This window comes from Nicotiana tabacum, chromosome 15 (assembly GCF_000715075.1).
Source record: "Nicotiana tabacum cultivar K326 chromosome 15, ASM71507v2, whole genome shotgun sequence".
NCBI lineage: Eukaryota > Viridiplantae > Streptophyta > Magnoliopsida > Solanales > Solanaceae > Nicotiana > Nicotiana tabacum.
Window position 1 is genome coordinate 107,457,863 of NC_134094.1, and position 72,089 is coordinate 107,529,951.

The window sequence follows — 72,089 nt, forward strand, 5'->3', positions numbered from 1 at the left end:
CCAGACTTTTAACTCTACGCGATCGCGTAACTGCTCATGCGATCGCGGAGTACATTTTTCCATCCTTACGCGATCGTGTAAATGCTCATTCGATCGCGGAGCACAATTTACGTGCCTAGCTCCTGCCTTCCTTCCTTCTACGCGATCGCATCTGGTCCCTTGCGTTCGCAGTGCACTGGGAATTTACCTTCCGCGATTGCGTGCCTATCTTCGCGAACGCGAAGGGTAAAACTCACTACTTACAATTTACTCTTCGCGATCACAGGAATGGCTTCGCGATCGCGAAGCACAATGCACCAGATGACAGCAGAAGCTCAAAAACCAGATTTTTTAAGTTCAAAATTATCTCGTAGCCTATCCGAAACTCACCCGAGCCCTCGGGGCTCCAAACCAAACATGCACACAAGTCCTAAAACATCATACGAACTTGTTCGCGCGATCAAATCGCCAAAATAATACATAGAACTACGAATCGGACACCAAATCAAAGGAAATTTTCAAGAAAACTTTAAAACTTATATTTTTATAACCGGACGTCCGAATCACGTCAAATCAACTCCGATTCTCACCAAATTCGGTAGACAAGTCAAAAATATTATAGTGGACCTATACCGGGCTCCGAAACCAAAATACGGACCCGAGGTCAATAAATTCAATATCAGTAATTTCTTAAAAATCATTAAGCTTTCAAGCTTTTAAGTTTTCTTCAAAATTTCATATCTCGAACTAGGAACCTCGGAATTCGATTCCGTGCATACACCCAAGTCCCAAATCACGATACGGACCTACCGGAATTGTTAAAACACTGTTCCGGGTCCATTTGCTAAAAATATTGACCAAAGCCAACTCAGTTGAGTTTTAAAGCTCTATTTCACATTTTAATCTGTTTTTCACATGAAAACTTTCTGGAAAATTTTACGGGTTGCGCACGCAAGTCGAGAAATGATACATAATATTTTTCGAGGTCTTAGAACACATAATTATTTATTAAATTTAAAGATAACATTTTGGGTCATCACATTCGGTGACGACTAAACTTGCTGCAAATAGCAGAAAAAGTAGAAAATATTCTTGGACATTTTAGTGTCGACTCTACATACCTTTAGGCGACGGAGTCGTCACGAAACACTCTAACCAGGTCGCTAGTGTAACAAGCGACTAGAAAACCATCCACTTTGAAAATCTAATCTTGGCGACTAAAGTCGCCGCTAAAGCTATTTTCGATTAATATTAGGTATATTTAATACTAATTTCTCATATAAATAATACTAATCCATTAAAATTACTATGTGAATACCAAATATATTTCTCAATATAGTTATTAGTTTTTTTACGACATAATATAAATTAAGAAATTCAAAAATATATTTCGAGATATTTATACATGAAAAAAAAAGGAATCATAAAAATATTTTTAACAATTCACATAATAGAACACAAAAAGCGGGAAAAAAGAGAGAACAAAACTTCATTTCTATAACTTGACATTAAGAAAGAAAGGATTTAAGGAAATATGGCGTCATTTAGAAAGATATGACGGAATAAAATTCTACATGCATGGCATGAGAAAATAATTATGTTCGTTCAAGCATTCATCTTTTAATAGAATCTTCCCCGTATGTAGAATAATTAATTTTAAGACGGTTTTTTCGTATATATTTATCACACGTGAGGTGTTAATTTTAACCGTAACTATAAACTTTACCGTTTGTCATTAAATCTTAAAATATAGAGAGTATAAACATATGTTACGGATAAAGTTTTACCTTATATATTTTACCTACCTATAATCTACCGCTACCAAGACGAATTAATTAAATAAAATTTCATTAATCCTCACCTTCAAGGTAAGACATTTCATGAGTTGCTAGGTAACTAGGTTAATTATTATATAATACAACTAACGTCTTGTTGTTTTAAAGTGATCTAACCGGGGGAAAAAAGAGAAGCTCACTTCGCAAGTGAAGTGATGACTCGGGGAAAAATAAACATTCGGTGCGACTAGAGTAGAAAGCGACCTAGTTTTGAAAATCTAACCTTTAGTGGCGACTAATGTCGCCGCTAAAGCTATGTTAGTTTAGAATTAGGTAAATCGTGATACTAATTGTTCATATAAATAATACTAATCCATTAAAAATACTATGTGAATACCAAATATATTTATCAATATAATTATTAGCTTTTTATGATCATAATATAAATTAAGCAATTGAAAAATACATTTCGAGATATTTATACATGAAAAAAAAAAGAATAATAAAGATATTTTTAAACAATTCACATAATAGAATACAAAAGGCGAAAAAAAAAGAAGAAGAATAAAACTTCATTTCTATAACTTGACTTCAAGAAGGAAATGATTTAAGGAAATCTGGCGTCATTTAGAAATATATGACAGAAGAAAATTCTACATGGCACGAGAAAATAATTCTGTTCATTCAAGGTATTCATCTTTTAATAGAATCTTCCCCATATGTAGAACAATTAATTTTAAGAAGGTCTTTTCATTTATATTTATCACACATGATACATTAATTTTAACCACAACTATAAATTTTACTGTTTGTCTAAATCTTAAAATATAGAGAGAGTATAAACATGTTGCGGATAAATTTTACCTTATATATTTTACCTACCTATAATTTACCGCTACCAAGACAAAATAATTAAATAAAAATTCATTAAACCTTCAAGTTAAGACATCTACGTGAGGTTCTAGTTTAATTATCTAATATAACTAACTGAACAATATGGAACAAGAACACATAACCGCTAATTTCATTCTAAAACAAACCTTTTTGGCCTTATAATTAGTTAATTGAAAATAGTCCTGAATGGCTTCTAGCTTACAGAAAGCATGGCCAAAGAACACAGGCAACTTACGATGACGCCATGGAAGATGTAAACAAACTAAGAGCCCGTTTGGACATAAAATTTTTTTTTTTTTTTTCGAAATCAACGTTTGTTCATAAAATTTTCAATTTTTACTTGAAAATACATTTTAGAAATTTTCGAAAATTTGAAAAACTCCAAAAAACTGTTTTTTAAAATTTTTCACTCAAATCACTCATAAAACTTCAAAAACAACCCAAAATTATATTCATGTCCAAACACAATTCTAAATTTCAAATATCATTTTCACTTAAAAAATTATTTTCCCCCTATTTTTGAATTTTATAATTCTTATGTCCAAACGCTCACTAAATGTGTAGTACTTGAATTTAATATAATTGACGAAAGAGGTAAATGTACCTAACTCCCAACCACAACCAAACAACCATCCTCATGCACCTATCCCTCTGCCCACTCATTCTTATAATCCATTATTAATCACCACCCCTACTCGAACACTATAGTATACTCTCTCTTTTTTATTTTATATGACGTACGTTTGATTTACGAAGTTTAAGAAAAAAAATAAGATTTTAAGACTATTTTAAATATGCTATAATATATGTGTGGCTATAAAAATTTATCATTAAGGTTAAATAAGAAGATAAAAGCTAAATTATTTTCATATATAAAATGTATTTCCTTTTGGATCGGCCTAACAAACAAATAGTATCACATAAATCGAAATCGATGAAATATTATACAAGTATTTGTTTTCTTCCAATGGTCGAGATCCATTCACCTTTAATCGAAATCTTATGTTTGAGCCTAAAAACAAAAATCTTATAATAGAGAGCGCTTTACTTCCTTATTAGACTTATTCAGTATAAACCTGAATTTTGGTCTATGAGCTACCAAATGATTAAAAGTATCTCTTTGTTCTCATTTTAATTAATTTCAGTCACCAAGCTACATACTTCGTTATCCTTTTTATATATTTGTTGACAATTAATCTAACTGATCTCTACAACTTTCCTTTCATGCACAAAGCGAAAACCAAAAGTTTACTTTATTTATTTATGATGCTTATCTATATCTATATTTATACTATTTGTATATTTATATGTATGTATCCATGTATATATCTATATCTATCTATTTTATTATAAAAGCACGAATGTTTCACGCTAAATATTGAATGACGAAAATATCTCCAAAATATTAGCCGTCTGTTATGCCCTTCAATAATGAAATTATAGCTTAAACGTTAATACCTAAAAACGTAAAAGCAATTCAAATATTGTAGAGTCCAAGTCAACATGACATTCTAAGTGTCAAATTAGTAAAGAAAACATGTTTGTTCATTCATTATTTGAATGGAAATCAAATTCTATATTTATTATCTATAGTTCCATACAATAAATATTAGACAATCGAAAAAGTTGATTGTGGAACCAACATAAGTCAAATATTAGACAAATTTCAATTCTTCTCTGCAGAACCGATTCTAAAAATCACCACAAATATTAGTGTTTATGCCTCAGGTCATTAAAGTTAATTCTCTTTTCTTTCTTTAGCAAGTTATGCGCTACTTGAATCTTGATTAATCTGTATATATGTAGTCTAACCTGCCTTTAACTTTTTATTTTTCATCCTCTACTCTTTCTGGAATAAAGTATTCCAAATAAACACTTTAAATATTTTCTTCTTTTTTCTGGTATATTATTATTGAATATGTGGCTTCGTCGGTATAGACTAGATTTTGGAGACCTGGACTTTATTTGTGGAATTACAGAGTTCTAAATATATTAGATGTTTTACTAATTACTATTTTTATAGTTAGATACCAGTTTTTGATTTTCCTGTTTCGTGTTGAAAGATTAGATGAAAGTGTTAAGTTTAATCACTCCGAGAGGAGTAGCAGTTATGGTAACTTCGAAAGTGGCAGATGCAATTAGCAGATTCTGAAAAAGTTTTTTAACTCAATTAGGATGCATTGCAGATTTTGATTTATACAAATTGCCTCGTGTGCCTTCTTCGTTCTCATGATAGTTTCAAGATCACAATTTGTAAAAACTATTAAGTAATTACATGGCGTGGCCATAAATTTTGAATATACCTATTCCATAAGTGTTTATTGCATCATTGAAGTGATTTTAAATCTTTTAACATAACTCTCAAAATGTTGATCAGTTCCATTCTATCTTTAGATTGTGTCCAAACTTTATTAATGAGTTGGTTTCGATAATATATATTCTTTTCAAAGGATTTGATTATTGAACTTTAAAATACATATTCAGTAACAAGTGATTTTAAAATACTTATCGCGATAGAAAATTTATTATCTTTGGTACGCGTCTGTAATATTTGACACATGATGTTTTATAGCAACAAATTTGTATAATATGATTTCTTCTTTATAACAAAACAAATGTGTTTTGAATGTGTGGCTAAGAAATCTAATATTTTTAGAAATAAAATAGATAATAATTGGAATGAAATAACGTCCCACGCAAAAAAAAAAAAAAATGTTTATGGAAGGCATGACCTAAAGTTCAATGCTTAACAGATTAGACTTTCATATACATGAAGGCTTAATTAAAGTAAAGTATCGCTTTACAAATAATAGTAATCACATAATGCTGTGATTCTAACATATTTAATTAATTCAACATTGTCCTCCTATATTATGTCAAAAATATTATTAATGACTTGGTTCGAATTATATATTAAATGATTTTATTGTCAACTTCATACTTTGTACATATTCAACAATGTAAGAAATTGAAAGTTCATTATTTTTAATGCATATTTTTCGTGCAAGGCACGAACATATAGACTAGTACTATTATAAAAACATGAATAAAATGTTGAATTACAAAAATAACCTTTTACTATTAAACATAATAACTCACAATAAAAGGACATAATTGAAATTCTAGACATTAGCCTTGTAATCCTATTAGTTTTAGGACATAATACTATACATTAAGAATCCTACATGATTACCTTTAGGAATCCTATTAGTATAATTATTTTTCGGGCATAGATATTAGCCTTGTAATCCTATTACTTTTAGGATATACTTCTTAAAAATTCCTGTTACTAATTTAATTTGAAAACGTATTATGTTGTCCAAATCCATTTAGAAACAGGAGAGCCCATATTATTATAAATGCGCAAATATAATATTGATAGACCAAAATAGCCCTAAAATATTAAACCGAAGAACTCATAGGGAAAGGACATAGCTGTGATAACTTATTTTTTTGGATTACAATAACTTCTATGTTATTTTTTTTTTAATGTTTAAAATTTTTAAAATTAATACAATCTTGTCTATTGAATTCTTATTAAAAATATATAGGAAGGTTTAATAAAATCAATTTCATAAGAATCCTCCATATTTGTAATACATTACCACTTTATAATATTCAATACTAAAAACAATTAAAGTAATGCAAAACAGACTGCATAAAGCGTTGAAATTGAGAAAAAAAATTCCCATAATAATATATTATTATATTATATTTGAATTTCTTTCCTACTCAAATAATTTATTTTATTATTAATTTTTTGTTTAATATAACAAATTATACCCAATTATTAAAGAACAACTAAGAAAATTTATAAGAATATAAATGTGTGAGAAAAGAAAAAAAAATATTGGTAAGGGCCAATACCACTAATAATTTTGCAAATATAAGATCTAAAAGTGGAATGTCATCGATCTTTTTACACTTTGAAAATAAAATTTATGGTGGATAAAATTATAATCATGGTTAAATATTCAAACATGAGATAAACTAATATTAAGAATCTAAATCAACAGAAAATAAATTATATTTTATGTTAAAACTAAATAATTAAAAATTTTAATTAATTATTTAGCAAGAGAATCCAGTTAAATTATTTTTTAAATTCATCATATGAGTAAAATTATTTTTCAAGTTGAAAAAAATATAATATTAAGAAGGCTATACAAGTGTTTGAGGAAGCACAATCAAAACTAAATCCTGAACAAGAATAAGCTTTCAAGACTATATTATAAAAAATCGATCATGGTATAGTGGGATTATCCTTTGTAGATGCCTCCGGCGAAATCGAAATAATATTCCTATGTATATTACTTGCAAATGTCAGATCAAGAGGCATGATATTGTTAATAATAAGAACAAGTAGTGTACCAGCAACGATTTATTATGAGGTCGTACAACTCACTTTAGATTTGATATACCTCTTCAAATAACTGACATAATCATCACAAATATATCAAATCAGATCAATAGTACTAAATTTATAAGAAAAGCAAAAGTGAAAATATGGGATGAAGTGCTTTTGGCTAAGCGTTAGACGATGGAAACAACCGCCAAGAGTTTTAGAGATATATTGGATATCGATGAACCGTTTGGTAGAAAAGTAATAGTTTGGAAGGTGATTTCTGTCAAGTACGATCAGTAGTTCCAAAATTGACCAAAGCAGAAACTGTAAAAGCTAGCTTGCCAAAATTATACTTATGACCTCAAATGAAAAATATTCAAATGACAAGAAATATAAAAGTAAGAACAGATCCAACATTCAGTGACTTCTTGCTTCGTGTCGGAAACGAAGAAGAAAATCCAATAAAAGATGATTTGGTTCTTCTAGAATACTTGGTTATCAACCCCAATGGTAATAGTAGTGCATTTAATAAAGAAAATATTTTTCGGCATTTAGATGATTGTTGTTGTATTATATATAAAATTTCTCTCATTAATTAAATTTTATTGTTTCTTCATATAAATAAATATTTAAACTATCATGCGCCATTATTAACATGCAATGTACGTTCATAGATACTAGTCTATATTATTATAAAAGCAAGAATAATTTATGCTAAATGTTGAACGACTAAAATATTCCCGAAATATTGTTTGACTTTTATGCCCTTAAATATTTATATAATTTAAGGATCTAATTGTAAATTACTTAATGATGGAATTCTTTTTCGATTTAAACTGTACATATGTTGGCCCTACAAATTTGATCCTACTTGGATTAGAAAGGCACGCCCATAATTTCCTCTCTTTTTTATTCACGTAAGATGCTACATATGCAAATAATCAAGTTGCATGGATGGAGTTTTAACCTCTTTTTGTATTTCGTGATTTATTTTATTTTTATCCTTGTAATATTTGATCTGGTTTGGCAAAAGTTCTTAATTTTTATTTGTTGTTGGAGATTATCTAGCTATTGAAAAATTTCTGTCTTTGCTTGAAGAACAATATTTTTAGTTATTTTTTTAATTTCTCTCCCTATCTAAGACACAGTGCAAGATAAGTATAACTATATTTGATTATTTGCATCACAGAACATATTTAATTAGCAATGATGCTAAACCAATAGTAAAAAATATCGTTGTTTTGTTTTCCTGAGGCTAACCAAGAAAATATTTTTCGATTCTTATTGTAGGAACAATGCCAAATATAATTTTACGGTGAGTGACCTTTTCGATCTCTAATTTTTATTTCCTGTCAATAAATATTATCTTTTAATGGCAATTGAACTCAACTTTGGTCTAAATTATTAAACTTATCTGCCAACTTATCTCAACCTTCACTTGCCAAAGTATTCAAATTTCAAGACCAGGATTGCAAATCACAATACCCAATCAAGAGGTGCAAAGATTTTGAGATTGATGGACGGGGACAAGAAAAAGAAAAGGGGAACCTCTCTTACTAAATAGCATGTGCAGCAAAATACAAAATATATTTTTCCTCTTGTGTTTTTACGCTATTTTGATAATATGGCAATTTGGAATTATATGTTGCTCAAGAGAGTCTCTTTCTAAATAGATATATGATTAATCTTTTGTGCATTGTTGTTATGGAGATTATATGAATATCTAACTTTTTTGTGATTTTGTTGCTGTTCGACAAAAATTGAGCCATTATATGCTGAAATAAGAAGGAAAAAAGCTAAACAAATATCACGACCCAAAATCCATAAAGGTCGTGATGGCACCGGACACCACTGTCAGGCAAGCCAACAATAATTACTTAATTGTGTTCTCATTTTATTATTTTTGAAATCATATTTTTCCTTCAATTTAAATAGTAAAGAATGGGGATTAAAGAGTAAATAATAATACTTTTAAAAAATTCAATACAGAACAATCCATAATCATCCAAAAACCAGTGTCAAAAGTGCATGAACATTAACTAGGAATATAAAATGAAATACATCAGCTGTCCGGAATACAAATTGGACAAGAAAAAATATAAATACTCTGAAGGAGACTCTGTTGGTTGCGGGTCGATAAATGGAATGCAGCTCACCTAGGTCCCTACATGTATACATGCCTCTGCTCTCACATGGCCTCTAGACATATATGTACCTGCACAAAAATATGCATCAAGTGTAGTATGAGTACGTAAGCAACGTGTACCCAGTAAATATCTAGCCTAACCCTAGAAAAGTAGTGACGAGGGGTCGACATCGACGTTTACTAGTGGTCCTATAAGGAAAATACAGTAAGAAGTAAAACAGATATGGGGCAGAATAAATACACAAATTAAACAAATATAAATATGTGATACAATCTTCCTCTCAACAATAAACTCAACTCTCGATTAACAATATATATATATATATATATATATATATATATATATATATATATATATATATATATATATATATATATATGGACCTCACCAGATGGGTCGCCATAATTCAAATCAGGAAAACTCCTATATATATATATATATATATATATATATATATATATATATATATATATATATATATATATATATGGACCTCACCAGATGGGTCGCCATAATTCAAATCAGGAAAACTCCTAGATACACTAGCCCTTTGTACAATTAATACGCACGATCCCCTAGAAGAATTTTTACAGAAATACCGAGGCGTACGGCCCGATCCCATCATAATCTGGTATATAACCATAGATACATCAATTATATATATTGCCGAGGCGAATGACCCGCTCCCATGAGAGTGTGGTACATAATCCTGCCGAGGCAAACTGCCCGATCCCATAAAGCGTGTGCACTGCCGAGGGTCGAACGACACGAACCATACATGTATCTATCCTGCCGAGGAGAACGATCCGCTCCCATTAGAATAAGAAAGCTTTGACGGGTCCTTGACCCCACTCACGAAGGGACAGGTGAGTTTTAGGAAAGCTTTGGGGAAAGCCCTTTGATGAGAACACGTAACGCGGAAGAAATTCGTAAGAGGAGTACAATTTCTCCGTGGCAAGTCATAAAGTTCATCTGATCTCGACAATAATGAGTCTACCGCTCTACACAAGTCTAGTCTCAAATTTTAATATGTAATAAGGAATCTAATAGGCAAGAGACAACTCAAATAATACAGTTATAACATCGCATGAACCTGAGTCTACTGGACAATAACATGAATATAGCTACGCACGGACTCTCATCACCTCGTGCGTACGTAGCCCCCGCAACAAGTAGCAAATATCAATTACAACACCTAGCGGGTAGTTTCCCCCTCACAGAGTTGGACAGGAGACTTACCTCGCTCCGAAATTCTATAACCGGCTCCAAAGCCTTTCTAACACCTCAAATCGATGCTCGTCGCTCCAAACTAGTCAATTAAGATGCAACACAATCAAAATGTATTCTAATACACATAATTAATCAACTTATAACAATTTCCAACTCCTCTCGAAAAATCAATAAAGCAACCCTCGCGCTCACCAATTTCTAGGTTTTCTATCAAAATCCCATAATTTTTACCAATTTTCATATTAGAATCTACCCAAAATCTATGTATTAAACTCACATTAAGTATAAATTACTTACCTCACAAAGCTAGGTCGAAATTCCCTACTTGAAAGCTCTCAAATCGCCCAAGAGTGAATGAAAATGTGATAAAAATGGCCTAAGTCCCGTATTAAATGAACCCTCGCTGCCCAGCGACTTTCGCACCTGTGGTGTATTGGGCTGCATCTGCGGTCCCACACCTGCGGCAAATGCTTCGCAGGTGCGCCTTTCCCTCACCTGGCCGGGCTCCGTATCTGGGGACAAGGAGGGCCGCTTCTGCGAGCCTAGCCGCACCTGCGATCATGTCTCTCACACTTGCGCTCACACAGGTGTGCCCAATCTTCTGCATCTGCGGATTCTAGGCTGCCCTCCATTTATCGCTTATGCGGCTTGTGGCTTGCACCTGCGAGCCCGCACCTGCGGCTGGCCAAGTGCAGGTAAGATTATGATAGATCTGGGAGCTTCAGCTGTTACTTCAAGCTTCCGACACAGTCCAAGCCTCGTCCGATTAACACTTTGGGCCTCGAGGGCCCCGCCTGAATATACCAACAAGTTTAGAATCATATAGCGAACTCGCTCGAACTCTCGGAACGCCCGAAATAATATTAAAACTAAGAATCGTACCCCAAAATTAATTGAATCAAACTTATAAACTTCAAGTTCTTCTATTCACTTAAAATGCGCCAAAACATACTTAGACTACTCGGATTGACACCAAATTTTGCGCACAAGCCATAATTGACATTACAGACCTACTCCAACTTCCGGAATCGGAATCCGACCCCGATATCAAAAAGTCCACTTCCGGTCAAACTTCTAAAAAAAAAACTTCAAAGTTCTAACTTTCGCCAAATGACCTCGAAATAACCTACGGACCTCCAAATCCACATCTGGACGCGCTCCCAATACCACAATCATCATATAGAGATATTCATAGACTCATAAATCCCAACTGACATCGATAGCAATGAAATGCACTCCAACCCAAATTTATGAAATCTTTCCAAAATTCCAACCTCCACAATAGGCACCGAAACATTCCTGGATTATCCAAAACCCGATCTGGACATATGTCCAAGTCCAAAATCATCATACGAATCTGTTGGGACCTTCAAATCCCAATTCCGAGGTCATTTACTCAAAAATCACCCTATAGTCAATTCCTCCAACTTAAAGCTTCCGAAATTAGAAATTTATTTTTCTTTCCAAACCAACTCTGAACTTCCCGAAATTAAATTTTGACCACGCGTACAAGTCATAATACCTGAAGTGAAGTTGCTCAGGGTCTCAAACCGCTGAATGACGCGCTAGAGCCCAAAACGGCAGGTCAGGTCGTTACAACAAAAAACGTAAAGTTTTGACTAATCATAATTGGATTATTCATCTTCAAAGCCTAAAAGCTTATATAGAACCAATTAGTTTGAATTCGAAGGTCCTTACATGCAGTAGAATTATGGGGTTTTATATCTTTTAAAAAATATATCATCCCCTCGAGAGTTATAGAATTCGAAGGTCCTTACATGCCTTCTGACATTAATTTCATGAATGAAAGCAAATTAAAATTTATGCAGTTAGATTTCTACTACTTTAATTTTTATGTCATAGTTCAACTAAATATGTTCTGAATATTAATGCAGTTAACAATATTACTATTTCTTGTGTAAAGTTTCCACTAAATGACAATAATTCTATAACGACGTGGCAATGCACGTCTATAGAGACTAGTTATTATAAACGCACGAATAATTTATGCTAAATCTTGAACGACTAAAATATCCCTTAAATATTAATCGACTATTATAACTTTAAAAATTTGTATAATTTAAAGATATAATTATAAATTATGTAAGGTAGAAATTCTTTTCCGATTTAAACTACACCATACACCGATCTTACAACTGAAGTCTCTTCCAAGTAACCATCACAATGGGATTGAAACCTTTCTTCAAACGTTTGATTCCTTGTGGGATTCTACCACAAATTATCTTAGTATTTAAAGGAAGCTGGAAGTCAATGATTTTAGACAAAGGGCTCCATACGAAATTGATGCCACACGAATGATTGCTATTTTAATAAATTGTGTATTTGCTTCTTGATAGGGTAAGTATTCCACAAAAGAGGTGGTTTCATCTTTAGCTTATCAGGGCTAATTTTATTATATTAAATTCCATTCAAAGTACGCTCCTCTAATCTATTTTATTCTTCATGTTTTAGATTCTTACGGCAATACATATCTTCTTTAGTGGTAAAGGCCAATATACATCCCTACTTTTAAAAATAGTGTAAGAATATTACTCGTTATACTATTGAATTATATATACCCTATAGTTATACTTTGGGTTCAAATATACCCCTCATTTAAACGGAGGGATACGTGTAATCGTCCTGTTGGTCAATTTTAAATATCTCCTAATTAAATAAAAAGACACATTACCCATACCCGAAAAATATATTTTTTTTTGTAAAAACTGAAAAAAACTTAAATTCTTTTTTACTAAAAACTGAAAAAAACGAAAATATTGTTTTTCCAGTTTTTACAAAAAAACTTCTTTAAAAAAATTGAAAAATATTTTTTAAAACAATATTTTTGTAAAAACTGAAAACAAAACAGGAAAATAATTTTCTAAAGCAATTAAAAACTGGAAAAAATTGAAATATTTTAAACTAAAAACTGAAAAAAAGAAAATATTTGTTTTTTCAGTTTTTACAAAAATATTGCTTTAGAAAATTTTTTTTTAGTATTTTTTTTTTCAGTTTTTACAAAAATATTATTTTAGAAAATATTTTTCAGATTTTTTTAAAGCAGTTTTTTTTGTAAAAACTGGAAAAAAATATTTTGTTTCATTTTTTTTTTTCAGTTTTTAGTAAAAAAATCAGTTTTTCCAGTTTTTTTTTAAAAATTACTTTAGAAAATTAATTTTTAGCTTTTTTTTTTCCAGTTTTTACAAAAATATTGTTTTAGAAAATATTTTTCAGTTTTTTCTAAAGCAGTTTTTTTGAAAAAACTGAAAAAAATATTTTTGTTTTTTTTCAGTTTTTAGTAAAAATAATTTCAGTTTTTTCTAGTTTTTACAAAAAAAAATTATTATTTTTCGGGTATGGGTAATGAGTCTTTTTAATTAATTATGAGATATTTAGAATTGACCAACAGGACGATGACACGTGTCCCTCCATTTAAATGAGGGATATATTTGAACCCAAATTATGACAGCAGGGATATAGATAACCCAATAGTATAACGAGGGGTAAGACCATTTTCGAAAGTAGAAGGGTATATTTGGTCCTTTGTCGAATTAACTATATGTCTCCATTAACTATTCTTGAAATTTCAAATTATGAGAACACTAACGTTTGCAATATTTTGCCAGTCTTTTAAATTATATATTACGTGCGTTTCATGCTGATAGGTTGCAAGAGACTCGAGTTATGAGATGCTGGAAGATAATATTATTGTAAATTCTTTATTCTTGATTGTTAAATAGTGTTATTCTAATATATTCTACTATTGATTCTTGATATGTATGTATTTGATAATTTTTGCTTTGATTGTATTGTAAATATCATTATGTTAATTTATAGACCAAAACAATATATTCTCAATCACCAGCTTTAGAAATTTATTGGATATAATAAAACAAGTTAAAAATGAATATAGTTATAATAGTCATTATACTACACAATATTTTTTTCGATCTAAACTATAAGTTTAGTTCTAATTATAATATGAGTCAAACATACAACAAATTCCCAACAACTCCTACAAAGTTGCTTCGCTTCTTATTTTGGTATGAATCAAATATAATTGATCAATTAACTTTAGATTTGACTACACCTACGAGATAATCCCAGAACCTTAAAAACTTCTTCCTAATCTATATGAAATTATAATACCATTCAAGCCTTCTCCTTATTGCTAAAGTTCTAAAGCCATACTAGTTATACATGAATAAAAATACTTTTAAACACCTTTAACCATAGACAACGAAATTACATAATTACATGCCACGAGTATATATTTTTACAAGGTGCAAGTCTTGTTGATGTCTCGCCAATGAGTCCTAGACCAACAAATAGTTAACATGGGAAACAAACTTCAAATTGGCTGCCAAGTCCAATGGTGATAGAAAGAGAAATATTTCATCATTAAGTGAAAATGTAAATTGTGAAAATACATGACGGAAAGAGATATCTTAGCAAATAAAAGTAAATTTGTCGATACTAAATAAGTTTTTGATAGTTACATTCTCTGTTGATAGCAAAACACTTTTCAATTTTGACTCCACAGAAAATGATACCAATAACTTTTGCCAGAAATAATACTTACATATTTTGATACTAAATGGCCTTTCGCTATACATGTTTCTTGAGAAGATTACCATACCAAACTTAAAAAAGATCTTCCTTAAACGTAGGTTGATTTTGAAGAATAAGACACCCATCATGATACTGATATAAACTTTAGATCCCCCAATTGCCTTATGTAATGGTACAATGATAGTACGTATGGAGGTTAGTCAATAATATCATACATGCCGAAATTATAATGGGCCAATGTGCTTTAGGTATTATGTTAATATAATAACATTGATTTTTAACATTTCAAAGATGTAGCGTTGTATCCATGTCAATACTTTACAATGATTCTTTCTTCATGTATATTCTAATATAATTAGTTTCTTATTCCGTCACATAAATAATTGACGGAAGATTTACGTGCAACGCACATACATAGAGACTAGTACTATATTAAAAGTACGAAACCCCTTAGTGAAATGATGTTCACATTTTTTACCCTTTAAAATCTGATTTTACCCTGAACAGAATAGTCATTTAATTATTTATAATATCTAAGGGTTTAAAATTATTAATTATTTCTAATATTTAGGAAAATTTTGCTTATCATATCTTTCCTTTGTTTGAACTATATTGAAAGTCCTAATATTTAGAACTTTAAAATTATTAAAATTTTACTTTATATAGTTTCTCCTGTCACGAATGCCTTGTCAAAAATAGAAGCTTGTTCACAGCAAATCTATATATCATATTCAATGAGTAAAAAATTATTTAAACATTATATTTAAATTATAAAATAAGAATAAGTAACTGAAGATAATGAATGATAATTATGTATAACTAACTCTATAAAGAACTCCGAAATTAAAATTGATTTTGAAGCGTCATTGTTTAAGTGTTGGACCTAAGACTACAATATATAGTAGTAGTATTTAACTGACGTCGACTACATCACCCAACTTTTAGTTAAAAATCCGCCTAATTTCCAACACCATTTTATTTTGAAAATACCAAAGGAAACAAGAAACTCCAAAAACAACTGTGTATAAATGTGAAAAATGTGAATATTGAAATATGTCCCTCTTTTCACCTTTGACATAAAGGTCGACATCGGTCTTGGAAAGTAATACTCCAGAATGTGGTCCAATAGCCATCTAATGTAAAGAAATAATGAATTACAATTTGCAAACAATTAGATAAAGAAATTAAATTGTTAAACACCAAAAGTTTATGTCCTGTTTTATAACACCTTCACCTCAAACTCTCAGCAGCTCCGTTAACTACCTCCATTTTCACGTTCATTGAAATTAAATAATTTAAAATTTAATCATACGTACATAACACATTAATTTGAATTCGAATTTTCCACACATTCAACTCTTTTTTCCCATTAGTAATTTTCTCATAAATATAAGTGTATATAGTGTTAATTCACTTTTTAAATAGTGGCTGTTGTGCGAATACTATGCTCCTTCAAACTATAGGGATATATAAATAGAAAGACAAACTTCCTCTCTCTCATTTTATATGACAATGTTTGACTGATTTTAAAGTTTTAGAGAGAAAAAAATTGTTGGTACATACCAAAATATATATTTTTTTATAGCTTATGATCATAATTATGCCATGATATTTCTATAGATATAAAAGATGTGCTTTAGGTAAGAAAATGAAGAAAAAAATTCAAATATAATATGGTGATATTCTTTTTGGAACAACCTAAGTATGAAAAAAATTGTAACGCAAAATGAAACAAATGAGATAGAGAGTATGTGTATAAATTCGATTGAAGATTTTTAAAATATATATATATATATATATTGATATTGTAAAAATTATCAGGTGGTCTCTACATGTGGTCGTATTCATTTGCATCTATACCCGCTTTTTGTACCACATTTTAACTAGATATAATTACTTATGTGACCTGATAGCGTAAAATTCAGTACATTATTAATTAGAATATGCAAGTGAAACTCTTAAATTATGCTTGAAGTGCACATCTATGATCATAAAAGAAGTCATCATGGGTGCAATGCTACATTATCAATGCTTCAAGGTTTCTTTTTTTAAAAAAAGGCATAGTGATAACAGTCATCATTAGAAAATATGTAAATCAATTAATTAATTATAAGTAAGTGGAGAAAACAAATGTCGTATATTAATTGGTTTACTTAGATACGATAATGCCAACAAGTTTTTCATTGAAGGTAAGAGAATGGGGTGGGGTGGCAAAGGCAGGTACCACGTGCCAGGAGTCATTGAAAGATCAGTTCATATTTAAAGAACTCCCCAACTAATCCAAACCAAACAATGAACCAAAATTTAATTGCACCATTTTCTACCCCATTACTTCTTCTGTGAAGTAGAGCAAAAAAAACAATCTTGTATTTCAGATTTGTACCTTCACATTGTTGTCTCCTCTCAATTCTTGAACCATATTGCTTCACACTGCCCAATCAGATTGAAAAAATTCACATTCTTTAATTCTTTCTCTAAAAGATTGAAACTTTCTGCAAATTTTTGACACCCCACTTCATATTACAGTGTGAATTAGCTATTTTTGCTATACGGGTATGTATATTTTCTCTTTTAATCAAACTGGAAAAGTTTAAATTTACTGCTGAGCACCTCTGGTGAATTTAACTTGTAATTTTTCATCTGTAGATTCTTGATTTTTTTTATTCTGTTTGTTTTTCTGATTTCCTTTTTCTTTTTCTGCTGTGTTGTCTTTATTGTTGTTGTTAAGTATATATATTTTGAGTTTGAGTTGATATGTGATTAGTTGAAAGAGTACTTCTCCTCTTGCAATTGAAAATAAAAAAGATCTTTTTTTCTGGTTTTGTTATTGCATTTCAACATTTTCTAGTTATTATGATGCTGTTATTATTTCTTTGGTTTCTGTTTAATGGTACTAATGTATTGTCCCTTCCTTCTCTTCTCTTCTCGTCTTTTCCGTCTTCTTGAGCCGAGGTTCTACCGGAATCCCTAGACCCCACTTGTTGGGATTTTACTGGATTGTTGTTGTTTTTTTTGTGTGTGTGTGTGGGGGGGGGGGAATGCTATTCACTTTGAATCATATGATCATAATATAGTTCATGCTGCATTTCTTGTCATATGTAAAGTTGCTTACTTGGTAGGTTGCTAATCCATTTTTATTTTTTGTGAACTTAAGTAATCTACTATTTTATTACTATTTTTTTAAAATACTGATAAGGCTTAGGTTATCTAGTTTTGTCACTTGAAGATTGGACTATGCAATAGGAGATCAAGAAGTAGCAGTAGGTCGCTTGTCTCTCAATTTTGTTTTAGTTGATTTAGTTGTTGGATGATTTATTATTGCAGCCAAAAGCAGCCCTTTTTGAAATTGTACATTCCCTCTTGGTTGCAACATGTCGGAAGCTCAAAGGATGCCAACAATGATCGGGATCAAGAGTGGAAATGGACACGTCAATGGTGCACTTCCATTGAGGTCTCCAATGGCTAGAGCTGAAGTTGCTGAGTTCTGTAATGCCCTTGGTGGGAAGCGGCCTATTAATAGTATCTTAATTGCAAACAATGGAATGGCAGCTGTCAAGTTTATACGTAGTATTAGGACGTGGGCATACGAGACATTTGGTACAGAGAAGGCAATTTTGTTGGTTGCAATGGCTACGCCCGAGGACATGAGAATAAATGCAGAGCACATTAGAATAGCTGATCAGTTTGTAGAAGTTCCTGGTGGGACGAATAACAACAACTATGCCAATGTGCAGCTCATTGTGGAGGTCTGTAGATATCTTTTTAAGGATGTCATCTAATTAATATAGTACTTCATTATCCTAATACAAGATGAATTATTGCTGATTTTATAATATGGTTAAATGAGAAAGGATCATCAAGCCGATGAGAACAATTTATCTCCACATAACTTGGTCTCGCATGTCCATATGGTTGTTCTTGTAAGGGGGACAAGGGACTCAATGCCAAAAACAAAATGCAAATACTTATACATGGTGTTTCTTTTGCGTAGATGGCAGAGATGACTCATGTTGATGCAGTTTGGCCTGGTTGGGGTCATGCATCGGAAAATCCCGAACTGCCAGATGCATTGAATGCAAAGGGGATCATATTTCTTGGGCCACCAGCTATGTCAATGGCAGCACTAGGAGATAAAATTGGTTCATCTTTGATTGCTCAAGCAGCAGAAGTACCCACACTCCCATGGAGTGGCTCCCATGTAAGTTTTTATGCTTGTGATTCTGCTCTGTTGGTTTCGTAGTGGTTAGTCTGCATTTAATGGACAGCATTTCGATCGCGCAGGTGAAAGTTCCTCCGGAAAGCTGTTTGGTCTCTATCCCAGATGAAATATATGCTAAAGCATGTGTTCATACGACGGAAGAAGCAATTGCTAGTTGTCAAGATGTAGGTTATCCTGCAATGATCAAGGCATCCTGGGGCGGTGGTGGTAAAGGCATAAGAAAGGTTTGTCTTTTGGTAAAAAAGGCACTGCGAGTAGTGCAAATATCAAATTAGTTTAATATATTCTTCTTGCAAAAAGATATAGAAAAAGTAAGCAGGTATTCATTCGACCTACCTACATGGCTTACTCGCTCATTCCAGGTTCATAATGATGACGAAGTTAGGGCACTATTCAAGCAAGTTCAGGGTGAAGTTCCTGGCTCCCCAATATTTATAATGAAAGTTGCTTCTCAGGTTCAGCCAACTTCTTTCTTGTCTGACCCTAAAGCTTCAACATATCTTTGGAGAGAATCTTTTAAACATTAGAATTGTTTTTTGATTTTCAAATAACTAGAGTCGGCATCTAGAAGTCCAATTACTATGTGACCAATGTGGCAATGTTGCAGCATTACACAGCCGTGATTGTAGTGTTCAAAGGCGACACCAAAAGGTTAGCTTGTATTTAACTTTTGATTATTGTTTAGTAATGAATTATAAAGACAATGCGTATCTTCCATTTGCAAGTTGAGGCAAATAGCAGAGCCTTCATGAGGCAGCCACGCGTACATCAGTGGAATGTCATCACTAATGTGTTTAATTTTCTTCAACTTAGATAATTGAGGAGGGCCCAATTACAGTAGCTCCGCTAGACACAGTGAAAAAACTTGAGCAGGCTGCTAGAAGACTGGCCAAAAGTGTCAATTACATTGGAGCTGCCACTGTTGAGTATCTTTACAGTATGGACACTGGAGAGTACTATTTCTTGGAACTCAATCCTCGGTTACAGGTGGTGATACTGCCATCTGCTTGAATGTGCACAATTATTTTTTTACCACGTAGAGGAACGCATTGATCTAAGTTTTTTTTCTTCTTTTTTTGGCATTTAGGTCATAATTATCTCATGCTTGTTTAAAGCCAAAGCTTTAATAATCATGAATTAAGTTGATGTTGATTGTGATCACCTCCATGACGATCTGGAACCTTTTTATTTATATTACATCTTTCGCATTCTATTAGGTTGAACACCCTGTAACTGAATGGATAGCAGAAATAAACCTGCCAGCGGCTCAAGTCGCTGTTGGAATGGGAATTCCTTTGTGGCAAATTCCAGGTTTTGTACCAGATGTTGTCGCTTTTCTCGGCTTAAGATGTTTAGGTTCTTCTTTTTCCTATTTTTGAAGCTTTCTTTTTGATTCTATTAGAAATAAGGCGATTCTATGGAATGGAACATGGTGCCGGATATGATGCTTGGAGGAAAACATCTATTGTTGCGACACCATTTGATTTTGACAAGGCTGAGTCGACAAGGCCAAAAGGTCATTGTGTGGCTGTACGTGTAACAAGTGAGGATCCTGATGACGGTTTTAAGCCTACCAGTGGTAAAGTACAGGTAAAATTTCTTCTGAAAAGTTTCAATTTCCTTTTCTAGTCCTGTGCTTTTAGGATGAACATTTGTTAATTTACATTTCATAATGTAGGAGCTGAGTTTTAAGAGCAAACCAAATGTATGGGCATACTTCTCTGTCAAGGTACTTATAAACTTGATGGAAATAGAATGTTGGGGTGCTTGAATATTTGCCGAGCGTAATAATTCTTTTTCCTTGCAGTCTGGTGGAGGCATTCATGAATTTTCAGATTCTCAGTTTGGTAAGCTGAAGTGCAGTTGTATTGTTCTTTTTGACTTATTTTGAATTTTCAGCTGAAAAAGTTAATGCTTTTCTAGTATTTTAATTTTTAATATCAGCCTAGAATATTCAGCTTCAATTAGGCAGTTGCTTCTTGTTTTGGGTCTACCAGGGTCAATGCTCAAGTTTGTAAAAGATTACGACCTTTTGTTTTCTTTTGAATTCCTTTTTTTTCTTTCGGGAAATACTTTGCATTATTCTATTCATGGATGAAAGCAACATCAGAAGATGTATTATGACTAAAAGAGTTCCTGTATGACTGAATGGTAAAGTTCCGTTACATCTCAAGCTGTTATGCAGTTTTTCCACCTCTATAAGTTAAAACATCATAAACCAGGTTTAATTAGTTTCACTTACACTGAAGAATAATCACCAGTGAAGCATGCATATGTTAATCTACTTTTTAATTTGTATACTAGTTAAAGAATAGCTAATAAGCTCACGCTGTTGCCAAAAAGAATTGTTAACAATAGGAAACTGCTATCTGACACCAAACTAATTTGAAACATTAAACTGAGGTATTTGTGTTTGTGTCGGCCCGTGCAGATTTGCTTCAAGTTTCTGCTAAGCTCAACTTTTCTGTGTATGTGTGAGTGTGCATTTAGTCTATTCCTAGCTTTGCTTCATATTTATGCTGACTCTTACTCTGGTTCTTCCTGTAAATTTGTCACAATGCTATCAAACATCGGTTGGAAAATTGTCAGAATTTCTTCTGGAAAATCTTTTCCACATATGCTATCAGATATCATACCTTGTATTTCGAAATACAATTGCCCAATAAAAAACATTCTAAAATTGTGTCTAACCTATTGAATTTATGGACTTCTATATCTTGACACAGGACATGTTTTTGCATTTGGAGAGTCCAGAGCCATGGCCATTGCAAACATGGTCCTTGGACTGAAGGAAATCCAGATCCGAGGAGAGATTCGTACGAATGTTGATTACACGATTGATCTATTGCATGTAAGAGTCTCAGATTAATAAAAGTACTTAGGCCCAACTCCAATCGAGTGTTATTTCTCTGCGTTACATTACGCATTTTCTGCAGGCTTCAGATTACAGAGAAAATAAGATACATACTGGCTGGTTGGACAGTAGAATTGCCATGAGGGTTAGAGCAGAAAGACCTCCTTGGTACCTTTCTGTGGTTGGAGGAGCTCTTTATGTACGTCTCCCATTTCATGACTGATGTTAGGTTCCTAAAGGTTTTGTCTTGGGAATTTACTTGCAAAATTGATACCATTATACCGTGTTGTTACGTGTCAAACTCAGAAAGCTTCTGCAAGTGGTGCGGCGTTGGTTTCTGAATATATTGGTTATCTTGAAAAGGGACAAATCCCACCCAAGGTAATCAGTTGCAGAATGTTTGTCCTGGTCGGAATCTTACATTTCTCCATCTCTTTTTTGGAATAACCCGTCATCCATCTATGTGCAGCATATTTCCCTTGTGAGCTCTCAAGTCTCACTAAACATTGAAGGGAGCAAGTACACGGTAAGTAGGATGCTGTATTCACTTCATTCTACATGTTTTTGTCTTCGTGGTATCAGTAGAGAAAGGAAAATTAGCTAATACTATTCTGCTAGCTCTACACAGATTGATAAAGTTGTTTCCAGTTCTTCTTTCTTGATTCTGCTTCCTCGACTGTTTGCAATTCAGTAATTGGTCGGTTTTGACTCTTAGATTAATATGGTGAGGGGAGGACCAGGAAGCTACAGGTTGAGGATGAATGAGTCAGAGATCGAAGCAGAAATACATACTCTGCGTGATGGAGGACTACTGATGCAGGCAATAATCAATCACTCTGCAACTTCTCTATATACCCTTTTACCAGAAACTACACTATTGTCTGTAGTAGCCATAAGCTTTTATGTTGCATAGAATTTGTAGAAACAATGTGGGGAGAGACTAATTGATTCCTTTTTGTGAGAAGGCACGGGAGAAAATATGTTATTAATATTAGATGATAAATACAATACAAGATGTCCCTATTTATAGCTATACACTACAAGGAGATATTACTCCTCTTCCAATGTGGGACAAGACTACACTATACATATCTGTAAACTAACACTCCCCCTCAAGCCGGTGCATACACATCCTATGTACCGAGCTTGTTACACATGTAACTAATACGAGAACCAGTAAGAGACTTAATGAAAATATCTGCTAGTTGATCATTCGACTTTACAAACTTTGTAACAATATCTCCTGAAAGTATTTTTTCTCTGACAAAGTGATAGTCGATCTCAATGTGTTTAGTACTCTCATGTAACACCGGATTTGACGCAATATGAAAAGCAGTTTGGTTATCACACACTAGTTCCATCTTGCCGATTTCTCCGAACTTTAACTCCTTGATCAACTGCTTGACCCAAATTAACTCACATATCCAGATGTAGAACGTCTATCAAAAGGTGATCCTGCCCAATCAGCATCTGTGTACCCAACAATCTGCTCGTGGCCTCGATCCTCGAATAGTAATCCTTTGCCTGGAGCTGACTTTATATACCGAAGAATGCGAACAACTGCATCCCAGTGACTATCACAGGGAGAATCCGTAAACTGACTTACAACACCCACCGGAAAAGAAATGTCAGGTCTAGTCACTGTGAGGTAATTCAATTTGCCAACCAGCCTCCTATATCTCGTAGGGTCTCTAAGAGGCTCCCCTGTCCAGGCAGAAGCTTAGCATTCGGCTCCATAGGAGAGTCAATAGGTCTGCAACCCATCATTCCAGTCTTCTCAAGAATGTCTAAGGCATACTTCCGCTGTGAAATAACAATACCTGAGCTAGACTGAGCGACCTCAATACCTAGAAAATACTTCAATCTGCCCAGATCCTTAGTCTGGAAGTGCTGAAAGAGATGTTGCTTCAGATTAGTAATACCATCCTGATCATTACCAGTGACAACAATATCATCAACATAAACCACTAGATAAATACACAGATTAAGAGCAGAATGCCGATAAAACACAGAGTGATCAGCCTCACTACGAGTCATGCCGAACTCCTGAATAATTGTGCTGAACTTACCAAACCAAGCTCGAGGGGACTGTTTCAAACCATATAGTGACCTGCGCAATCTGCACACACAACCATTAAACTCCCCCTGAGCAACAAAACCAGGTGGTTGCTCCATATAAACTTCTTCCTCAAGATCACCGTGGAGAAAAACATTCTTAATGTCTAACTGATAAAGAGGCCAATGACGTACAACAGCCATGGACAAAAAGAGACGAACAAATGCTACTTTAGCCACGGGAGAGAAAGTATCACTATAATCAAGCCCAAAAATCTGAGTATATCCTTTTGCAACAAGACGAGCCTTAAGCCGATCAACCTGGCCATCCGGCCCGACTTTGACTGCATAAACCCAACGACAACCAACAGTAGACTTACCTGCAGGAAGAGGAACAAGCTCCCAAGTGCCACTCGCATGTAAAGCAGACATCTCGTTAATCATAGCATGTCGCCATCCTGGATGAGATAGTGCCTCACCTGTAGACTTAGGGATAGAAACAGTGGACAAAGAAGATATAAAAGCATAATGAGGTGACGACAAACGATGATAACTTAAACCGACATAGTGGGGATTAGGATTAAGTATGGATCGTACACCTTTGCAGAGTGCAATTGGTTGACTAAGAGGAGACAAGTCCACAGTAGGTGCATAATCTGATGCGGGTCGTGAATCACCTGGGCCTGATGCTGGATGTGGACGACGATGATAAGTCAAGAGTGGTGGAGCTGCAGAAGGTTGAACTGGATTATGTGGAGGAACTGGAGCTATAGGTGGTGGAGCTACAACCGGAGTTGTAGGTGGTGGAATTGGAGCTATAGGTGGTGGAGCTGGAGTGACTGAATCTCCAAAAGATGAAACTGGCAGTACCTCAGAAATATCTAAGTGATGACCTGAACCTGTGAAGTATGATTGGGTTTCAAAGAAGGTAACATCAGCGGACATAAGGTACCGCTGGAGGTCAGGAGAGTAGCATCGATAACCTTTTTGTGTTCTCGCGAAACCCAGAAATACGCACTTAAGAGCACGAGGAGCTAAGTTATCTGTTCCTGGAGTAAGATTATGGACAAAACAAGTGCTTCCAAAAATACGGGGTGGAAGAGAGAACAAAGGTAAGTGGGGAAACATGACAGAGAATGGAACTTGGTTCTGGATAGCTGAAGATGGCATACGATTAATAAGATAATAAGATATAAGAACTGCATCCCCCCAAAAACGCAACAGAGCATGAGATTGTATGAGTAGGGTACGAGCAGTTTCAATAAAATGTCTATTCTTTCTTTCAGCTACCCCATTTTGTTGAGATGTGTACGGACAAGATGTTTGATGAATAATCCCATGAGATTTCATAAACTGTTGAAATGGGGAAGACAAATACTCTCGGGCATTATCACTACGAAATGTGCGAATAGAAACCCCAAATTGATTTTGAATTTCAGCGTCGAAGGTCTGGAAAATAGAAAACAATTCAGATCGATTTTTTATCAAAAATATCCAAGTGCACCTGGAATAATCATCAATGAAACTGACAAAGTAGCGAAATCCCAAGGTGGAACTGACCCGACTAGAACCCCAAACATGTGAATGGACTAAAGTAAAATGTGACTCTGCTCGATTATCAAGGCGCCGAGGGAAATAGGAGCGGGTATGCTTACCGAGATGACATGACTCACACTCTAGAGCTGACAAGTGAGATAAACCAGATACCATTTTCTGAAGTTTTGACAAACTGGGATGTCCCAACTGTTTATGTAATAAATCTGGTGAATCAGTAACAGGACAAGTTGTAGAAGGAAGACAAGATGTGAGTACATGTGATTTAGCAAGGATAAGGTAATAAAGTCCGTTTGATTCACGCCCGGTACCAATGATCCGCCCCGTACTGCGTTCCTGTATAAAACATGGTCATCAAAAAATAAAACAGTGCATTTAAGTGATTTGACTAAACGACTAACAGCTATGAGATTAAAAGGACTATTGGAAACATAAAAGACTGAATCTAAAGGTAAGGAAGGAAGTGGGCTTGCTTGACCTATTGCAGTTGCCGTGGTTTGAGACCCATTGGCCATTGTGACTTTTGGAAGAGATTGAGAATACGAAATAGTAGTGAAAAGAGATTTGTTACCAGAAATATGATCTGATGCACCTGAATCAATGACCCAAGACTCAGAGGATGAAGATTGGGAGAAACAAGTTACGCTATTACCTGTTTGAACAACAGAAGCTATCTCAGAAGATGTTTGCTTACATGCTTTATACTGAAGGAACTCAATATACTCTGCTAAAGAAACCATCCGACTATTCAAAGCATCGGTTCCCATGTCGCTACAATTTGTAGTAGTAGGGTTAACTTGAAATAGTGGAAATAAGTAACTCCTGTGAGAAAACTGAAGAAATAGCTTGAAAAACACTGTTTACGGCAGGAAATCAGAACACTGTTCTGTGCCGGAAATACTGTAGCTCGCCGGAAAATTCCAAAGTTGTCGGAATTTGTCGTAACCAGGATGGATAGACTCAGAATTTCTTTGCGAGCAAGCTGTCCTGAAGAAATGTTTTCAAAAAATGCCCGAAAAGGTTACTGTTCACGCCGCAAAAATATAAAAGTGGTCGTAATTTGATTTGAACTAGATGGGTGGGCTCAGAATTTTGAGGAGAGTACACTGTCCTGAAGAAGTTTCGCGAAAAAATGGCCGGAACCCTCGCCGGAAAAGTTGTTGCCGGCGCGTGGAGGAGCGTGGCGGCTTTTCTGCCAGATAAAATTTCAGGGGTTGGTCGTCGGAGGGTGATCTACCTCGTGGTGGTGTTGGTTTTAGCACAACACCGATAGAAAGTGACTTTCACTTAAACAAGCCTTAGGTCACCGGAAAAATTGCACGATGACTAAGTTCTTTCTTTCCGGTTAACGCTGGAATGACGCACAACGATCTTTTCTCACTAATGCTCTGATACCATGTGAGAAGGCACGGGAGAAAATATGCTATTGATATTATATGATAAATACAATACAAGATGTCCCTATTTATAGCTATACACTACAAGGAGATATTACTCCTCTTCCAATGTGGGACAAGACTACACTATACATATCTGTAAACTAACACTTTTCAAATACCAAAATTGTATTATTACATCTAAGTTCCCTTGATCACTGCAGCTGGATGGAAACAGTCATGTTATATATGCAGAGGAGGAAGCAGCTGGAACTCGCCTTCTAATAGATGGAAGAACATGCTTGCTGCAGGTGCCGATAATTATTCAGTTCCCAATATATTTTTATTTATTTAAAAAATGGCACCTTCTTATTATATGGTTTTCGTCGATTCCAGAATGATCATGATCCGTCAAAGTTAATTGCGGAGACACCTTGCAAACTTCTGAGATATTTGATGTCTGATGGTAGTCATGTTGATGCTGACACACCTTATGCAGAGGTTGAAGTGATGAAGATGTGCATGCCCCTCCTTTCACCTGCTTCAGGAGTTATCCATTTTAAGATGTCTGAAGGTCAAGCAATGCAGGTATTGTATTAGCAAATAAAGCATATATTTCTCTCCTCCGCAGCAACTTAAAGATAACTTTGTTTGTAGGCTGGTGAGCTTATAGCATCACTTGAATTAGATGACCCTTCTGCAGTAAGAAAAGCAGAGCCTTTTTGTGGAAGCTTTCCTATTTTGGGATCTCCAACTGCCATATCTGGAAAAGTTCATCAGAGATGTGCCGCAAGTCTTAATGCAGCAAGGATGATTCTTGCCGGATATGACCATAATGTTGATGATGTAGGTAACTTATAATTTGGAGTTGTAGAACGTTATTGCTTGTGTAACATCTTTTTGTCTGAACAATTATCTAGAAAACATTTTAACCAATACATAATGAAACAAATTCTGATGAACACTACTTAATCTTCCGATCCAGGTGGTTCATAACTTGCTAAGTTGCTTAGACAGTCCTGAGCTTCCATTTCTACAGTGGCAAGAATGCCTATCCGTACTGGCAACACGACTTCCAAAGGACCTCAGATATGAGGTAAAGGGTCGGATGATGATTTCTTTCTTCTCTTATGGGAAATTAGTAGATCTCTCTCTAATTATTTCGCTTTATGTATTCTTGTTGCAGTTGGAAGCAAAATATAAGGAATATGAGGGGATTTCCAGCTTGCAAACTGTCGACTTTCCTGCCAGAACTCTGAGAGGTGTTCTTGAGGTGAGTCTTTTACCACATTTTCTTCTTCTTCACACTATTTTTTTTTGGTTATTTCTTTTTAAAGTTCACATACTGTCTCTTCTAACATTGATTTATTTGTCTATCATTCTCTGTTTTGCTTTAGGCTCACCTAAGAACTTGCTCAGAAAAAGAAAAAGGAGCTCAGGAAAGATTAGTTGAACCTTTAATGAGTCTCGTCAAGTCTTATGAGGGTGGAAGAGAGAGCCATGCCCGTGGTATCGTCCATTCCCTTTTTGAAGAGTATCTATCTGTTGAAGAATTGTTTAGTGACAATATCCAGGTGGGTTGTAATGCAAACAATTATTGTGTGATAATCATCCTCTGCATGACTAGATATCTAAGTTCGAGCATCTTTATAGTTTGGAATATATACCTTCAGTATCTGCAATTAAACAAAGGTTATAGAAAATTATAACAATTATATCATATGAGGATATAGAGTTACTCAAAGTGAGATAATAGAAATGTATAGTACCAGAAAACTTAATTCCTCCTTAACCTTGAGGGGCCTTTCCTTTTTCTTTATCAGAATTTTCTTATTATTAGTATGGTAAACAATACCCAACTTCTTTCTTACAAAGCGTCTCGTTCTATTCATATATGGTATACCATGAGTTTTCTAAAATGATTTACGTTGTAGATCATCTTATGCATTCTCATCTTATTTGTATTATGTACCATAAGAAGCTATTATTTTATTGTCAATCATCTCTCTAGAAGGCCTCAAGATCATTTGGATTATCAAAATGCTACTTATTGTTGCATGTTCTCCATCTTATCATGTTGTCAATATGTAACATTGCATATCTTGATTTATTGGTTATGTTATGTTATTCAGTTCTGATGCCTTCCTTTTTCAGGCTGATGTGATTGAACGTCTCCGGCTTCAATATAAGAAAGATCTCCTGAAGGTTGTTGACATAGTGCTTTCTCATCAGGTATATGCTAATTGTTAATGTATTCACTTTCCTTTCTTCTGATGTTGTTAAGCTGGAAAATATCCGGTACCAATAATGTGTTATTATCCAGGGTGTTAGGCGTAAAAATAAGCTTATACTTAGTCTGATGGAGCAACTGGTATATCCCAATCCTGCAGCATACAGGGAAAAACTTATCCGTTTCTCAGCACTCAACCATACAAATTATTCCGAGGTTGGTATTCCATACATCTTTTATAAAAACATTGATATCCGTACTTGCATTGTCCTGTGCTTGCGGGAACTTGAGAAACCTTATCTTTTGCTTTTCATATCTTTGACATACAATCTTGAAATCAAGCTAAAACTTCGTGGAAGTTCTCTAAGATCAACACTAGTTGTGTTTGCTCTTGTTTTTTTTTTTTGCCTCCTGTTTTCGTGGAGACTTTTTTAAAGTTGCTATGAATTTTTTAAAATGCCAGTCTTTTATTTTTGTTTAAGTAGAGCACAACGGATGGTGAGAATTCACAAAGGTGGATCCGGGATGTAAACTTGATAGGGTCAATATTGCGTTGAACACATGTAGTTTAATTTTTGTTCTTTCTCAACAAAAAAAATTGTTGGAAATTTAGTGGTGTTTTCACATATATATTCTGTGCTCCATGTTGAAAATAGTGTGTTCGGTTGAACCCGTCGAGATAGACTGAATTGCCTCTGAGAATTCATAATGTGATCCCGACAAGCTTAGGATTGAGAAGTAGTTGTTGGCCAGTCATTTATCATTATTGATCCACAAATGCTGATATCCATCAGAGAATGACTCTTGCTCTCCCTGGGGACCATCTAGTCCCAATCCTTCATCACATCCTTCTGCTTTCTCTCTCTCTCTCTCTCTCTCTCTCTCTCTCAAAATGTACCGACCATCAGAAGAAGCAAAAAGAAGGAAAAAAAGAAGAAAATGCAAAGGATCCTTATATTCTTTTAATGGTTCATTTAGTGGCTCATCATTAGATACCATTCTAGAAAAGGCAAAATACGTAAGTTACTCCTTGAACTATGGACCAAATCCTTATTGCACACTTTTTGCGGACGAAAATCACCTTACACGCTCAACCTTTCCAAAGTGTGCATAAGACACACCACTTTTATTATGCGGCAGGCACGTGTATAGTCAAAAAGATAAAGAGCGTGAACCCTTTAAGTGCCACATGTCAAAATTTTATATATTTTCTTTGTTTTAAAATTAATTGTTCCCAGAACCCCACCCCCTCCCTTCTCTTCTTCTTTCTCATACGCCTCCCCCCTTTTCATCTCTTTTACACATAACTTCCACCATTTCATCTCCAATTTTTCTGTTCGAATCGCTTTCTTTTTTCAGATCTGTAACGAGGGATAGGAAGGTGGGTGATTTTGTAGAGGGGGGAGGTGGAAGATATGGATATTTTTTTGGTGCTTGTTAGCACTTGCGGTATCCAGAAGCAAAGGCAACTTCAAGTTCTTAGATTAGACTTTCTTATAAGTCAAATTGACAAATAGAGCAAATTTTTATGAATGCTTGTAATTTGATTTGTGAAATGAATTTTAGATTTGGTACCAGCGAAATTGGTTGAATAGAATTGGTCATTGATAATGAAATAAGATTAACTGTTCAGGATGTATAAATCCCTGAAAGCAGATGAATTGATGAAGCAGTTGGAAAACAAAATAAATCAATTGGGCCGTATCACTGTCAACTTTGGTTGAGTTGGGCTGGAAATATGTAATTTCAAGGTCATGGGATTCTTGTCGAAGATGGAAGATAGATGAAGGTGGAGAAGGGTGGCAGATAAGATATGTAATTTCAAGGTCATGGGGTGTCTGGGAAGACGAGATGAAAAGGGGGTAATTTGCAGAGAAGAGAAAGAGATGAAATGAAGATGTTTAAGGGGTATAGTTGTAATTTTAAGTGTTTTATGTTTTAAAATAAAAATACATGACACGTGTCACGACTTTATTGGTGCATGATATTACATATGTTTTGAAAAATTTGTCAAGAAAAAAGTAGTGTCCCGGCACACTCCGGAAAGGTTGAGTGTGCAAGATGATTTTGGTCTGCAAAAAATGTATAACAAGAATTTGGTCTTATAGTTGGGGGGGGGGGGGAAACTTATGTATTTTGCCTTCTAAAAAGTCACCTAGTGTGAATTTGTTTTAACAACATTCTATGATTCTCATCATTTACAGTTTCTGTATTGTTAAGTGGGTTATATTGAAACTCCTTAACAGAGTTTCTAAATCTCGATTTCATTTTACAGTTGGCACTGAAGGCCAGTCAACTCCTCGAACAAACTAAACTGAGTGAACTACGTTCGAGTATTGCCAGAAATCTTTCTGAGCTGGAGATGTTCACTGAAGAAGGTGACAGCATGGATACTCCTAAGCGAAAAAGTGCCATCAACGAAAGAATGGAAGTTCTAGTGAGTGCTCCGTTAGCAGTTGAAGATGCACTTGTAGGCCTTTTTGATCACAGTGATCACACCCTTCAGAGGCGGGTTGTGGAGACTTACATTCGTAGGCTCTATCAGGTACTGTATTTCAAAGTCTTAGTTTACTTGTTTCGGCACATCTATATTTAAGACATGTATAGTTTTTAATTTAACTTTTGATATCTACTCCAGCCTTACCTCGTTCAAGGGAGTGTGAGGATGCAGTGGCACAGATATGGACTAATAGCTACATGGCAGTTTATGGAAGAGCATGTGGAGAGAAAGAGTGGGTCTGGAGACAATGTGATAGTAAAACCGTTAGTTGAGAAACACACAGAGAGAAAATGGGGAGCCATGGTTATTATCAAATCTCTCCAACTCTTGCCAACAGTATTAAATTCTGTATTGAGGGAGACAGCGCATGACTTGCATGCAGAGATATCGAATGGATCGACTCAACCAGTCAGTCATGGTAGCATGCTGCACATTGCATTGGTGGGCATCAACAACCAAATGAGTTTGCTTCAGGATAGGTATCAAAAGTGTTATTATGTTTGATCTCGCAGCTAACTTTCTACTGCTAAAGTAACTTTTTAGTTAGATATATGGATAAATCATGAGGCACATATAAATAGATGTCCGTTAAAAGGAAGTAATAGGATATACCTCTATCTAGCATGGCTGAATTTTTTGCATGTGTATCTGGTCCAATTATTTGCGAGAAACTGACTTATTCATGGTACAAACCATTGTTTGCAGTGGTGATGAAGATCAGGCTCAAGAGAGAATTAACAAGTTAGCCAAAATACTGAGAGACAAAGATGCGAGCGCCAACCTTAAAAGTGCAGGTGTAGGGGTTATCAGCTGCATCATACAAAGAGATGGAGGGAGGGTGCCAATGAGGCACTCCTTTCACTGGTCAACAGAGAAGCTATATTATGAGGAGGAGGCTCTACTGCGTCATCTAGAGCCTCCTCTATCCATTTATCTTGAATTGGTTTGTATTTTGCTTAACTTCATTTTCTCCTTTTAACTATATCCTATATTACTATTGGTGCTTTATTTTTGTAATTCTTGGACCATGAGCTGATCTTAGGTTCATAATTTCCCGGAAATGCAGGAAAAGCTTAAAATCTATGATAATATAAAGTATACTCCATCCCGGGACCGTCAGTGGCACCTCTACACTGTTGTAGACAAGCGGAATCCAATCCGGAGGATGTTTCTCAGAACACTTGTAAGACAACCAACAGATGATGGTGTACTAGCGTATCAAGGATTAAATCAGGGAACGGCTCATTCCCCTTTGAATTTGTCGTTTACTTCAAGGAGCATATTGAGATCCTTAATATCTGCACTGGAAGAGCTTGAACTTAATCTCCATAATACGACTCTCAAAGCTGACCATGCTCATATGTACTTGTATATTTTACGAGAGCAAGAGATTGATGATTTGTTGCCATACCACAAGTCAGTAATTGTTTTGCCTTTATGCTTGCTATTAAGGACAAAAGTTGGCCCACTGCTCACTTCATGACTCTGTTGCAGGAGGGCAGACGTAAATAACGAGCACAAAGAAGTGGAAGTTCAGAAAATCTTAGAAGATCTAGCTCATGAAATCAATGCATTTGTTGGTGTGCGGATGCACAGGTTAGGCGTTTGTGAGTGGGAAGTGAAACTTTGGATATCATCTGCAGGCGACGCAACTGGTGCTTGGAGGATTGTGGTTGCGAATGTGACCGGTCACACCTGCATTGTGCATGTAAGTGGAATTTAGCATGTACTTGAAATTTTTCGATGGCTTATCTGATCCAAAACTGACTTCTGTTGAGTTAGAGAGCAAATATCAATCGATGCTTTGCGCTTTAACCATGAATGGTTACTTTCTTTTGTTAGTTCTTTCTTGTTTCTTTTTTCTTCTATTACCTTTTCTGGTAAAGAGCTTGAAGTTAATCATGCTTATAATGCGAATGGTGTTTAGTTCTCTATTAGCCCATGAACTTTTGGACTCAGATAAGTTGTTCCGTTGTATTGACTTAAACCATTTGCTGGACCTGCATTCCGGCGGACATACTAATGCCTCATGACTTGATTCACTCCAACTTCAAGTATTGGTTTCTGCCATAGAAGTCTGTGATTAACATTGACATCATGCTATTGGAAATTGAACTCTCAGATTTATCGAGAAGTGGAAGATACAGGTGTACAAAGAGTAGTGTATCATTCAGCTATTGGCCATGGTCCTCTGAATGGAGTGCCAGTAACAGCACCTTATCCACCGCTGGCTGTGCTTGACCAGAAACGGCTTTTGGCCCGCAAGAACGACACCACTTACTGCTATGACTTTCCACTGGTAAACATTTGAATGAAAGTAGACATTATGCTGGTTATTACCATCTGGATCAATATCAACATATCATAAAATTCCCTTGTGCAGGCATTTGAAGCAGCACTTGAGAAGTCTTGGGAAAGTCATAATCCTGGAACAGACAAGCCTAAGGACAATGTCCTCTTGAAAGTTACAGAGTTAACTTTTGTTGACAAGAAAGGAAGCTGGGGTACTCCTCTTGTCCCTGTGGAGCGCCAGCCTGGATTCAATGACGTCGGCATGGTGGCATGGATTATGGAAATGTCTACTCCTGAGTTCCCTATGGGAAGGAAAATTCTTGTTGTAGCAAATGATGTCACCTTCATAAATGGATCTTTTGGCCCAAGCGAGGATGCATTTTTCCAAGCAGTGACTGGTGTTGCTTGCACACAGAAACTGCCACTTATTTATTTAGCAGCAAATTCAGGGGCTCGTATTGGTGCAGCCGAGGAGGTAAAATCTTGCTTTAAAGTTGGATGGTCTGATGAATCGAACCCCGAGCGTGGTTTTCAGTATATATACTTGATTCCTGAGGATCATGAACGTATCAAATCTTCTGTCATGGCACATGAATTGAAGCTGTCAAATGGAGAAGTTCGATGGGTGATAGATACTATTATTGGAGAAGAGGATGGCCTGGGTGTTGAGAACTTAAGTGGTAGTGGAGCCATTGCAAGTGCTTATTCTCGGGCATACCATGAAACATTTACCTTGACATATGTAACCGGGAGAACAGTTGGAATAGGTGCTTATCTTGCTCGTCTTGGTATGCGGTGTATACAGAGGCTTGATCAGCCAATTATTCTTACTGGTTATTCTGCACTTAACAAACTTTTGGGCCGGGAAGTTTATAGCTCCCACATGCAACTTGGTGGACCTAAAATTATGGCGACTAATGGTGTTGTTCATCTGACTGTCTCTGATGACCTCGAGGGGATATCAAAGATTTTAAATTGGTTGAGCTTCGTTCCGCCATATTCTGGTGGTCCACTTCCCATTTCAACTCCATTAGATCCTCCTCAGAGACCTGTTGAGTACTTCCCAGAGGCCACATGTGATCCACGCGCTGCCATCTCTGGCCACACAGATGCAAGTGGAAAGTGGTTGGGGGGCATTTTTGATAAAGATAGCTTCATTGAGACACTGGAAGGTTGGGCAAGAACTGTTGTGACAGGCAGGGCAAAACTCGGAGGAATCCCTGTAGGAATAGTTGCTGTTGAGACACAAACTATGATGCAAGTAATCCCTGCCGATCCTGGACAGCTCGATTCTCACGAAAGGGTTGTCCCTCAAGCAGGGCAAGTATGGTTTCCTGACTCTGCAACTAAAACAGCTCAAGCATTGATGGACTTAAATAGGGAGGAGTTACCTCTTTTCATTCTTGCCAACTGGAGGGGCTTTTCCGGCGGACAGAGGGATCTCTTTGAAGGTATCCTTCAGGCAGGATCAACCATTGTCGAGAACCTTAGAACGTACAAACAGCCTGTTTTTGTTTACATCCCTATGATGGGTGAACTCCGTGGTGGGGCATGGGTGGTTGTGGATAGTAAGATCAATTCAGACCACATTGAAATGTATGCAGAACAGACAGCCAGGGGAAATGTCCTTGAGCCAGAAGGTATGATTGAAATTAAATTCAGAACGAAAGAACTACTGGAGTGCATGGGTAGGCTTGACCAGCAGCTTATAAATCTCAAGTTAAAGCTTCAGGAAGCCAGGACCGCTGGAGTGTACACTAATGTTGAGACCTTACAGCAGCAAATTAAAACCCGTGAGACGCAGCTTTTGCCAGTATACACACAGATAGCTACAAAGTTTGCAGAATTGCATGATACTTCATTAAGAATGGCCGCGAAGGGGGTGATCCGAGAAGTAGTAAATTGGGAAACTTCTCGTTCATTCTTTTACAGACGTCTGCTTCGAAGAGTGGAGGAGGAGATGTTGGTCAAAACTGTGAGGAATGCTGCAGGTGACCAGCTTTCTTACAAATCCGCTATGGATATGGTGAAAAACTGGTTTTTGGATTCAAAAGGAGGCAAAGTAGATTCTTGGATAGATGATGAAGCCTTTTTCTCATGGAAGAATGACCCCAAGAACTATGAGGAACAATTACAACAGTTGCGGGTGCAAAAGGTACTACTTCAGTTATCAAAGATTGGCGATTCGACATTGGATTTACGTGCTCTACCACAAGGTCTTCTTTCCCTCCTACAGAAGGTTAGCCATCAGACTCTTTTTCAAAATTTTGTTCCACTGCTATTTCATCTTTACCTGTTTAAGGTGCCTGAAACAAGCTTCATGTTTTGGTCTGCAGGTTGAGCCAGCAACGAGAGAGCAATTGATCAGTGATCTAAAAAAGGTGCTTAATTGATGAAGCAGCTTGTAACTAACTTGCCAGCAAATTGTTGTCTCCCATTTCTTCTAGGACAGTTTCCTGCCGACCAGTGCATCTGTGCCTGTTAGGAAAAGCAGCGCAGTTAGCACTCAACCTGTACTATGATGATGCTTCTCTCTTCAAAATCTGTTATATATTGGACAAGCTGGGCAGACAACTGGTTTAAATTTGTCCCGACGAGGTGTAAATAGTAGCATCTTGAGAGTATAGGGTGTAGTCTTCATTTGTTTGAGCAGAAATATTCTTTACATAGCAGGCTCCTTTATTGAAATTACTGCAGGCCTGACCACTCTTTTTGTATACTTGCATTGTTATCTTAGTCTGTCTAACAATTGGTTAGCCTTGGTATTTATTGAATGTCCAAATAAAATATGAGCTGTAACTCATGCTCCTATATACGTAGTTGCTATTCAGTACAAGAGTTGAAAATCTTCTTCATCTCTTTCCACTACTATTATTTAGTGCTATTCACTGATTGACAGCATATGTATTCCTTACCGATGTTTATTGAAAGTAAAAAATTCTTCCTAGTTAATTACTAAGCAACCATTGGAAAACAAAGATTACGTTGGAGCTGGCTGTCTAGATTATGTTAGATTGTACGATTATCAGATAAATCATTTATTAACACAATGTAAAGCTAAACGATGAGGAACTTAATTTACTAATCCATGAGGATATCTAAGGGGAGAAAATGTCACTTCATGACCTGAATCGTGATATATAAAAGTTAAACACTTAAAATAAAAAAAAACATATTAATGTCTTATGACTATTATTTGTTATGTCATCTACATGTAGCTTCCGAATCCGTGAATCGTAGATATGACTGCTACTTGCTAGAGAAAATAATCAAATGCTGACAATCTATTATACAAGGATAGGACCCAAAAAAAAAAAGCAACTATAAAACTAAAACCACTTACTTTGTAGATGTTGTCAGCAAACCATCTCATATATTTTACAGATTATGATCACAAAAGGAGTTTAATTAGTACACAATTGCCTGTAGCAAAAACAAGGAAGACAAGGAAACTCTTATGGACGACTATATTTTAACCATTAAAGTTAAAAGCATGGCTAACATGTCTAACATGTACAAACTTTACAAAAAACAAATAAGAATTCCTTACGCAATTGGCTAGGACCACCATCTGCTTTGGATTAGTATCATATCACTTCTGAGGATCCCACCACTTACTAAAAATAGAATCCAGTCCCTTTATTTATCACTCTATATATATGTACTCTATTCAATTTTGGTCCCTCATGCTACTTGTGGTTGATTTTTCTTTCCCCCCTTGTCTTCTTTTGCATCCATTCTTTACAATGTTAAACTTCTTCAGGCAATTTTAGTGAACAGGTTAGCACAGCATCAGCAACTGTGAGAAATATCTTGTCCTCGCCGATTTGACTTGGAAAGTTGGATGCATGTAGCTTGTCAATCACCACTCTTCCGGGGTTCGACAGAACAAGCTGTTCAAGAAATGAAGAAGATAAGATTTTTAGACACAAATTTGTAGTTTTTGAGGTTAAATACTATTCCCTACGGTCCTCTTATCTGTTGCTTTACCAAAAATATTGTTCCAAGATATGTTATTTTGAAAAGCCAAGGAGGCATTAACTTGTTGGTTTTGACCTCACTACTCCAAAAAGACATATAGTGATTAGTTTTACTCGTTTAAGGAAAAGATAAGAGTAATTTAGTCAAATAGCAATTATGAAGTTAATTAAGATCATTACCTGAACACCTCTCTTTTTTAGGCTTCTGAGCAACTCTTCCAAGGCATGGATTCCACTGGTGTCAATGTCAGTAACAGCTGAAAGGAGAAGAGAAGAAACACGATGAGTCGCTAAGTGTATGATTCCAATAAGTAGGATAACATGCTCTTAATTTCAGCGACAAAGGTAAACTCTACTTACGTGACATCTCAACAATCAAGAATTGAATTTTAGGAAGGCCAGCTGCTTTTAGTTGTTCTTCCTCATCCATTAGCCATCTCAATATCCTGAATAACAAGTTAGCTTGTCAAGTTTCCATTTCTTGTTAATATAAACTTCAGATTGAAGTAGGACTTATCTTTTAGGCAAAAAAATGAAAACCACACATCTTAATATCATGGTATTAGTAAAAGTTTAACTTTAGAAGTAGTCCATAAATATATAAAAGAAGGGGAGGGGGGATAAAAAGGGGAAGAGTCCTACCTTTCCTTTATGTAGTTAGAGTTTGAGAAGTATATAGCTGAATCAACTCTCACAATCAATACACCAGGAACTTTTGTTGCCTCGGGGTATTGTTGACTGTTCCTGTATACATTTGTCCGGGGTATCCTACCAAGAGTAGCTGTTCGCGGCCTTGTGACTTGGAGGAGAATCTTAGCAAATGATATTGTGACCTATTTAATGATAAAATACTATCAGCTCTGATTGTTGAATGATGGTAACTTTCCTCAAGTAAACAGTTAAGTTGTTGGATGCCCTTACCGCGATTAAAAGACCAATCTCAACAGAGGCAAAAACCACGCCAAAAAATGCCCCCATGCAAGCGACAAAATCAAATTTGTCAATCTTCCAAATCAAAATTGCTGCTTCATAGTCAATTAAGCCGAGTACAGCGGATATGATGATGGCAGCAAGGATTGCATTTGGAGTATACTTAAAAAGAGGGGTTATGAATTCCAAAGTTAGGAATACAACAGCAGACATGACAATGTTGGAAACTGCAGTTTGGCAGCCAGCCATGTAATTTACTGCTGAGCGAGAGAAGGAACCTGCAAGAGGTTAGTTGATCGATTAGTTGCCCTGATAATGGAGCATAACACAAACCATTACAAAATGACAATGGCATAACTGAAGAATTCTTGTTACACCATTAGGTTTCCCTGATAATGGAGCATAACACATCTACATATGATAGTGTATCAGATGATTTGATATTGATGCATTTGGCTGCTTAAAAATGAAACCTATGTGTTGAAAGTTAAAATACATTAACGTTTACTCATACTCCATTTTCTTGTAAATATGTCTTACCTGTTGCTACATAGCAGGAAGTCATTGAGCCAACAATATTCATAGCTCCAAGCGCCACCATCTCTTTGTTTCCGTCCAACTGGTAGTCCTTCATTGAAGCAAAGGTTCTTCCAATTGCAACAGCTTCCTATGAAACAGAAGGTAAACATCAGATATCGATTAGAAATATGTCAAGGTTTCCTGCTTCAACATTTCATTAAATAATTTGCTTACCGTCAATGCAATCATGCCAGCTACAATACCAGTCCGAAGCCCTTTTAAAAGATAGTCACCAGTGAAATATATTTCCTTGACGGAAGGAGGATTTATTCCTTTCTCAATGTGTCCTACCTGGTAAGGTTGTCATAGAAATGATTAAAAATAGATCATTATGCTCCAAAAGAAAAATTAAATGAAAAAGTAGTAAGCGCCTAAGACAAGCACTTACAATCGCGACTCCCTTTTTTTCAGCATGAGTAATGTAGACAAAGAAGGTGGAAAGAATGACAGAAACCAACGGCGCAATTGCAGGAACCCAGAACAACCTTTTGTTCTTCTTACCCTGGTTGCCAAGTTATTTTAGAACCAAGGAAATTAAAGGCTACCAAATTCTTACAAAATTTAGTCCATAGAACTTTGGATTCTTACAATGTACTTCGCGAACAAAAGGAAAGTTAAAAAGGTTGCTCCAATGAGAATTGTCTGCCAGTTCCACTGCAAATTGTTGAATAAATTTCAAGTTATCCATAAAAGACATCTTATGTAAAATGCTCTTTAGTGGCAAGAAAACTTACTCCATGGTTGGCTGAATGCCACACTGATTTCATTACAGATATGATATCTGCTTTCTTAGTAAATTTCTTAATGCCTAGAAAACCTTTAAGTTGCTGAAGTGCAATTGTAATTGCAGCACCACCCATGAAGCCAACAACAGCAGCATGAGATAGGAAGTCAATTAAGAAGCCCAATCTGCCAAGAAAGCAAAGCAAGAAATAAGCAAAAAAACAACTAAATCCGATGAAACAAAGAAATGAAAGGACAAGATATTACAAGTCCTAAACTTGGTACTTATTGTATTAATCACCTTAGGATCCCAAGAGTAGCCTGAGTAATGCCAGCAAAAAAGGTAGCTGTAAATGCAAGCCTCAGATACTCATGTGGATTTGTAGTCGGATCAATTTCATTCCGGAGTAGAGTACCTAACAAGAGTGATACAACAGCCACAGGCCCTATGGCTATATCTCTCGAGCTGCCCATGAAGGCATAAACCAGAGGCGGAACAAAGCTGGAGTCTGGGATTTCAAATGAAGAAAATATTTAAAAGGGTTTTTCATAGACTAGTAACATCAATAAAGTTAATAGTGTTGAAATTGGCAAAAGTACCACATCGGTGGATGACAATTTTGAATGAGAATTTCACCCTATAAAAGGAGGCCTAATGTTTAGGATTTAAATACACCTCTCATTTGCCTTTTATCTTCTTAAGGCATTTGTATCTTCTCTCTTTAGTATTATTTCACTTGTAATTTTAGAGTGGAATAAAATATTGATTGTGTCCGAGGAAGTAGGCAAAATTGGCCGAACCTCGTAAATTCTGGTGTTCTTTTATTGTTGTCTTATTGTCTTGTTTATTATTTAGTGGTTGTCATAATTTTTGGTATAGTAGTTGTGACTCATTCACACTATATACATTTGGCTTCCGCAACAATTGGTATCAGAGCCAAGGTACTGTCTAAGTATGCTCTGTGGTTGCAGCATAGTCTGATCTTCCACATCAGAAAAGATCTATCTTGGTAACTGAGTCAAGGTTCTATCTGAGTATGCTCTGTGGTTGCAGCTTAGTCTGATCTTCCACACCAGAAAGAAAATAATCTTGATTTGTGTCGTCAGCTACTAAATAATATTTGTGTCAAAATGGGAGACAGTAAACAAGAAGAATCTACATCAAGTGTCAATAATACGTCATCGTTGGCATCTTCGCTTATGACAAGAATTGTGTCAAATGCGAAATTTGCGGTAGAAATTTTTGACGGGTCAGGACATTTTGGGATGTGGCAAGGCGAGGTTCTAGATGTTCTTTTTCAACAAGGGCTAGATCTTGCCATTGAAGAAAAGAAGCCAGATGTTATTGGAGAAGAAGATTGGAAAATTATCAATCGTGTTGCTTGCGGTACCATTCGATCCTACCTTGCTAGAGAGCAGAAATATCCATACACAAAGGAAACTTCTGCAAGTAAATTATGGAAAGCACTGGAGGATAAATTTTTGAAGAAAAACAGTCAAAATAAATTGTACATGAAGAAGAGACTGTTTCGCTTTACCTATGTTCCTGGTACCACAATGAATGAACATATCACCAGTTTCAATAAGTTGGTCACAGATTTGCAAAATATGGATGCAACTTTTGATGATGGTGACTTGGCCTTGATGTTATTGGGGTCACTTCCTAATGAGTACGAGCACCTTGAAACTACTCTACTCCATGGAAATGACGAAATTTCTCTCAGAGAAGTTTGTTCGGCTTTGTACAGCTATGAACAAAGAAAGGGAGAAAAACAGAAGGGCGGAGAAGAAGAAGCACTAATTGTGAGGGGTCGTCCTCAAAATCAAACGAGGACTAAGAAGGGAAGATCCAAGTCGAGATCTAGACCCAGCAAAGATGAATGTGCCTTTTGTCGAGAAAAGGGGCACTGGAAGAAAGACTGTCCGAAGTTGAAGAATAAGGCCAGACATAACAATGGAAATAATACTAAAGAGAGAAGATACAAATGCCTTAAGAAGATAAAAGGCAAATGAGAGGTGTACTTTTGCCACAATAACTTCTCTCATAATTTTTGGTATAGTAGTACCATCAGCTACAATTGATGTTGCACAAGCAACCGTCTCTATAAGACGAACAGGTTTCGTTATTGTCCTTTTTGGCCTGCTGGTTGCTATTGATTCAAGTTGTTGTCGAGGTTCCTGAGTTGGAATCTCCCTTTCTACTGGCTCTTCTTCCAGAGGGTAATCTTCATGAGTTTCCTCCTCCACCTTCTTCAATTGGTATCTTCTCTCATAATTTTTGGTATAGTAGTTGTGACTTATTGAGAGAAAATTGAAGATGTGGAATTTTGCCAAGGTGGAGATTTGTTGAAATTGGCAAAAGTACCACATCGGTGGATGACAATTTTGAATGAGAATTTCACCCTATAAAAGGAGGCCTAATGTTTAGGATTTAAATACACCTCTCATTTGCCTTTTATCTTCTTAAGGCATTTGTATCTTCTCTCTTTAGTATTATTTCACTTGTAATTTTAGAGTGGAATAAAATATTGATTGTGTCCGAGGAAGTAGGCAAAATTGGCCGAACCTCGTAAATTCTGGTGTTCTTTTATTGTTGTCTTATTGTCTTGTTTATTATTTAGTGGTTGTCATAATTTTTGGTATAGTAGTTGTGACTCATTCACACTATATACATTTGGCTTCCGCAACAATTGGTATCAGAGCCAAGGTACTGTCTAAGTATGCTCTGTGGTTGCAGCATAGTCTGATCTTCCACATCAGAAAAGATCTATCTTGGTAACTGAGTCAAGGTTCTATCTGAGTATGCTCTGTGGTTGCAGCTTAGTCTGATCTTCCACACCAGAAAGGAAATAATCTTGATTTGTGTCGTCAGCTACTAAATAATATTTGTGTCAAAATGGGAGACAGTAAACAAGAAGAATCTACATCAAGTGTCAATAATACGTCATCGTTGGCATCTTCGCTTATGACAAGAATTGTGTCAAATGCGAAATTTGCGGTAGAAATTTTTGACGGGTCAGGACATTTTGGGATGTGGCAAGGCGAGGTTCTAGATGTTCTTTTTCAACAAGGGCTAGATCTTGCCATTGAAGAAAAGAAGCCAGATGTTATTGGAGAAGAAGATTGGAAAATTATCAATCGTGTTGCTTGCGGTACCATTCGATCCTACCTTGCTAGAGAGCAGAAATATCCATACACAAAGGAAACTTCTGCAAGTAAATTATGGAAAGCACTGGAGGATAAATTTTTGAAGAAAAACAGTCAAAATAAATTGTACATGAAGAAGAGACTGTTTCGCTTTACCTATGTTCCTGGTACCACAATGAATGAACATATCACCAGTTTCAATAAGTTGGTCACAGATTTGCAAAATATGGATGCAACTTTTGATGATGGTGACTTGGCCTTGATGTTATTGGGGTCACTTCCTAATGAGTACGAGCACCTTGAAACTACTCTACTCCATGGAAATGACGAAATTTCTCTCAGAGAAGTTTGTTCGGCTTTGTACAGCTATGAACAAAGAAAGGGAGAAAAACAGAAGGGCGGAGAAGAAGAAGCACTAATTGTGAGGGGTCGTCCTCAAAATCAAACGAGGACTAAGAAGGGAAGATCCAAGTCGAGATCTAGACCCAGCAAAGATGAATGTGCCTTTTGTCGAGAAAAGGGGCACTGGAAGAAAGACTGTCCGAAGTTGAAGAATAAGGCCAGACATAACAATGGAAAGGCCATTATGGATTCAAATGTAGCTGATTGTGATGATTCAGACTTCTCATTAGTTACAACAGAGTTATCAACATCATCAGACATATGGTTGATGGACTCGGCTTGTAGCTACCATATGTGTCCCAACAAGGACTGGTTCGTGAATTTTCAAGAAGGAGAATATGGAGTCATCCACGCAGCGGATAACAGCCCTCTTACCTCATATGGCATTGGTTCAATAAGATTAAGGAGCCATGATGGAATGATCAGAACATTAACAGATGTTCGATATGTACCGGGTTTGAAGAAGAATCTCATCTCTGTGGGAGCCCTAGAATCAAAAGGGTTCAAAATCATTGCAGAAAATGGAGTGATGAGAATATGCTCCGGTGCACTAGTGGTAATGAAGGCCAATCGGAAGAACAATAACATGTACTGCTATCGTGGTAGCACAGTTATTGGGACAGCAACAGTGACATCCAGTGATGACAAAGAGGCAGAAGCAACCAGGCTATGGCACATGCGCTTGGGACATGCTGGAGGAAAATCCTTGAAAGCTTTATCTAATCAAGGATTGTTAAAAGGCGTAAAGACTTGCAACTTGGAGTTTTGCGAGCATTGTGTCAAAGGGAAACAGACAAGGGTTAAATTTGGTATAGCGATCCATAATACTAAAGGCATTTTGGATTATGTACACTCTGATGTTTGGGGTGCTTCCAAAACACCTTCATTGGGTGGGAAGCACTATTTTGTAACCTTTGTTGATGATTTTTCCCGAAGAGTGTGGGTGTATACAATGAAGAGGAAAGATGAAGTGTTGGGAATTTTTCTCAAATGGAAAACGATGGTGGAGAATCAAACAGGCAGGAGGATCAAGTGTATTCGCACAGACAATGGAGGTGAATACAAAAATGATCATTTCAATAAGGTCTGTGAAAATGATGGCATCGTCCGACACTTCACTGTCAGAAATACACCACAACAGAATGGAGTGGCAGAACGTATGAACCGGACTTTACTGGAGAAGGTACGGTGTATGTTGTCCAATGCTGGCTTGGGCAAAGAATTTTGGGCTGAGGCAATTACATATGCATGCCACCTCATTAATCGTCTACCATCTGCTGCTATTGATGGCAAGACACCATTTGAAAAATGGTATGGAAAACCTGCTGTAGATTATGATTCTTTGCACGTGTTTGGCTCAATTGCATACTATCATGTGAAAGAGTCAAAATTGGATCCGAGAGCAAAGAAGGCTATATTTATGGGGATTACTTCTGGAGTCAAAGGATACCGCTTATGGTGTCCAGAGACAAGGAATATTATATTCAGCAGAGATGTTACCTTTGATGAATCTACCATAACAAATAAGATGACAGTTGAAGATGTCAAACAAACTGGTGGTGCATCAAAGCAGGTGGAGTTTGAGGGAAAATTTATTTTTCCTACACAAGAAGCAGAGGAGGAAACTCATGAAGATTACCCTCTGGAAGAAGAGCCAGTAGAAAGGGAGATTCCAACTCAGGAACCTCGACAACAACTTGAATCAATAGCAACCAGCAGGCCAAAAAGGACAATAACGAAACCTGTTCGTCTTATAGAGACGGTTGCTTGTGCAACCTCAATTGTAGCTGATGGTGTTCCTACCACTTATAAAGACGCAATCCAAAGTTCAGAAGAAGATAAGTGGAGGATTGCCATGAATGAAGAAATGCAGTCCCTTCATCAGAATCATACATGGAAATTGGCCAATCTCCCGAAGGGAAAGAAAGCAATTGGGTGCAAATGGGTATTTGCAAAGAAAGAAGGATTTCCTAACCAAGAAGATGTTCGCTACAAAGCAAGATTGGTGGCCAAAGGATATGCTCAAAAGGAGGGAATTGATTACAATGAAGTATTTTCTCCAGTTGTAAAACATTCCTCCATTAGAATTATGTTGGCTTTGGTAGCACAGTTGGATTTGGAACTAGTTCAGATGGATGTAAAAACTGCGTTTTTACATGGAAACTTGGAGGAGGAAATCTACATGACTCAGCCAGAAGGATTCAAAGTTGCTGGAAAAGAAAATATAGTATGCAAACTTGAAAAATCGTTGTACGGATTGAAACAATCTTCTAGACAATGGTACAAGCGATTTGACAAGTTTATGTTGCGGCAAGGGTACAAGAGAAGCAAATACGATCATTGTGTGTATTTGCGCAAACTTAATGATGGTTCCTTTGTATATCTTCTCCTATATGTTGATGATATGTTGATAACTTCCAAGAATTCGGAAGAAATTGATAAGTTGAAGATTCAACTGAAGGAGGAGTTCGAGATGAAGGATCTGGGTGAGGCAAAGAAAATTCTTGGCATGGAGATAATAAGAGATAGACGTACAAAGAAACTCTGTTTATCTCAGAAAGAATATTTGAAGAGAGTACTAAAGCGTTTTGGCATAGATAAGAAGACTAAGCCAATTAGTACGCCACTTGCCTCCCATTTTAAGCTAAGTACTACTATGTCGCCAAAGGATGAAACTGAACAGGAGTATATGTCAAGGGTACCATACGCAAATGTTGTTGGTAGCTTGATGTATGCAATGGTTTGTACGAGACCTGACATTTCACAAGCCGTTGGAGTTATTAGCAGATATATGCATAATCCAGGAAAGGAGCATTGGCAAGCTGTGAAATGGATTCTACGGTATATTCATAGTACTGTAGATGTTGGGTTAGTTTTTGAGCAGGAAGGCAATCGGTCTGTAGTTGGATATTGTGACTCAGATTTTGCGGGTGATCTGGACAAACGAAGGTCAACTACTGGTTATGTGTTTACTTTTGCAAAGGCACCAGTTAGTTGGAAGTCTACTTTGCAGTCAACAGTTGCTTTGTCTACAACAGAGGCAGAGTACATGGCTATTACGGAGGCTGTGAAGGAGGCAATTTGGCTTCAGGGGTTGCTAAAAGAGCTTGGTATTGAACAAAAAAATATTACAATTTTTTGTGATAGTCAAAGTGCTATTCAATTAGCGAAGAACCAAGTTTATCATGCAAGGACGAAGCACATTGATGTTCGGTATCATTTCGTACGAGAAATCATAGAAGAAGGTGGAGTCACGGTGAAGAAAATTCATACTACGGAGAACCCTGCTGATATGCTGACAAAAGTGGTGACTGCGGTCAAGTTTCAACATTGTTTGGATTTGATCAACATTGTTGAACACTAAAGATTGAAGATGAAGACACAACCAAAATTTATTATTGAGAGAAAATTGAAGATGTGGAATTTTGCCAAGGTGGAGATTTGTTGAAATTGGCAAAAGTACCACATCGGTGGATGACAATTTTGAATGAGAATTTCACCCTATAAAAGGAGGCCTAATGTTTAGGATTTAAATACACCTCTCATTTGCCTTTTATCTTCTTAAGGCATTTGTATCTTCTCTCTTTAGTATTATTTCACTTGTAATTTTAGAGTGGAATAAAATATTGATTGTGTCCGAGGAAGTAGGCAAAATTGGCCGAACCTCGTAAATTCTGGTGTTCTTTTATTGTTGTCTTATTGTCTTGTTTATTATTTAGTGGTTGTCATAATTTTTGGTATAGTAGTTGTGACTCATTCACACTATATACATTTGGCTTCCGCAACAAATAGCATGCTGGAAACTCACATAATCCGTACTGAGGAGCTAAATTTGCAAGATTTGAATAGCCAATGTCCTGTCATAACAGTTGAAAGTTTTTGATAAGAAATTCGTATTGATCCTAACAATCTTGGTTTTATTGGTACAATATCTCCAGGCATTATATTTACCTGAGGAATGCAAAGGCTTGCAATGGTGAGACCAGAGATAAGATCACCTCTGAATTTAGCAAAGTTATAGCTTCTACCCCATTCTAGAATTGGAAATATGGCCTGTAAACCAAGGACAAACTTCCTAGACCTTGGTTGATCCTTAAAGCAACGCAGTGGATCGTCTGCAAAGAATGTTTCCTTCACAGTAGTCTTAAACTCCTTGAATATGTCCTGTTTTGGGGGGACTCCAACCTTGTGAATATAGGGCGTTTGGTTATGTCGCGAGGATGAAAAACTTCTGATATCCGTCTCTTTGGTTTCTTCTGCCTCTACACTAGAATGACCCATGCTAGATAAGAACAGCTAATTCACCTGTAATGCAGAGGAAATACAATTGAGTTACATCACCAAATGAAATACTCCACTAAACTCAAGCTCATTAGTTAAGCCAAATCAAGATATTATTAGATTAACAGCCATTAGGAATTTATTAGTAAAACAATCAAGGCAATAATAAGAAGTAAAACCATGTGATAAAATAAGAAGTTACACCAACCCTTTCAAATTAGATCAATGAAGAGGAAGACTTTTAGTGCTAATAAAGTTCCAAATCTTGTTGAACTTTGTACTACATTAGAAAGTTCTTGCTTGTCCATTATATAGATAATCAGGAAACTACAGGTTAAAGTTTTCAATGTAGAAGAGTATTAGTGGTGGGCTAAGAGTAAGCTTTTGCTTAGCACATTCTGGTTTTAGAAGCTACAGCACAATTTTATATTCTCACCAATAGACAAATGGATCATCGATAACCATTGATTTAAAGAAAGTACGATTTGTTATTGACCACTATAATTTGAATAAAGCTGATATGAAAAGATTGAACAATCGACAACACAAAGTAACAGCATCTACAGTTTGGTATGTTATCAGAATTAGGCAGGTCATTCTCCTAACATGGGACATTACTTTTCACCAGGAGGAATATAGAACCTTAAATGTTGTAATGTTTCTCTAGTTTTAAGTTCATGAAAGAGAACCTAATACTTTGTTCAACATTGAACAACTCAAAAGAGGCTTGAAGAACTTATTGATGCCTATTCTAATGCAGGCATCTACTAAAGGTCACTTAAAATGTGGTTATAAAAATTAAAGAACTAAGTAGAGATGAACAAAGGCACCACAAAAAATGAGACTCAAAACGGTTCCAAAGCAGAACGAACCTATATACATGTGCAAAAAACAAATATGGATAAAGTTAGATATACATTTCAAAACATATTCTCACAACTCAAATACATCGTCTAAATTTTGGACTTGACACTAAACTCATGGTACATTTCCAATGTTATGCTCGTTCTCTTTTAACTTCTTTCTGTTTTTCCTTTTTCATTTTCGGGGTAGTGGTGGAGAGATGGGACAAAATTCAAAATCCAAAACAACATAAATCGAGCTCATTTAAGCCTTGATTTATTTTATTAACTAAAGAATTGATTAGCCATTAATAGCATCAAGATTTAAGAATTACTTTCTCACAAGCACTCTCTGTCTCCTTGCATGTTTCTTAGCCATGTTCTCCACTTAATATCAGTGTTGTCAAAGGCGAAAGCTCTAAAAAGTGCTCTAGGTCACTTGAGGCTTTAAGCGCAAAGCGTCCTTAAAGTGTGTGCTTTAGTAAAAACAAAAAGGCGCAATGGCGGAAAAAAGATAAAAATATATATGTAATTCAAGAACAAAGTAATAAATTCATTCATAATGCTTCCCTTAGCAGCTAATACACATTTTCGATTATACTTGTTGTTTGCTACCGCTTGATTCAACAGAGAACTCATGGGCTATGAGGTCCCCGCCTTAGTGCTTGACTTATACTGAAGCGCAACACTGCTTAATATTTCCTTAGTCTCACTACCTCAGATTTCTCTATGTAAGATTTCCAGCAAAAGTGTTTGGATGGAGGATGAAGAAAATGCTAAATTAAGTAAAAGAGGTCATAAACTGACTACAAAATTGAAGTTCAGATTAATTTATTGGAATAACTTAATATAATAAAGTTTGTTATTCCAATTTTAGCAGAACAAACAAGCATTGGCTAGACTAGAGCCAACTTCCATACGCCTTATTTAGAAACCATTGATAGTGGACCACCAATAAAATAAACAATAAAACGTCCACCCACTTAGCCTTAGGTCCCATATAATTCTACTTATAAAGAACTACAAAAGGGTAAAAGTACAGTTATATGTCTCATAACTTTTGTCCATTTTTACAAAAGAAACACATATATGGTCAGAGAACAAGATAATAAATCAAAAATTCATAATGCTTTAGGAGGATAGTGTCCCACTTTTCTGGGTTAGTGAGGCATCAATTAGTTTCAACTCCAACTCTCTTTATATAGTTATATAGTCCAAAATCTTTAAGAGACATATATCTATATTAAATTCGCAAACATTATTACAAATGAAAGTAGACATATTCATAATTCATTAACTTAAAATTCTTTTTTTTCAATAACTATGATGTTCGGGCTAGCTTGAGCGACTATTCCACAAGTAGGGGCACCTCTTTGGCCACCAAGACTTTGGACAAACGGGAATATATCACCTAGTATTTTTTTCTCGGATATGATCATTAACTTAAAATTTTGAATCAATCTCTTTCAAAAAGTAAAATGTAGATAAAAGTAAGGTACGCACATTCGATGGTCCTGGTACTTCAGAGATCAAAAAATGGATTCCAGTTATTCTGAAACTCAAAAAAAGAAAAGAAAAAACAACTGACCTGAAGAGAAGCAAGAAACCAAGTAATTAATATCCAGGTTCAATGAATCCACTTTATTCCTGGAATTGTTTTTTAATTATTTAACTTTCCCCTCTAATCATGACAGAAGAGAAAACGGAAAACCTGGAGATTTGCAATCATCTGTTTGGATACCCAGATGAATGCATGTTCAGAAAGTGGAGGAAAAAAGCACAATGAGAGACTGCTGGTTACTTTGAAAGTATAGTATTATTTGTTTGTGTCCAAAGAGGAAAAGAAGACACTATAAATTTATAAGTATTTTCTTTTTTGTCCATTACAAAAAAATAATTTCTTTCTAAATTTGGAAATAATTTTGCTTAAACTTTCAATTCTATTCTTAATGCTAAACTTTTATAACCACACAAATACTCTAAACATCTTTTTGACTTGTTTAGGATTACAAATTCAAAAAGTTTCATTTTTTCTTAAATTTCGTGCCCAGTCAAACAGGTTCACATAAATTGGAACAAAGTAGTACTCCGTCCGTTCCAATTTATGTGAACCTGTTTAACTGGGCAATGAGTTTAAGAAAAAATGAAGACTTTTGGAATTTGTGGTCCTAAACAATTCAAAAAGGGTCAAGAGTATTTGTGTGGTTATAAAAGCTTCTCATTAAGAGTAGAATTGTAAGTTTAAACAAAATTGTTTTTAAATTTGGAAATGAATTATTCTTTTTAGAACGGATAAAAAAGAAATAAGTTCACGTAAAGTAGAACGGAGATAAGTAGTATTATTTTTTCTTTTGAATTCCACGTGTGTGAGAGGATAAAAAGTAAACTTCATACCATAGAAGTCATTAGTCAACTATGAGATTTAATTAATTTCCACAGAATGTGGGGTCTGGAGTTTTAATGGATCTTGACGTAGTAGCGTCCCGGTTCATTGGAAAAAACAAAAAAGGGAAAAGGACGACCTTGTTCTTATTTGACGAAAAGTCTTACATTGGAAAAATCTTACGGTGGACCTAAGGTTTTGGAGTTTGGGTCTTCCACTGTGAAGCTTTCTGGAGCCTACTTTCTTCAGAAGTCCTAGGAAAAAATTTGCCAGTATTTTTATAAAAAAGAATGATTTTTTTTATTTAGCAAAGTTATTAATTTCAATACTTTTATATTATCATAATGACACATTTATTTATATTATAGGGATAACATAACATATTTAAGACTATAAAATTCAAAGTATATTATTGATATGTCACACATGCATTTGGTTTAAGATGACAAGATTCAAAAAATATGTTAACACACATTTAGTTAAGATCACAAGATTTAAATGTCTTATTTAAATTTTTAAATATCATGTCTAATCAAACTACACACAAAAAATAACTAAAGAAAATAGTAAGAAATATATATGAATTAATTATGCTTAATGATAAGTCTTATATAAAAGAAAAATATCATGCAATTGTTTATTTAACATATGCACCAAGTACAAAAAGTATTTCATCGCCTTTTGTGTTACTTCTAAAAATAAAACCAGCTCACCCCATCTTAAGGGAGAAATTGAAATCTCTTTTTTTCATGCTAATTTTTCTTCTTCTGATGGGGCGAGTATATGAACATTAGAGGACTATAAGATAAAAGAGAGGACGATAGACGTTGGTTTCCTGAATTTAAGTAGTGTAACAAGTAGTTAGAATAATCAGACCCCAACTTTAATGTCAATAAACTCTAAGCTGATGGGTAGAGTCGTTAATATGGGCTTGGTCCACTATGTCAGCCAGGCTCAGCCTGTGATTTAGTAGGATTTGGCTAAGATTTAAATCCCATTTAAGAGTGAGATTTTTTAGCCCGACCCAAGTAAGTCTGTAGCCATTGAGGCTTGATCGAGGCTGCTAAATGTTTCACGGGGCGCCCTATTTGGTCGTCTCCATTCACTGGTCTATACCCAATATAGTGGCACTTCATTCTTCTGCTTTTCCCGCTTCTTTCGCTTCTCTTCCTCTCTTCTCTTCTCCAGAAAAGCTTTATGGGTTATGTTGTATTTATGGAGGAACCCAACAGGGTCTATTCCTTTCTCATCATCCAACTACTCTTTTTTGTACTTTGCTAGTTGTTGTTTATACCATAAGACATGTTTAGCTCAAAAATGAAGAATTTCATATTAAATTCGTCAGAGAGAGCATGGTTGATGCTAATTAGTAAATCTTATGGTTTAAAAGAGAAGAAACTGAAGTATTTTGTTATTCAAATACAGGGATCAATGATAATCCGAGGTTTGAATATAGCAGACTAGGAGCTAAAACAGAGGAAGCTCGAAGCTTAGCTATGGTTATGGAAGAAGAAGAAGAATCGAGGGAAGAGAAGGGAGAAGAAGAGAGATTGTATGAGAAGATTGTAGTTGTTATTATGATATTCTAAATGTAATAGAATCACATATATGTAATGAAAGATTCTTTTTAACCACTTCTCAACTAACTCTAACTAACTTTTGGCTCCCTAACTAACTTTCGGAACTAACCACTAACTGTCACTCTTCTTTATTAAATCCAGCTCACTTATACTATTAATACATCACTAATCACAATTTGTATAACAGTATATCCCCCCAAAGAGAGGAAATCGAATTTTAAGCTCATTGTAGAACTCCCATGTAGCATCATCAGTTGGTATGCCCTACCATTTAACGAGCTTCTGTGCCACAACCTTATTCCTCTTTTTCACTATCCTTCTCTGTAAAACCAACTCTGGTTCAAGGCATTGAGGGTTAGTAATGTCGACTACTGGAGGATAAGAGATATAATCATGAATAGCATGACACTTCTTCAGCAAAGACACATGGATAGTTGGATGGATTTTAACTGATGCTGGAAGCAAAAGTGTATAGGCTGCAGAACCTATCCTCTTGGTCACTTGAAATAGTCCGTAGAACTTAGCAGCTAGTTTGTGGTATGGCTGAGAAGATATGGTTGTCTGCTTATAGGGTTGAACTTTCAAATATACCCAATCTCCAACTTGGAAGGATCTGTCACTCATGTGTTTGTCAGCCTAATTCTTCATAATTAGCTGGGCTCTAGACAAATAATGTTTGAGAAGTTGAAGTTTGAGTTCCCTAGTAGTGAGAATGCTGTCCACTTCACTTGCAGCTGATTCACCAGGAATGTATGGCAGATGTATAGGAAGAGGCCTGTCATATAAAGCTTCAAAGGGAGTGGTATGGATGACTGAATGATAGTTAGTATTATACCAATATTCAGCCATAGGAAGACAGGATAGCCAGCCAGTAGGATCTTCTGCATCAAAGCATCTGAGATAAGTTTCAAGGCATATGTTTACCACTTCTGTTTGGCCATCAGATTGTAGGTAGTAGGCTGATGACATATTGAGTTGTACTCCTTATAAAGCAAAGATCTCCTGCCAAATATTGCTCAAGAACACTATATCTCTGTCATTGGTTATGGCTTCAGGAAAATCATGTAATTTTACAATATTATCTAAGAAGGTCCGAGCCACTATTTGTGCAGTATAAGGGTGTTTCAAGGCAAGGAAGTGAGCATACTTGCTCAACCTGTCTACAACTACCATCATAACTTCATACCCTTTAACCTTTGGTAAATTATCAATGAAATCCATGCTAATTTGAGACCAAACAGTGTCAGGTTTGGGTAAAGGTGATAATAGACCAGGTGAAGCTGCTAGGTCAGCCTTGTTCTTTTGACACACATCACAACCTTGTAAATAAGCTTTAACATCCTTCTTGATGTCCTTTCAATAGAACAATATTTGTAATCTTTTGAGGGTAGCTTCTACTCTTGAGTGACTACCATGTAGGATGTTGTGTCAATAAGATATGATAGTCTACCTGATAGATCCTTTGCCTACAACTAGTTTACCTTTCCTTCTTAGATGCATATGGGGCCAAGTATACTGAGGGTGTTTGGTGGAATCTGCCTGTAACTCTTCAATTAGCTTCTTCACCTCTGGATCCTGATCCCAGCTGGCAATAATGGACTGCAGTATCTCAAAAAGTTTGAGGGATGACCACCATGGCTCATAGTTCAGCACCACTGATTCTGGAGAGTACATCAACCACTTTGTTTTCAGCTCATTTCTTATACTCTATGACATAATCAAAGGGCATGAGTTTTGTTAGCCCCCACAGTTGAGTATTGGTGTGAATTTTTTGCTCCATCAAGAACTTCAAAGCTTTTTGATCACTTCTAATAATGAATCTTTGGCCCAATAAGTATTGAGACCACGTCATTATTGCATGTCCAATAGAAAGGAGTTCTCTCTCATACACATACATAAAAGTTTTCTTCTGAGATAAAGCCTTGCTAATAAAGGCAATGGGGTGGCCTTGCTGCATCAGTATTGCTCCAATGCCATATCCACTAGCATCAGTCTCAACCACAAAAGTTTTGGTGAAGTTAGGTAGAAGCGTAGAGCTACGACAGAAGCTTGAGTTAGTGCATTCTTTATCTCATTAAAAGCCTCAGTAGCCTGTAATGACCATCTGAAACCTTCGTTCTTTAAGAGTTTAGTTAGTGGTCGACTAATGGTACCAAAGCTTCTGATGAATCTTCTATAGTAGCATGCTAATCCCAAGAACTCTCTTAACTATTTAAGGGTAGTAGGAATGGGCCGATTCTGTATAGCTATGATCTTCTGAGGGTATGTTGAAACACCTTTAGGAGTGATGAAATATCCCAGGTATTCAATCCTTTGAACTCCAAAAGAACACTTACTCTTTTTTGCAAATAACTGATACCTCTTCATTTCTTTAAAGACCAATTATTAAGTGTTGTAGATGATTTTGTATACTAGTGCTGTATATCAAGATATCATCAGAGAAAACTAGAACAAATTTCCTCAAAAACTAATGGAACACAGAGTTCATAAGACCTTGGAAGATACCCGATGCATTAGATAAACCAAAAGACATAACAAGGTACTCATAGTGACCTGAACGAGTCCTAAAAGTTGTTTTAGGGATGTCATCAACAAACATTCTTAGCTGATGATAGCCTGTTCTTGACAGGAATCTATTTTGCAACAAGAGTGGGTTGCTCTAGTGGTGAGCACCCTCCACTTCCAACCAAGAAGTAGTGAGTTCGAGTCACCCCAAGAGCAAGGTGGAGAGTTCTTGGAGGGAGGGAGCCGGGGGTCTATCAGAAACAACCTCTCTTCCCCAGGGTAGAGGTAAGGTTTGCGTACAAACTACCCTCCCGAGACCCCACTAGTGGGATTATACTGGGTTGTTGTTGTTGTTATTGTTATTGTTGTTGTTGTTGTTATATAGTCTATTTGTTTAGACCCCTCTATTCAACACAAAACCTCCAGGTGACATCCATTTGACCTACCAAGACTACAGGAGAAGCAAAAGGGCTACAACTAGGCTGAATTATGCCTTGGTCTAGCATTTGTTTCACCAGACCTTTAATGATATCCTTTTTTACTGCAGGATACCTATAAGGTATTTTGTTTATAGGTTCAGTTCTATTTTGAAGAATGATTTGGTGATCAATATCCCTTTAGATGGTGGTAATGCAGTAGGTTCAACAAACAAATCCTTATACTTCTCTAGCAATGCTGTTAAATTAGAATTACTACTGCAATTTTGAGCACTAGTCTCTAAAGAACACCACTACACACTCTTATTTATACATATGGAATAACCAGAATCATTTCAAGTTGAGGTTGATTACCTGAAAACTTAGCTATCTTCCCAGCATTGGCAGACTTGATTTGGTTATAAACACCTCTGAGCACATGTTTTCTACCCTTGTAGAAAAACTCCATAGTGAACTTCTTGAAGTTCATCTTGATATCCCCAAGAGTAATCAACCATTCAACACTTAGTACCACATCATAGTTTGCCAAGGGTAACAACATGAAATTGGCTTCAAACTCAGCACCCTGCAATAGCCAAGATAACCTGCAAGCAATATCCACCTTCATGCCACTACCATTTGTAGCAGCCACTACCTGAGAGCAGGTAGTTGTTACAAGACATTTTAGTTGCTTCACTAATTCAGAATTGATAAAGTTGTGTGTTCTCCCAGTATCTATGAGAATGTGCAAGGGTTTCTGGGCATTATAGCCAGTAACTCTCAGGCATTTGAACCCCATAGATCTATTCAACTCATGAACTGAAATCTCCATGTGTTCTGTTTGCTCAACCAACTCCAATATCTGTTCTGAATTCCCAGAATTCTCAGCATCTCCAGAGTATTCAAGATCCAGTTGTTCTTCAACTTCTAATGCACAAACTTACTTAAGGTTCTTGCATTTGTGACCCTGTACATACTTCTCATTGCAGAAGTAGCACAATACTTTGGCTCTATTTTCATTGGCTTCTTTAACAGTTAGTCTACTTCCATTGAATCCTCCATTAAAAGTTGGTTGTTGATCCTTCTTTGGAGCAGGTAAGGCCAACAATGGTTTGTTCTGGAATCTTTGGTCCATATTCCTTTTAAAATTTGTAGTTTAAGCTGGAGGTAATGGTATCCTTTGTACAATTTACTTTGACTGAGCATCTACGTAGGCTTCTTGTATCCTGGCTGCCTTAAATGCTTAAGCAAGAGACCTGGGATTGGTCATTTTCACTGCTATATTTAGCTGCTCCTTCCGCCCTCTTATGAAACAACTGATTGCATTTTCCTGTGATAAGTTCACTCTTGTAAGACTCCTTTCAAAAGCTGTTTGATATTCCTTCACATTGTCAGTTTGAACAATCTTCTTCAATTCCTCCATAGGATCATCATAATTTTCTCCAATTTTTCAGTTAAAGCCATATCATACTCATTCCACGTGGGTGGTTGAGTGTAACTCCTATACTTCATAAAGGCCTGATGCCACTCCATAGATTCACCTTCTAAGTGCAGAGAAGCCATCATGACTCATTTCCTCAGCTGGTACTCGATAGATTTGGAAAAACTATTCTGCCTTGAACAACCATGATCTCAAATCATTTACCAAAAATATAGGAAATGAAATTTGTGTGTACTTGGAGTACTGCCTACCGTCTACTTGATTTCCTTCCCCCCACAACATGATACCTTTAAGATGAATCCTTGTTGTTGGATCTAGATTTAAATCCACTTGTACCAATCACTTCATCTTCATTTCTTTTCATAAAGTTCATCATTTGTTCCTTCAATTCACCCAATGTCTGATCCAAGCCATTCAAGTGAGCAAATACACCAGCTAAAGAGCCTAATGTATAAATCAACTGCTGTATCAATTCCCTAAGATCACCCAGTTCTGTCGTCGAATTTTTAACAGATTTACCACATTTTGTCATTTTTATCTCCGAGAATCAAAAACTTTGATACCAATGTTATTCAAATGCAGGGATCAATGATAATCCGAGGTTTGAATATAGCATACTAGGAGCTAAAATAGAGGAAGCTCAAAGAATAGCTATGGCGATGAAAGAAGAAGAAGAATCAAGGGAAGAGAAGGAAGAAGAAGAAGAAAGATTGTATGAGAGGATTGTTGTTGTTATTATGATATTCTAAATGTAATAGAATCACATATATGTAACGAAACATTCTTTTTAACCACTTCTCAACTAACTCTAACTAACTTTTGGCTCCCTAACTAACTTTCAGAACTAACCACTAACTGTCACTCTTCTTTATTAAATCTAGCTCACTTATGCTATTAATACATCACTAATAACAATTTGTATAACAGTACACCCCCCCCCAAAGATATCCTTGTCCTTAAGGATCAAAGTGAGGAAATAGAATTTTAAGCTCATTGTAGACCTCCCATGTAGCATCATCAGCTGGGATGCCCTACCATTTAACGAGCTTCTGTGCCACAACCTTATTCCTACTTTTCACTATCCTTCTCTTTAAAACCAACTCTGGTTCAGGGTATTGCGGGTTAGTAATGTCAACTACTAGAGGATAAGAGATATGATCATGAATAACATGACACTTTTTTAGCAAAGACACATGGATAATTGGATGGATTTTGACTGATGCTGGAAGAAAAAGTGTATAGGCTATAGAACCTATCCTCTTGGTCACTTGAAATGGTCCGTAGAACTTAGCAGCTAGTTTGTGGTATGGCTGAGAAGATATGGTTGTCTGCTTATAGGGTTGAACTTTCAAATATACCCAATCTCCAACTTGAAAGGATCTGTCACTCGTGTGTCTGTCAGCCTGATTTTTCATCATTCGCTAGGCTCTTGACAAATGATATTTGAGAAGTTGAAGTTTGAGTTCCCTAGTAGTGGGAATGCTGTCCACTTCACTTGCAGCTGAGTTACCGGAATGTTTGGTAGATGTATAGGAGGAGGCCTGTCATGTAAAGCTTCAAATGGAGTGGTATGGATGGCTGAATGATAGTTGGTATTGTACCAATATTCAACCATAGGAAGACGGGATAGCCAGCCGGTAGGATCTTCTGCACAAAATCATCTCAGATAAGTTACAAGGCATATGTTTACCACTTCTGTTTGGCCATCAGATTATAGGTGGTAGGCTGATGACATATTTAGTTGTACTCCTTATAAAGCAAAGATCTTGTCACGATCCAAAATCTGCTAAAGGTCGTGATGACGCCTAGCACCGCCGTCTCGCAAGCCAACAGTGATCTATCAACTCACTTACTTATTTTAGAAATTGAAACCAAAAGTTTCCTTTAATTAAATCGTATGAAATAGATTTTTTACAGATTAAGTGATAATATTTACACAATTACAATAACGAACAACCCGTAGGAACCCCCCAAAATCTGGTGTCACAAGTGTATGAGCATTTTCTAAGGAATATAATAATAATACAACCTCTGTCCCGAATGTAATAAGATAAAATAAAATAAATAGTACAATGGAGACTCAGTGGACTGTGATGCGTAGCCTGGAATGCAGCTCACATAAAGTCTCCTCAACAGGTACACCTACGCGCTAAGGAGATCATCAATGAACCTGTCAGATCCTGCACATTTAGTGCAAAAGGTGCAACATGAGTAAGTAAATCGACGTGTACCCAATAAGTATCTAGCCTAACCCCAGAGAAGTAGTGACGAGGGGTCGACATCGACACTTACTAGAGGTCCAAATAAATAATATGATAATTCATAACAGATTAGAAGTGTACGGCTATAGCGAAGTAAATCTGTAATCTCATAATTTTTCAATTTATTCCATTTAAAGCATAAATTTTCTCAATCTTGTATTCTTCCTTAATATCTCAGAACGTTCCAAGTGTCAATTCCAAATAAATAATAAATACCATAAAATGCCGGGCATCATTAGAAAGACTAGCTCGTGAATATTCGGGCTACTAGCGATATAACGCACGATACTCCCGAGGTCGTTCGGCCCGATCCGAAATAATGTGTACACTGCCGAGGGTCGTGCGGCACGAACCATAGATGCATTTATATACTGCCGAGGCGTTCGGCCCGCTCCACAAGAAAAGGAAGGAAGCTACCGAATTACGAGATACGTGTTTACAATACCGAACATGAGTACAAAATGGATATAATATTTACCGTTTCTCAAATAACTCGCCCATAACCCAAAGTGTTAAGGCTTGGCCTATTATACATATATTTATTTCTAAATCAATTTCATTTATAACTTCAATTAATTAAGCTAGCAGAATGAGTTCAAATAATTCAATTATACATGATAAAGCCCTAAGACTACCCGGACATAAACATGCTTTAGCTACGTACGGACTGCTCGTGCGTACGTAGCACCCACAACTAGTTGCACATAACAACAAATATCACCTAGGGGTAGTTTCCCCCTCACAAGGTTAGACATGAGACTTACCTCGCTCCGAAGTTTCATAACCAGCTCCAAAGCCTCTCAACACCTCCAACCAAAGCCCGTTGATAAAAAACTATTCAAACAATGTGCAAACCAATCAAAATATATTCTAACACCCATAATTAATTAATTTAAACAACTCCTAACTCCACTTGAAAAGTCGATAAAGTCAACCCTCGGGCCCACATGCCCGGATTTTAAAAATTTTCTAAGGTAAACCTTACCCATAACACCACGAACTCAAATATATAATTTATTCCAAATTTCATGTCCAATTTCTTGGTTGAAATCCAACAATGCCAAATTCTAGGTTTTCTATCAAAATTCCAAATTCCTACTAATTTTCATGTCTAAATCCATATACAAACCATGTATTTAACTTGTAATAGTTGGGGGTCACTTATCCTGTGTTGCTTGAAGAACATCTCCCCTTGAAGCTCTCCAAAATCGCCCCAACCAAGTAAAAATTGAAGAAAATGGGCCTAATCCCGTTTTTATAAAAACACCTCTGCCTAGACGACCTTCCGCTTCTGCAATCATCTTGGCTGCTTCTACGGCATCACTTCTGCAGCGAAATCCATACTTCTGTGAAGTCGTGCCCAATAGCCCTGACCGCTTCTGCGCTCCAGGCACCGCATCTGCGCTCCCGCAGGTGCGGCAATTGCTTTGCGTCTGCGACCTTTGCCCTGATCACCTCCAGTTACTTCTGCGACCCACTTCTTGCTTCTGCGAGGTCGCTTCTACGAGGCCTCACCCGCAGGTGCAGTTCCTCTTCTGCGAACACTCGACCGCATCTACAGTCTAGCCTCCCCCAGCAAAATCTGCATCTGCACTTGCCTAGGCGCTTCTGCGGAGTCGCATCTGCAGCCCTATTTTCGGAGGTGCGATTGCACCAACAATTGGCCAAAACTTGCATTCCTCAACTTCAAATTTCGATCCGATTCCAATCTGAAACTCACTCGAGGCCTCCGAGACCCCATCTAATCATGCCATCTAGTCCCAAAGTATAATACGAACTTAGTCGAAGCCTTAAACCACGTCAAACAACATCAAAATCATGAATCGTGCCTCAAACTTATAAATTTCCAAATTCTATATCTTGTGCCGAAACGTATCAAATCAATCTGGAATGACTTCAAATTTCACACACGAGTCATAACGAAGCTATTCCAAGACTCGGAATCCCAAACGAACATCGATGACATTAAAATTCATTTCAAGTCAAACTTAAGAATTTCTTAAACTTTTAAAATACCAACCTTCCATAATAAGCGCTGAAATGCTCTCGGGTGATCCGATACTCAATCCGAATATACGCCTAAGTCCGAAATCATTATACGAACCTATTGGAACCTTCAAGTCCCGATTTCGAGGCCGTTTACTCAAAAAGTCATACCTTATCCAATTCTTCCAAATTAGAGCTTTCGAAATTAGAATTTTCTTTCCAAATCAACTCTGAACTTCCCGAAGTTCAATTTCGACCACACATATGTTACAACCCAAATTCGCATACCATAGATCACACCGTAAGTTAGTCGACATAAATCCAAGAAGAGATTATCTTTGAGATGATAAGAAGTTAATCCTATTGGTCTTAAACGATACAAGGGTGTATAAGAGTGGTTAACAAATATTAGAAGTTAAACGAATCAAGGATGTTGTAACCCGTATTTTCGGGTAACACTAGAGGTGATTAACTATCCCAAGAGGTCTTGTTTTAATGTATTTGAATCATATAATATCCGCATCATAAGTCTTGAAGTCAAGCGAGTTATGAAACAAAAGTCGATAAAAGTTGTCGCAACTTAGGTTTATAATTTTACTTAAACTTTAGGTCAAATGTTACTGCATTTTTCTCCCAATGTGCTTGGAATTATGGGGTGATCTACCTATCAAATTGAAGATCTATGAGTCTAGTTTCCAACGCATTAAACCGTTCATCGATACGATCTCGGAATAGAGAGATATTCACATTTTCGCGAGTGTGCGCCAAGCTGCTCTCTATGGGGCCCACAAAGGCGGTTTAAGATATATGGACATATATAAGATACCTCAACCCCGTTTTAAGTCATTACTTTTCAGTATATTCAGACCTTATAACCCTAAAATCAGTCTCTCAAGGTTCTCTCATGATCCAAGAACCAAACAAAGGGCAAACAACACAAATCAAATGTTAGGAATCCCGTGGCGCTAGTAAGTTTCTTGTTCTTCTTGTTGTTGCTGATTTTTGTGTTGTTCCAGCTCGTGTGGGAGGTTGTTTTAAGTGTTTTATGTCCTGTAAATACACCTTCAAGTTTTTAATATCAACCCTAGGTGATTTCAAGTCTTCTAAAGTAATTCTAGTGCCGAAAAACCCGAATTAATTGCTAGTTTTGCTTCCTTGTTCTTGTGGCAGAATTGAAGGGATATTTCGTGAAAAATTAAGGTCAAATTGGAGTTGTTCTTTCTGTTTAAAGGTAAGTAACCTCTTACTCTATATATATTTAAGATTATCCAAGTTGCAGCTAAGTCGTTGAAGCTAGAACTTGTGAAATATATATCGAAAGGCTTGGTAGTAATGTTGTTGGTTGGTGGACTATTTTGGAGGCTCAATATGATTATTAATGATGTTGTTTGGGCTGTTTGGTGATTGTATTGACTTGTGGGAAGTCATATAAATAGGGGAGGTGCTGTCCGTTTCATCGTAAAATAGGTTGTGGTCGATACATAATAGTTACGACGCTTAAACGATAATGATAGTGTCATTTGTCTTATTGTAGACTAAGGAGTCGTGACATTTGCATAGCTTGAGGTTGGGCAGTATATACAAGGTATGTGAGGCTATCCCCTTCATTCTTTTGCACGACTCTGATTGTACATAATGTAATGAATGAGCTCCCAAAGATACTCTACTCTTAGAAGCTAGCAGTACTTACATTGCTGCCCTTCTTATGAAACGATTGATATTGATGTTACTTCTCTTATTCTTATATTATCAATGTTGTTGGTAGTTCCTTATTCTTATAAGATTCTTGATGAAGAGTTAATCCTAATAACATGTACGAAGGATACCGACCTTACGTCACTCCGAAAGGTTCAAAATGTGATTCCAATGAGTCCAGCATACATCATATATATGTATCTATTTTACTCTACCGAGCCGCGCTATAGTCGGTCGGGTATGGCACCTATTGTGCAACCATGATCAGTTGGGTTTTACCGAGCTCCACGTGGCCGGGTATGATTCTACCGAGCCTATGATGGCCGGGTACGTTTTACCGAGCCTATTACGGCCGGGTACGATATGATGATGGTGATGCCCACAAAGGCGTATGTTTTAAAAGTTTATGTATATATATGTATGTATCATGTATTTCATGTCAGTAGCCCTCAGAGGTACCCAGATGTCACAGGTTGTATATTCTCTATCCCTGTTTACATTACTGTTCTCACTTATGCTTTCCTGCCTTACATACTCAGTACTTTATTCGTACTGACGTCCTTTTTATTTGTGGACGCTGCATGTCGTGCTGCAGGTCCTGATAGACGGGTAGACGCAGCTCCCCCATCACAGTAGGCTATCCGGTTCAGCGGTTATTGGCGAGATCCCTTCTCCGGACTTGCCGTGGTCTTGGTATGCATTTTTGTTATAGACATTATGGGTATGTCGGGGCCCTGTTCCGGCAATGTTGTAGCATTTATGTTCTTTTAGAGGCTCATAGACAGGTGTCGACTTATGTATGGTTTAGAATGCCTTGTCGGCTGATTTTTGTTGTATAGTCTTTCATGGCATCATGGTAGCTCGTACCTTATATATAGTTTCTTGACAGTCTTGTCGTCCCATGTTATGTATGTTCATGACATTATCTTTCATTGTTGGATGTTCATGATCCATGTCTACTATTTATATTGATCTTGTTGGCCCTTAAAGATAATAAGGAAGGTTAGATAAAATGTATGTTGGTGCCCAGCAAATATGGCCCGGGTGCTAGTCATGACCCTCCAGTTGGGTCGTGACAACGTACAAGTCATAATACCTGAAGAAAAGCTACTCAAGGCCTCAAACCGCTGAATGACGCGCTAGATCTCTAAAATGACCGGTCGGGTCGTTACATTCTCCCCTACTTAAACATACGTTCGTCCTCGAACGTGCTAAGGAATACTCCTGAGTTGTCCAAAATCACTGTTTAACACCTCGTGCACCTACCCATGCCACCACATTCCAGTAGAACACATTAGCTCGAGCTAGACTGATAATCCTCCCTATAACCTTAGCTAACAAGCTTTAGAACCAAGTTCCAACTTCCAAATTTCTTTATAAGGCCTGATTCTAACACACGGACACCATACCAATCACCACACACTATACCAAAACATGATCATGCATCTATGCTGAAATCACACCATGCACCACATAAGCCGGTTGTCAATAATAACATTCCCCGACCACAATAGCTGAAATTCCACGAATCTGATGCCCGCAATACACCTCATGACACATGTAAGTCCTGTTCCAACTCTCGCAATGCTGCCACGACGAAAGAGACGTGTAGAAACTCATAACCACCCACCGAATCAATAATTCATGGAGTCTCCCCTCCTGACCAGAACCATTACCTCATTCTGAACTAAATAACGCTATTTTATCTTTAATGTACCTTATATAAATCTGATTGCACCAATTTCAGGTCCAATAATCTTGTCTCACCCAGTACAAGCTACTCAGGAAATAAGCCGTCTCAGACACTGCCAAAAATCTTATATGACACCCACTACGCGCGAACAAGCTACAACTCAAATGTGATACATAAGGAAGAACGAACTCTGGAGAAGGACTACCCAACCCGCATAACGAATAAAAAGGCCGAATAGATGCTGTGAACCTACCTCAGGGATGAAAACAAGGCCCACAAAATAAGTGTAAGGAACTATGCTCAACATCTCGTTGTTACGATGTGCAACCTGATCCGACATGACACTGTTACGGTATGCAACCCGATCCACATAACATGACCGTGGAAGCATGCCGCATGATCCAAACAGTATACTCGTGGCGGCGTGCCACCCGATCCGCACATAATCAATCAAGAAGAAAAACAAACACATCAAGTCGTGACACTTATACTTACAAAATGTCCGAATATCGACTACAAACATGCTAAGTGCATAATATAAATCCCGGGGAGACGGATAGCGCCATACGCTATGAAACCAAAGCACAACTAAGGTACAATAAATGACCTGTATCTCGAGATCCATCCTGCTCACATAACACCATAAGCTACACGGGATCTCAACACACGTACGAATAATCAAGTCGTCTCACAACCCACATGGAACAATAAAGATTTACATGGAATAGCTGACGGCGGGAATAACATCCAATGCCTGACGACTCCTCCATAAGTAATGCTATGACGAATGAACATGTCCGACCTGACGTAAGGCACACATTCACTTTAGGCCCACAAATGGACCTCAAACCAATTCCGATCATACCACACTGGGCCAATAACCTTCCAACGATCCACAATGTCCCTATTCATGACATATAAGAACAGTCGTCCAATCTGGAACAAACTCTCACAATCCACAACCAAAGAGTAGAGCGCCTTTCAAGGATAAACTCTCGCATTAGCAATAATACCAGAATCTCCCTACTTGGTTTTTAATCTCTAACAATCTAGTGACTACCATGCCACACTTATACAAATCTCCCCGTGGGGTATGCTCCCACGACCTTTCGCTCAGGTAGTAGAGTCCACATATCCATACTACTAACCGTACTAATTCCGTAATGCAAATCACAATCCGCAAATCAATACACAATGCCTCTTCACAGAACACCCTTCTCAGGAGATACTAAGATAACACTAGCTTACTCTATACATCTGGATTCTTCCCTGCTCATCCGAGCTCGTGACATTCTTATCAACACCGAACCGCAACCTTGATCCCCAACTTCCAATTTCTATGCCGCTTACTGCACCTATCATGCCGCTACGCGATAATAGCATTCACCATAGCCCTTGAAATACTAGTGGAATAACCACTTCATTGGCTAGAAACCTTTCACTTAGTTCATTTCAGAAGAGCCAATGCAACATGCAACCGAATTCCCAAACCGCAGAAAATATAAACCTCAAGTCGTGGTCTTAACTGCCATGACTCCTCCAGAATCCATTTACACCACAAGTCCATTTAAATCAAATACCTCCCAAATCAATCAAATTGTGGTGGCTGTCAAGCCCGCACGTACAACCACAAACCACATGTATAGCTTCCCACTCCGAAGGAACTAATCGTTGCCACAATCATGCTGATTCAATCATTAGCCAACTTCTTTCAATTTACTCTGGACTTGCCTTAGAAATAATAATAGCTCCATTCAAAACATAATGAACCCAATCTGCACTCATCTCGAGTGACCCGAATCACGAGACCACATCGTCTCGATGCCTATGAACCATCTCATACCCTTCTCAAGCGCACAATAACATCTCCAACTGGTACACCCATTTTGCAAGACCTTCCACGAATCTGAAGCTATTTCTTTCTTTACTCCAATACTGCACTGCATAAACGAAGATGACATAGAATATTCCAAATTCCGTACGCAATCCACTGCGAAAACTTGGTCCTTAACCACACAACGAACCCAAAATCCTTAGCCACTGCACTTTAATTCTTGAACCGACTAGGACCGTTGTTGAGAGTCACCCACTCTGACCTGATCCCAAACATAACCGAACTCCAACACTCTGCGAGCACATGACCACCCTCTAAAAGAAGCAATCGGCTGAATTCTTTCCTTGTACATTATATCCACAAGAAGCATAAACTCTAAGTCTTCCCAAATACTGCACCTCGATTGATAAGGCAAAGTACAACACAATCATCAAGTTTCTTGTTCGAATTACTCCTGATATTTTCTTTTCTTAGTCATAAATAATCCACCAACACATTGATAACCAGAAACCGTATAAGCAGACAACTACTCTATCCAATCATAAATGGTAGAGCTCCCCCACTTAGCTTTAAGCTACCATCACATAACGTAGAGCCCATAACGATTCCTCCTTCTCAATTACCATGATCTCGCACTGTTAACCTGCCAAACTCCATGAAGTCTTTTGTTAAGATTTTCATGAACATTATGAATCATCAGTCACAATCACATATTCGACCTCTTATCGGGTAGCAAGTAGTATTCTTCGCAGAAGCTTCATCAACATCACACAACCATTAACCTGCTCACAGTAGATAACGCACATGTGGAATTTCTTACCGACCTCTTCCAACGATGCCGCACTGGGTATAACCACCACAAAATCAGTAAACTCTCTTGAGCCTAAGCTCTCCCACCAACTATACAAGTACGTTCATTCCCCATTGAATTCAACTAAAATTGCGACAAAACATCCCAAACTCAAAGTCATGTTGCATCCTAAACGATAATCAAATCTTCGCACCCATCTTTATTTCAAGTAAACTCCTTTCTGCCATATTCAATCTTTCTCCGTACATTAACCACCATTCCAATTATAATCCGTGGACCTAGTCACTTTCTACCATGCCTCCCAAATCGTACTAATCTTCCTCAAGATACGTGGCTATCCTACCACAAAATCCATATGCTACTCTACCACTCCCACTTCGGTCAAACCATCTCCTTTAAGCAACTTCTCGACCTCCGCTTCTCATGCTTGACCTACTAGTAATTCACCCGCCGGGAGACACCTCCAGCCATGTCTTTCTTCATACTCCGCCGCCCAATATTGCCTCAAATAAAATCCATACCTGTAGCATTGGAACTAAGGAATTACTACCAACTTTAAACCTCCTAGAAGATCATCTTCCTCGAGCCATCAACATTAGAAATACCAATTCAATTCTGAACTGTTACACACTGCTATCTCCGACAATCGCCCCTCAGGCACCATTTTACAACACCCTACCTCGAAGGCAAAATCCAAGAAGACTATAACACCGGCGAACCGTAATGCGTTCAAATAAGGACAGTGACACTGTATCGCAATGAAAATTCCACCACGCTCGAAAATACCAAGTCTCGTCACTTCGTCAACTAAACCTGGACATCTATAGTCTGATTGCCCTTCCTTCACTCGAATTAAATGTTGAACCCATAAATCATGCACCGAGAAATCCTCTCTTCAAGTCATGCACTGCCGCGATCCATAAATAAGCACTCTACTATTACACCAACACGGTGCGGTAACAACTCATGAACATCATAGCAATTCGTGCATTACCTCAAAACCATAGAGAATACAGATACTGAGACGAAATGACAGAACATCCTTTCGTAAGGCGATGATAATAGCCTGCCCGAACACATAGGGAAAAACATCCTGTACCACGTCTGCAGTACCACTACAACTCCTCGACGCCCAATTGATAATAAGTGCTTTGCATCGCATAAGATTGAGTAGGAAGGAAATAAATGCACAAGCCTCAATGGTATCAAACCACGCGATGAGGTAATCAAGAAGGGAAGTGCTCCTAACAGCCCTGTAGCCTCTCGAAGATAAGTACAGACGTCTCTGTACCGATCAGCAAGACTCTACTAGACTTGCTCATGACTCGTTAGACCTAAGTGAACCTAACACTCTGATACCAAGCTGTCACAACCCAAAATTTGCTAAAGGTCGTGATGGCGCCTAACACCATCGTCAGGCAAACCAACAGTGATCTATCAACTCACTTACTTATTTTAGTAATTGAAATCAAAATTTTCCTTTAAATAAATCATATGAAATAGATTTTTTTACAGAGTAAGTGATAATATTTACACAATTACAACAACGAACAACCCGTAGGAACCCCTAAAACTCGGTGTCACAAGTGCATGAGCATTTTTTAAGGAATATAATAATAATAATAATAATACAACCTCTGTCCCGAATATAATAAGACATAATAAAATAAATAGTACAATGGAGACTCAGTGGACTGCGATGCATAGCCTGGAATGCAGCTCACATAAAGTCTCCTCAATAGGTGCGCCTACGCGCCAAGGAGATCATCAATGAACCTATCAGATCCTGCACATTTAGTGCAGAAGTGCAGCATGAGTACGTAAATCAACACGTACCCAATAAGTATCTAGCCTAACCCCGGAGAAGTAGTGACGAGGGGTTGATATCGACACTTACTAGAGGTCCAAATAAATAATATGATAATTCATAACAGATATAAAGTGTACGACTATAGCGAAGTAAATCTGTAATCTCATAATTTTTCAATTTATTCCATTTAAAGCATAAATTTTCTCAATCTTGTATTCATCCTTAATATCTCAGAACATGCCAAGTGTCAATACCAAATAAGTATGAAATATCATAAAATATCGGGCATCAGTGGAAAGACTAGCTCGTGAATATTCGGGCTACTAGCGATATAACGCACGATACTGCCGAGGTCGTTCGGCCCGATCCAGAATAATGTGTACACTGCAGAGGATCGTACGACACGAACTATAGATGTATCTATATACTGCCGAGGCGTTCGGCCTTCTCCACAAGAAAAGAAAGAAGGTTATCGAATTACGAGAAACATGTTTACAATACCGTACATGAGTACAAAATGGATATAATCTTTACCGTTTCTTAAATAACTCGCCCACAACCCAAAGTGTTAAGGCTTGGCCTATTATACATATATTTATTTCTAAATGAATTTCATTTATAACTTATATTAATTAAGCTAGCAGAATGAGTTCAAATAATTCAATTATACATGATAAAGGCCTAAGACTAACCGGGCATAAATATGATTTAGCTACGTACGGACTGCTCATGCATTCGTAGCACCCACAACTAGTTGCACATAACAATAAATATCACCTAGGGGGTAGTTTCCCCCTCACAAGGTTAGATAGGAGACTTACCTCGCTCTGAAGTTCTATAACCAGCTCCAAAGCCTCTCAACACCTCCAACCAAAGCCCGTCGATCCAAAACAATTCAAAAAATATGCAAATCAATCAAAATATTTTCTAACACCCATAATTAATCAATTTAAATAATTCCCAACTCTGCTCGAAAAGTCGATAAAGTCAACCCTCGGGCCTACATGCCCGGATTCCAAAAATGTTCTAAGGTAAACCTTACCCATAACACCACGAACTCAAATATATAATTTATTCCAAATTCCATGTCCAATTTCGTGGTTAAAATCCAACAATGCCAAATTCTAGGTTTTCTATCAAACTCCCAAATTCCTACTAATTTCCATGTCTAAATCCATATACAAACCTTGTATTTAACTTGTAATAGGTGGGGGTCACTTACCCTGTGTTGCTTGAAGAACATCCCCCCTTGAAGCTCTCCAAAATCGCCCTAACCAAGTGAAAATGGGCCTAATCCCATTTTTATAAAAACACCTCTGCTCAGACGACCTTCCGCTTCTGCGATTATCTTGGCCGCTTCTATGGCATCGCTTCTGCGGCAAAATCCATGCTTCTGCGAAGTCGTGCCCAACATCCCTGACCACTTCTGTGCTCCAGGCGCCGCATCTGCGCTCTCGCAGGTGCGGGAATTGCTTTGCACCTGCGGCCTTTGCCCTAATCACCTCCAGTCGCTTATGCGACCCACTTCTCGCTTCTGCGAGGCCTCACCCGCAGGTACGGTTCCTCTTTTGCGGACACTCGACCGCATCTACGGTCTAGTATTCCCCTAGCAAAATCCTCATCTGCGCTTGCCTAGGCACTTCTGCGGAGTCGCATCTACAGCCCTATTTCTGCAGGTGCGATTGCACCAGCAATTGGCCAAAACCAGCATTTCTCAACTTCAAATTTCGATCCGATTCCAATATGAAACTCACTCGAGGCCTCTAGGAGCCCATCTAATCATATCAACCAATACCAAAGTACAATACAAACTTAGTCGTAGCCTTAAACCACGTCAAACAAAATCATGAATCGCGCCTCGAATCAAACTTATAAATTTTCAAATTTTCAAATTCTATAACTTGCGCTGAAACATATCAAATCAATCCGGAATGACTTCAAATTTCATACACGAGTCATAAATGACATAACTAAGCTATTCCAAGGCTCAAAATCCCAAATGGATATCGATAACATTAAAATCCACTTCAAGTCAAACTCAAGAGTTTCTTAAACTTTTAAAATACTAACCTTCCATAATAAGCGTCAAAATGCTCCCGGGTGATCCGATACTCAACTCGAACATACGCCCAAGTCCAAAATCATCATACAAACCTATTGAAACCTTCAAATCTCAATTCCGAGGTCGTTTACTCAAAAAGTCTAACCTTAGCTAATTCTTCCAACTTAAAGCTTCCGAAATTAGAAAATTCTTCCCAAATCAACTCTGAACTTCCCGAAGTTCAATTTCGACCACACGTACAAGTCATAAGACCTAAAAAGAAACTACTCAAGGCCTCAAACTGCTAAACGATGCGCTAGATCTCTAAAATGACCGGTCGGGTCATTACAGATCTCCTGCCAAAAATAGCTCAAGAACACTATATCTCTGTCACTAGTTATGGCTTCAGGAAAACCATGTAATTTCACAATGTTATCTAAGAATGTCTGATCCATGGTTTGTGCAGTATAAGGGTGTTTCAAGGCAAGGAAGTGAGCATACTTGCTCAACCTGTCTACAACTATCATCATAACTTCATACCCCTTAACCTTTGGTCAATCATCAATGAAATCCATGCTAATTTGAGACCAAACAGTGTCAGGTATGGGTAAAGGTAATAATAGACCATGTGAAGCTACTAGGTCAACTTTGTTCTTTTGAAACACATCACAACCTTGTACATAAGCTTTGACATCCTTCTTGAGGTCCTTCCAATAGAACAATGTTT

At 36.8% G+C, this 72,089-nt stretch overlaps 3 protein-coding genes across 13 annotated transcripts; 1 reads left to right on the plus strand and 2 right to left on the minus strand.

The window, feature by feature from the left end:
• The first annotated feature begins 17,224 nt into the window (after nucleotides 1–17,224).
• Nucleotides 17,225–36,877, plus strand: LOC107819389 (acetyl-CoA carboxylase 1-like). Of its 2 annotated transcripts, none has more exons than XM_075231086.1 (32): nucleotides 17,225–17,495; nucleotides 18,267–18,688; nucleotides 18,934–19,140; nucleotides 19,224–19,385; nucleotides 19,524–19,616; nucleotides 19,717–19,812; nucleotides 19,975–20,148; nucleotides 20,379–20,472; nucleotides 20,564–20,751; nucleotides 20,840–20,890; nucleotides 20,969–21,008; nucleotides 21,888–22,012; nucleotides 22,098–22,214; nucleotides 22,322–22,396; nucleotides 22,485–22,541; nucleotides 22,731–22,835; nucleotides 27,225–27,311; nucleotides 27,397–27,588; nucleotides 27,658–27,846; nucleotides 27,986–28,096; nucleotides 28,187–28,273; nucleotides 28,398–28,574; nucleotides 29,155–29,232; nucleotides 29,324–29,446; nucleotides 31,506–31,775; nucleotides 31,869–32,209; nucleotides 32,436–32,673; nucleotides 32,797–33,146; nucleotides 33,225–33,438; nucleotides 33,853–34,029; nucleotides 34,114–36,261; nucleotides 36,359–36,877. In XM_075231086.1, exons 2-32 carry the CDS (start codon nucleotides 18,314–18,316, stop codon nucleotides 36,413–36,415), a joined length of 6,798 nt encoding a protein of 2,265 aa, XP_075087187.1. In that variant the 5' UTR covers nucleotides 17,225–17,495; nucleotides 18,267–18,313; the 3' UTR covers nucleotides 36,416–36,877. The 2 variants fall into 2 exon arrangements, with proteins under 2 accessions (XP_075087187.1, XP_075087188.1); XM_075231087.1 differs by having other exon boundaries at nucleotides 17,230–17,495; nucleotides 18,324–18,688.
• Nucleotides 36,878–37,375: 498 nt separating this feature from the next.
• On the minus strand, nucleotides 37,376–50,784 carry LOC107761432 (sulfate transporter 1.3). 10 transcript variants are annotated; one of them, XM_075231092.1, is made up of 15 exons: nucleotides 50,618–50,738; nucleotides 50,410–50,426; nucleotides 47,735–48,088; nucleotides 47,592–47,640; nucleotides 40,536–40,743; nucleotides 40,246–40,420; nucleotides 40,100–40,165; nucleotides 39,900–40,013; nucleotides 39,686–39,802; nucleotides 39,473–39,599; nucleotides 38,924–39,210; nucleotides 38,645–38,835; nucleotides 38,363–38,448; nucleotides 38,183–38,259; nucleotides 37,376–37,915 (listed from the first exon to the last, which is right to left on the minus strand). In XM_075231092.1, exons 3-15 carry the CDS (start codon nucleotides 48,062–48,064, stop codon nucleotides 37,772–37,774), a joined length of 1,971 nt encoding a protein of 656 aa, XP_075087193.1. In that variant the 5' UTR covers nucleotides 48,065–48,088; nucleotides 50,410–50,426; nucleotides 50,618–50,738; the 3' UTR covers nucleotides 37,376–37,771. The 10 variants fall into 10 exon arrangements, with proteins under 10 accessions (XP_075087193.1, XP_075087198.1, XP_075087191.1 ...); XM_075231097.1 differs by having other exon boundaries at nucleotides 39,686–39,798; nucleotides 39,896–40,013; XM_075231090.1 differs by having other exon boundaries at nucleotides 50,410–50,494.
• Nucleotides 50,785–53,133: 2,349 nt separating this feature from the next.
• Nucleotides 53,134–53,493, minus strand: LOC142169783 (uncharacterized). The gene has a single exon (XM_075231693.1). It carries the CDS (start codon nucleotides 53,491–53,493, stop codon nucleotides 53,134–53,136), a length of 360 nt encoding a protein of 119 aa, XP_075087794.1.
• Nucleotides 53,494–72,089: the final 18,596 nt, after the last annotated feature.

Bases quoted from the DNA above. Each gene is read 5' to 3' on its own strand.
- LOC107819389 (XM_075231086.1), top strand. From the start codon at position 18,314: ATGTCGGAAGCTCAAAGGATGCCAACAATGATCGGGATCAAGAGTGGA. The intron at 20,752-20,839 runs GTAAAATTTCTT...TTCATAATGTAG, and splicing joins CTACCAGTGGTAAAGTACAG to GAGCTGAGTTTTAAGAGCAA. The intron at 20,891-20,968 runs GTACTTATAAAC...TTTTCCTTGCAG, and splicing joins GGGCATACTTCTCTGTCAAG to TCTGGTGGAGGCATTCATGA.
- LOC107761432 (XM_075231088.1), bottom strand. From the start codon at position 48,064: ATGGGTCATTCTAGTGTAGAGGCAGAAGAAACCAAAGAGACGGATATC. The intron at 39,600-39,685 runs GTAAGCAAATTA...TCTGTTTCATAG, and splicing joins CTGGCATGATTGCATTGACG to GAAGCTGTTGCAATTGGAAG. The intron at 38,449-38,644 runs GTAGGACTCTTC...CTTGTTATTCAG, and splicing joins TCTAACTACATAAAGGAAAG to GATATTGAGATGGCTAATGG.
- LOC142169783 (XM_075231693.1), bottom strand. From the start codon at position 53,493: ATGAGTGACAGATCCTTCCAAGTTGGAGATTGGGTATATTTGAAAGTT.